General features: G+C 43.1%; 4 protein-coding genes across 13 annotated transcripts; all 4 read right to left on the bottom strand.

Moving 5' to 3' along the window:
• Positions 1-2,194: 2,194 nt before the first annotated feature.
• Positions 2,195-6,611, bottom strand: LOC115199923 (LIM domain transcription factor LMO4.1). Its single transcript, XM_029762471.1, has 5 exons — positions 6,263-6,611; positions 4,804-5,040; positions 3,982-4,078; positions 3,529-3,687; positions 2,195-3,400 (listed from the first exon to the last, which is right to left on the bottom strand). Exons 2-5 carry the CDS (start codon positions 5,019-5,021, stop codon positions 3,392-3,394), a joined length of 483 nt encoding a protein of 160 aa, XP_029618331.1. The 5' UTR covers positions 5,022-5,040; positions 6,263-6,611; the 3' UTR covers positions 2,195-3,391.
• Positions 6,612-15,896: 9,285 nt separating this feature from the next.
• LOC115199922 (CCN family member 1) lies at positions 15,897-19,148 on the bottom strand. Its single transcript, XM_029762470.1, has 5 exons — positions 18,839-19,148; positions 18,309-18,522; positions 17,740-18,093; positions 17,398-17,600; positions 15,897-17,222 (listed from the first exon to the last, which is right to left on the bottom strand). Exons 1-5 carry the CDS (start codon positions 18,908-18,910, stop codon positions 16,920-16,922), a joined length of 1,146 nt encoding a protein of 381 aa, XP_029618330.1. The 5' UTR covers positions 18,911-19,148; the 3' UTR covers positions 15,897-16,919.
• A 25,464-nt stretch (positions 19,149-44,612) lies between these two features.
• Positions 44,613-62,085, bottom strand: LOC115199921 (FK506-binding protein 15). Of its 9 annotated transcripts, XR_003879448.1 has the most exons (30): positions 61,898-62,084; positions 58,566-58,669; positions 58,387-58,465; positions 58,197-58,266; positions 57,994-58,068; positions 57,792-57,890; positions 57,540-57,689; positions 57,348-57,416; positions 57,060-57,203; positions 56,800-56,951; positions 56,661-56,709; positions 54,637-54,753; positions 54,474-54,549; positions 54,197-54,300; positions 53,840-54,040; positions 53,659-53,757; positions 53,483-53,577; positions 53,092-53,194; positions 52,108-52,279; positions 51,853-51,989; positions 51,435-51,590; positions 49,607-49,759; positions 49,284-49,376; positions 49,068-49,196; positions 48,473-48,580; positions 47,757-48,355; positions 47,472-47,571; positions 45,565-47,180; positions 45,247-45,291; positions 44,613-45,042 (listed from the first exon to the last, which is right to left on the bottom strand). XR_003879448.1 is itself a non-coding variant. In XM_029762467.1 (28 exons), exons 1-28 carry the CDS (start codon positions 61,923-61,925, stop codon positions 47,100-47,102), a joined length of 3,546 nt encoding a protein of 1,181 aa, XP_029618327.1. In that variant the 5' UTR covers positions 61,926-62,084; the 3' UTR covers positions 44,613-47,099. The 9 variants fall into 9 exon arrangements, 4 of the variants coding, with proteins under 4 accessions (XP_029618327.1, XP_029618325.1, XP_029618329.1 ...); XR_003879444.1 differs by having other exon boundaries at positions 45,247-47,180; XR_003879445.1 differs by having other exon boundaries at positions 44,613-45,380.
• A 1,573-nt stretch (positions 62,086-63,658) lies between these two features.
• On the bottom strand, positions 63,659-67,086 carry LOC115199920 (fibroblast growth factor 17). Of its 2 annotated transcripts, none has more exons than XM_029762463.1 (5): positions 66,499-67,086; positions 66,376-66,412; positions 65,845-66,022; positions 65,077-65,183; positions 63,659-64,114 (listed from the first exon to the last, which is right to left on the bottom strand). In XM_029762463.1, the coding sequence occupies exons 1-5, from the start codon at positions 66,528-66,530 to the stop codon at positions 63,824-63,826; spliced, it is 645 nt and encodes a 214-aa protein (XP_029618323.1). In that variant the 5' UTR covers positions 66,531-67,086; the 3' UTR covers positions 63,659-63,823. The 2 variants fall into 2 exon arrangements, with proteins under 2 accessions (XP_029618323.1, XP_029618324.1); XM_029762464.1 differs by having other exon boundaries at positions 65,845-65,989.
• Between the last annotated feature and the right edge of the window lie 4,567 nt (positions 67,087-71,653).

Here is a 71,653-nt window from a genome sequence, read left to right as displayed (position 1 = left end):
TAGTTACAATTCCTTAGGCGACAGTACCAAATAGATAGACCTAAATGTAAAAAAAAAAGTAAAAGATGTATTTTACTGGAAACCTGTTACCGTTAATATTATGTACAGGTAACTGCCAAAATAAAGGAAACACCAACATAGTGTGTCATAATAGGGCGTTCGGCCACCATGACCAAGAACAGCTTCAAAGCACCTTGCAATAGATTGTCTGGAACTCTATTGGAGGGATGTGACACCATTATTCCATGAGAATTTCTATAATTTAGAGTTTTGTTGATGGTGGTGAAAAACACCGTCTCAGGCACCGCTCCAAAATCTCCCATAAGTGTTCAATTGGGTTGAGATCTGGTGACTGAGACGGCCATGTCATATGGCCCTTAAACTCAACTCTGGATCTCGAAGCCAGTTCCAGTGCTTTTTTTCATTGTTCCCCTCTAATCAGGAACTGATTTAGACCTGGGACACCAGGTGGGTGCAATACACTATCAGGTAGAACAGAAAACCAGCAGGTTCCGGACCTTACAGGGTAAGAGTTGAATAACCCTGGAACATCGTTTACATCGTTTTCATGCTCATCAAACCATTCAGTAACCATTCGTGCCCTGTGGATGGGGGCATTGTCATCCTATGGGGGCATAGCCATGGTAACCAAAATAATGGCCTGCCCAGCAACTGATTGTGTGAAAGCACCTGCATTCAATATACTTTGGATCCCTCATTTACTCAAGTGTTTCCATTATTTTGGCAGTTACCTGTATGTTTGTGTCGGCGAACACATAGACATAACCTCAGCTTGCATGCCTGTCTATCAACACAGACCCCGTTTCAGCACAGTCTCTGGCTCTGTTCCTGACAGTGACCACATGCACATACCTCTCTAACATACTGTACACCCACTGGAACAGATCTAACATCACACTGCTTGAGCCCAGAGGATTTCAATGAAGGGCTGTCTGTCTCTCTTAATCCCAGTTTATTGTCAGATTGCTCCAAACCCTCTCGTTGGCTTCTCGAAAGATCACGAGACAGAGATGATCTTCCTGCAAGTCCTGCTGGCACAGAGACAGTGGATCATCATCATAACACAGAGACACAGAGACTCCATCTTGGATCTGTATCAGAGTGGCTGGGCAGAAGAACACCACTCAGACCCTCTCTTCCTCTAAAAAAAAATATACTGTCTCATTTCTGTCTATTCACACAACGCGAAGCGTAGAAGCTAAGGCAATTACACTCATTTGCATGTGTTAATATGATTAATTAGTGAGTATAAACACTTTCTTATGACAGAAACTACATAGTGAGCCATACACCTGCAAAGTCTCTACTAAAAGACAACGCCTCATGGCAGAGGCTTTTTATGAGACCTGCTAATTGGCATCTGAAAATGCTGGGCTAATTAGAGATATGCAGATGAGGCCTGATTGGTTTGAATGCGAAGTGTAACTTGTGGTGCGGTGGGATTCAGATTGTGCAGAGGTTTTATTTTCTCACTATATAGATATGAAGATAATTGTAATTGTGATAATTTGCATACGTTAATGAATTTGCGTGATGCTTTTCAATCAAACGTGGAATAAATAATTGATGCAGGATCAGCACCTACCATGACAAGTGGGACTTCTGAAATAGCTAAGCACATTAAGGTGTAATTTTTATGGCTGCCACGCTCCTAGCAAAGGTGTGAAAGTACAGAGCTCATTTAAAGCACAGCAGATGCTATCGACTGCTTCACTGTAGCTTGGGTTTTCTTAAAGCCTTAAATTAAAACTCCACCCAAAAACTCACTTTTGGTATTTGTTTCATTAGTCCATTGTTGACATAGTGCCAACATGTTATGCTTGTCAGCGCTAAAGTTTTCAAGATATGTAACTTTCAAAATACAGAAATCATCCCAAAACGCAGCATCACATGATGCTAAATGCATCATATTTGGATGATTTCTGTATTTTGAAAGTTACACATCTTGAAAACTTGACAAGCAAAACACTTTGGGACTATGTCAACAATGAACTAATGAAACAAATACCAAAATATCGTTTTGGGGTGGAACTTTCCTTTAATTCCTCAAGTCTACAAACCTGTCTGACTATATATGCAACATGTAAAACTGGACATGAATATGTACATTACAAGGAAGTTCAAGCAACTTAACCAATGCAGAGCCTAACATAGAACAAAGACCAGCAAAGGGTGATTGGAAAAGCTTTGGCTTGTGTCTTTTAATTGCAAAATGGTAAACAGTAAAAGTATCAGATTGTTGTCATGTTTTTTTTCTACATGCTGGCTGGATGCAAAGGAGCCCCTCCCTTTAATTAGGCTGGCTCCCAGATTAGTCTTTATTAAAGTCAGCCACGGGATATGGCCAAAGTTCAGCCTCCCAGGAGCTGCAGCAGGCAGCAAGCACAGCAGCACAGACACACCACTCATGTTTAATTGCTTCTGTAAACGGTCTAATTCCATTCCTCAGGGTAATCAGGCATGTTTTCACCATACAGGGCTGGAGGGAGCAATGCAGGAACAGTCAGGGAGGAAATGTAACACCAACCAGGTGGTAGCCTACCATATAATACCACGAGACTCATGTCATGTAACCAACCAACTGCACATAGACGTCAATTACTTCAGTTCACCTCGTTACAGTAAAATGTTTTAATAGCATTTTTTTTCTCCATTTGATCATTTCACATATTGAACAGGCATCCAAAATTAAATTGAATGCAACATTTATTAAGGAAATAGAACTCTACTGGGAAACACACAATAACATTATAAAAAAAAAGAATGGACATTTATCTTCTTCCTTCACTTCAGCCAGATTCATATGATGGTCTAAACATCACTGAGTAACAGATGACAGGCCATTGAGAGGGATTGTGAGTTCATCATCTAAGTGATGGGATATCCCTGACAATAATAACAAAAGCAATGCCACTGTTAGTGATAGCGTTTTAGTTGTGTCCATGAGAAAGCTTATTTTTGTCTACTTTAATCTTACTATAGATCCTAGACAGGGTCCAGACTATTACCTTACTCATTGCAAGACTTGTCCAAAAGCACCAAAGTTCTGGATATGCACACAGTTGGGTGTCCTTTACTTACAACACGTAGCCTCAGTCCTGAAATAGTTCATGTGGTCCATATTGTCTTTGAAGGACAGACCAGCACTGCACCGCACACGACTCACCATCACTGTGTATCTGTACACTCTCTCAAGCATGGATATACACAACAAATCTGAAATAGATACTGCAAGCAAAAAGAACCTCCTGGTCAAAGAGACAGGGTGGTAGTTGGTGATCGGGAGCAGGGTGAGCAGGGATGGACGGTCCTCTGGAGATGAGGGAAGCATGAAGGGAAGGATGAAGGCACACCGCAACGCTCTAAGCACTCAGCACACCTACAGACAAGAGCAGAACGTTAGTGACTAGACATACAGCATGTCTGTAGGTCTCCTATCATGATGGTAGTGTGTGTGAAATACGTATGAAAGTGTGAAAGGCCTCATGGTCCTGGTCCCTCTTTCACCTTCTGGTCAGGCAACACAGGGTTGCTCTGCAGTGGGGGCAGGTGGCTGCTGAGCAGTGCCCCCCCTGGCCGGTCGTGCTCACAGAAGATGGTGCCATTGACATAGTGGAAGCGGTCGCCTGGCACCAGTCGGTTTCTACAGGTGGCACATGTGAAACACTAGGGACAAAAGACAGACACAGGAGTTAGAATCCTCATCCCAAATGTGCCACTCAAGTCCAGGCCTAATCTCTTGTGAACAGACTACGCAAGATTTTAGTTCTGGGTTAACCAAGGTTAGTCCAGGCCTAACTAGCGTCATAAGCAAACGCTAAACTCTAACATCAGGTACAAGGTAACTTTAGGTCAGTGTATAGCACTTATTTCCATGGGTTTCACACAAACAACTGTTACACATTCACTGATGACGACATAACTAATAACAGTGAGACCTTAACTGCCAGGGGGTCTTACCTTGAGATGATACACATTTCCCTGTGCCCTCATCACCATCTCATTAGCTGGGATGGACTGGCCACAGGTGCTGCATGCCCCACTGTGCCCGAACAACCTACAGACCCAAAGCAGAGCCAGATCAGTCTCAGTACCCTAGCCTGGGAGATAAAGTCTACATCCTCCCCCTTCCTATTATATCCTCTCCCCAGAGCCAGATCAGTCTCAGTGCCCTAGCCTGGGAGATAAAGTCTACATCCTCCCTCTTCCTGTTATTTCCTCTCCCCAGAGCCAGATCAGTCTCAGTGCCCTAGCCTGGGAGATAAAGTCTACATCCTCCCCTTCCTGTTATGTCCTCTCCCCAGAGCCAGATCAGTCTCAGTGCCCTAGCCTGGGAGTTAAAGTCTACATCCTCCCCTTCCTGTTATGTCCTCCCCCCAGAGCCAGATCAGTCTCAGTGCCCTAGCCTGGGAGATAAAGTCTACATCCTCCCTCTTCCTGTTATTTCCTCTCCCCAGAGCCAGATCAGTCTCAGTGCCCTAGCCTGGGAGATAAAGTCTACATCCTCCCCCTTCCTGTTATGTCCTCTCCCCAGAGCCAGATCAGTCTCAGTGCCCTAGCCTGGGAGATAAAGTCTACATCCTCCCTCTTCCTGTTATTTCCTCTCCCCAGAGCCAGATCAGTCTCAGTGTCTTAGCCTGGGAGATAAAGTCTACATCCTCCCCTTCCTGTTATGTCCTCTCCCCAGAGCCAGATCAGTCTCAGTGCCCTAGCCTGGGAGTTAAAATCTACATCCTCCCCTTCCTGTTATGTCCTCTCCCCAGAGCCCAATTAGTATCTCACCTGATATAGTCGCTCCTACACAGGATCATGCCTCCTTTACTGTAGCAGGTGGTGCCAATGTCGCCCAGGTGTGCATGGCAGCAGGAGCAATTGAGGCAGCGTGTGTGCCAGTAGCGCTCCATGGAGAAGAGCAGGAAGCGGTCAGCGATCTTTCCTCCGCATCCAGCACAAGACCTGGGGGGTGATGCCACACCACCTCCCACCTGACTGTTCACCATGCTGGGCCCTCAGGAGCTCCTGTTAAATAAAAACTATGTTGACACTTCAGCTACATGGGAAAAGTACTGTAGCATGCTGTTACAATGACCTCATTGACAACGTCTCCCTCATCCACTATAGTTTTGATTTTGTCTATGGTTTTGTTAACAACTTCATTACACTGTTCATCAGCAGTTGTCTAAGACAGGGCTTGAAGTGTTCAAAAACAAACAGCCACACAACAACCAATATGATGCATGGCCTAATGCCTCACTCACTCTATCAAAAACTGACCTGACAGCAGTGAGCCCCAAAACAACTACTACTGGAAGGGGTCAGGTTATCCAGAAGTCCTAACAGGTGACCACTAAAGCAAGCATGCATGGGCAACATAAAGAATTTGAACTAAGTACAGTGTTTAGTCAACATGCTCATGTTTCACTACTGTACACCTTCATACAAAGGAATTCCCCACACCCTTACTTTCTGTATGTTCGATAGTTCAAGAACATGTAGGAATCTCTTACAGGACACGCCAGGTAAGCTGTACATGTAGGTTTTAATGATGATGCCCATATTAGTTGTTGGGGGCAGTTTTTTTATTCCAAATACCAAGCAATACCAAGGTATACCTAGAAAGTGTTAATTTGCCTCCATCACAACTCCCCAGAAACATTGGAGGTCCACAAATAATCTGTTCACTGATTGAACAAAATAGGCTAAATTATACTAAAAACAATAATAGAACATTTATAACACGTTTTATGACAATCCACGAAAATAACACCCATTTAACCTGTAATTTTAAAGGTATCACAATGAAAAAATACGTCAGTGTGATAATGTAGTCTAAGCATCCAGGTTTCTGCAAAGAAAATTCACGTTTAGTTTATTCAAGTTGGATGAAATATTTGGGGAAAACAATTGTGATTTATATTCCACAAGACAAGGGAGCTTTATATATTCATACAGAACATTTCCTATGTGTATAGTCCTGGTTCTGAATAGTATAATTTTTTATATAGGAAATCATACGGTGAAACACAGAAGAGTGCGAATGATGCCCTTGCATGAAAACAGAATAGCAGTCTTAAAACAGGAGGCTCTTGGTTGAACTTCGAACCAGCATGCAACAAAGAATCAAGATGCGGTAAAGATAGCCTGTATGTAATACAAATTCATATGAACATTACGGTTAGCTCTGTTTTGGTCATGAAAAATAGGCTAATTTGCACACCACAGCGAACAGAGAGATGCTCACCTTGATGTGCGTTCCAGATAATTCCGACGTGAAGAAGTTCAGTTGTAAAAAACAATAATAATACAAATAAATCCAATGGATGACAGCGGATAGTCTTTCAACAATAGCTAATCCAGACTGTGACAATCTAGCACTTCTCTGATATCCATATCAAACAAATAAAGCGAAACATTTGCGAAACTGGTTATTTAAAACGAATTGAAGCAATGTCAAAAAGGAAAAGCGCACGTTGTCAAAGATGCAATTTGATACAATGGAACTAAATTCGTTTTAAAGAGATGGCATAAACCATTTTTTTTTCATCAATTAGATGTATTATCCGACTCTCAACTATGACTAGCGTCTTTGACAGCTACACTATTTACTGAATTGCACAAGGGGGTAGTCTATTTAATTCGCTTTATGGTGACGTTTTGAACATGCAGTGTGCGCAGCCAGTCAACTGTCAGGGGTGGGGTTACTGTCAAAATGATGTATGTGTTGTAGCTGCCCAATGTACATTCATAGTCTCATTAGATTGAACTAAACTATAACTGTTTTCAAATATGACAATCCTTTCCACAATTCATATGTGCAATTAAAACGCACACGCTGTCATGAACCACTTCCACTTCCATGCATGATGTAGTCTATTCAGAATCCCACAAATTAGATATTTAATAGACATTTACATTTCTGTTAAGAAAAGTTAGGGGAGGATGTGGCAATACATGTATTTGAATATAGGCTAATATTGTTTAGGCTAAATTATGTATACCATATTTCTCTTAATAAATGAAGAATTGGGGGTAAACAATAATGCCTGGAAAATATAATTTTTTCCAAATAAGACTGAATCTTAGTATTATAAGAGTTATTAAATTGAGCTGGAGCCAGGCTCCTGCATATTGGGTCTAAGGGAGAGCCCTAGTCGTAACCCTAAACCTAGCTTCATGTCCACACCCCGGCTCAACCCTAACCCTAGCCATAATCCTAACCGTGACCATAAACATAACCCAGGGGCAGTGTTACAGCTGTTTCAGTTAACTTTTGCTGCGAGTTCTATTCAGAATCAAAATGTGCATTTATGAATTTAAGTATATTTCTGCACTGCATCCTAAGTGCCAGTAGAGGACAGTGTTCTCTTGTGCTGTAGGCCTACTGTCTCCTCATCACTGGACACTGAACAGCTAGAACTTCAGTGTACTGGAAAACAGTGGTCTGCAGAAAACGTCCACCCAGTGTAGGTTTTCCTTTAAATATATATATATATATATATATATATATATATATATATATATATATATATAGTACCAGTCAAAAGTTTGGACCCGCCTACTCATTCTAGGGGTTTTCTTTATTTTTACTATTTTCTACATTGTACAGTAATAGTGAAGACTTCAAAACTATGAAATAACACATATGGAATCATGTAGTAACCAAAAAAGTGTTAAACAAATCAAAATATATTTTAGATTTTAGATTCTTCAAAGTAGCCACCCCTTGACTTGATGACAGCTTTGCACACTCTTGGAATTCTCTCAAGGAGCTTCACCTGGAATGCTTTTACAACATTCTTGAAGGAGTTCCCACATATGCTGAGCACTTGTTGGCTGCTTTTCCTTCACTCTACAGTCCAACTCATCCCAAGCCATCTCAATTGGGTTGAGGTCGGGTGAATGTGGAGGCCAGGTCATCTGATGCAGCACTCCATCACCTTCTTGGTCAAATAGCCCATACACAGCTTGGAGGTGTGTTGGGCCATTGTCCTGTTGAAAACAAATTATAGTCCCACTAAGCGCAAATCAGATGGGATGGCGTATCGCTGCAGAATGCTGTGGTAGCAATGCTGGTTGTGTGCCTTGAATTCTAAATAAATCACTGACAGTGTCACCAGCAAAGCACCATTACACCTCCACCTCCATGCTTCACGGTGAGAACCATACATGCAGAGATCATCTGTTCACCTACTCTGCATCTCACAATGACTCTGCGGTTGAAACCAAAAATGTCAGACCAAAGGACAAATTTCCACTGGTCTAATGTCCTTTGCTCGTGTTTCTTAGCCCAAGCAAGTCTCTTCTTCTTCTTGGTGTCATTTAGACTTGGTTTCTTTGCAGCAATTCGACCGTGAAGGCCTGATTCACGCAGTCTCCTCTGAACAGTTGATCTTGAGATGTGTCTGTAAATGGTACTCTGTGAAGCATTTATTTGGGCCGCAATTTCTGAGGCTGGTAACTATTGGTCTTCCTTTCCTGTGGCGGTTCTCATAAGAACCAGTTTCATCATAGCGCTTGATGATTTTTGCGACTGCACTTGAAGAAACTTTCAAAGTTCTTGACATTTTCCAGATTGACTGACCTTCATGTCTTAAAGTAATGATGGACTGTCATTTCTTTTTGCTATTTGAGCTGTTCTTGCAATAATATAGACTTGGTCTTTTACCAAATAGGGCTATCTTCTGTATACCACCCTACCTTGTCACAACACAACTGATTGGCTCAAATGCATTAAGAAGGAAAGAAATTACACAAATTAACTTTTAACAAGGCACACCTGTCAATTGAAATGCATTCCAGGGGGTTACCTCGTGAAGCTGGTTGAGAGAATGCCAAGTGTGTGCAAAGCTGTCATCAAGGCAAAGGGAGGCTACTTTGAAGAATCTTAAATATAAAATATATTTTGATTTGTTTAACACTTTTTTGGTTTCTACATGATTCCAAATGTGCTATTTTATAGTTTTGATGTCTTCACTCTTATTCTACAATGTAGAAAATAGTAAAAATAAAGAAAAACCCTTGAATAAGTAGATGTGTCCAAACTTTTCACTGGTATGGTGTCTCAAATTATTAAATGTTTTTATTTTTTACAAAGGATGGCTCAAAGTAAGTTTATTTACATGTGTACATATACACCACACAAATTATATGTGTTTTAGAAGTTAACCTTTCACTAAAATTGTATCTAATGGTCGCATGCTAATTGCTAACCGCTAATGTTAGCTAGCTCAGCGCTAGGTGCTATCTAGCCCACCATTTCGGCCTACTAGCTAGCATATGTTGTTGTTAGCTAGCTGTTCATGGGTTTTTGTTACATGCAATACACAGGCATCTTCTATAATTTGGTTGTACAATTAGCACTGTATAAATAGTGTGAATGAAATGTACTGTTGTTGCCCATCCAATGCATGGGTGTCATAGCTACATACACATCTAGTGAGACAAGGCCGTGTTTATACCAGTGGAGGCTCCTCAGAGGAAGAAGGGGACAACCATCCTCCTCAGTGAATTTCATAAAAATAGTGAAACATTTAAAAAGTTATCCTTTTTAGATAAAACTATACAACATATATTCACGTCACCAAATAATTGATTAAAACACATTGTTTTGCAATGAAGGTCTACATTAGCCACAACAGCACTCTGTAGAGTAGCACCATGGTGTAGCCATAGAACCTCTAGCTTCCGTCCTCCTCTGTGTATATTTACTTTATTGCAAAACCTAGGAGGCTCATGGATCTCACCCCCTTCCGTAGACTTACACAGTAATTAGGAATTTTGACAACTTCTGGAGGAAATCCTCCAAACTATCAGAGCTCTTACACCATGAACTGACATGTTGTCCTCCCAATCAAATGATCAGAGAATGAGTCTAGTACAGAAATCATAAGCTACAGCTAGCTAGCACTGCAATGCATAACATTTGGTGAGTAGGTGACTCAAAGAGAAAAACAATAGTTGAACAGTTTTGAACAAATTAATTTCTTCAAAAATGGAAGAGGAGCAAGCGAGAGAGAGGTAGCTATATTTCATTCATTTTTTTGACATTCACTTACTTAGTTAGAAATTGCAGCTAGCTAGTTTAGCCTACTCAAACACGTGGCTCAAACAGAGGGATGCTATGTTAGCTAGCTGACTATGACTGTCCAACACCGGAACTCTTCCAAGTCAAGGTAAGCTTTTGGTTTTACAAATTTACTGCTAATATGGTGACAACAATGTAGTCTGTGTGTAGAGGTTATGAATTGAAGGTTTGGCTTGGAAAGTTTTTTTTTGCCTGATCACAGGCAGCTGATGTGTTGGGCATTGAAGTCCACAAGCAAAGGGAAAAGGTGAGAGGAGAAGAGCATGTAGATACGAGAAGGAATACAACAAGCTGTTTGCATGTAGTTATGAAAGTTAACTTTTTTCGTGTGATCAGGGGTGTATTCATTCCACCGATTCTGTTGAAAAACATTTCTTAAATGGAACGAAACGGGTATAAACATACCTGAATTTGTCCAATAGAAACTCTCATTTGCAACTGTGTGCAAGGTGGTATTGAATGTGTCACTGTCTGTCACAAATCTTTCTCTAGACCTGTGTGCACCTACATTGTAAACTTTAATTCATAGGCTAGGTTGTAGCAAAAAAAATTAAAAAATAACATTTGAGTATCATGTAGTAGCCTAAACCTATCGGTGTTACATTGAACTGGGTGAATGGAATATAAAAGACAGTATGCTGTAATAGCAATAAGGCCATGCTCATTAAAAAAAAGAATCGTCCTCCCTCATCTTAAACTGCACCGACCGCCACTGGTTTATACAGGAGACAAAGAGTGAAACTCTCAGATGCCCTTTTTACATACAATAGCAATGTCCTGCACCGGTGTCCCGGCCACCAAAACAACATACATTTAACTTTGTGCTTATATCCATTGCAGGTTCTTGTGCCAGATGAGTAGAATGAAAGCAGACGTTGAATTCCACCCACCTGGTCTAAAGTGGCTGCTATATCGCCCGTAGTTCCATTAATCACCAATTGCTGTACTTTATTGAAACACTAATTGCCTCTGTATCAGAACTGCCAAGACTGTTTTACTGAAAATAGCAGTAATTATGAGCTAGGTACACATTTTGGTTTCCTACTCTAGTCCATATGCCTGTAACTCTGTGCACTGCCAGTACCACATGCATAACTTGTGGCATATCTCGTTGATTATAATGACATTTGGGTAGATGTTTGTGATACATCCAGTGTACGGAGCCAAAGGCATGTGGAGCCAATTTCAACCAGGTGGATGGAATTCAACTAGTGTTTTCACAACAGTCCAATAATCTCAGTAATTTCACAAGATATCAAACATTGTTTGGGGGATCTACCATCAAGGTCAGAGTGATATATGTCAAAGGTTGGAATTCACCTTTTACATCTCTCAATCTGGGGTTGCTGGGGCTTTAAAGTAATGTTCAGACTTGAATTGTACTAATATGCATGACTTGATGCATTTGTTTACTGTGTTCTATTGTTTTACACAGTTGAGAGTGCTTACAGAGGATGAGAGAGACATTGGAGAGAAGTTGATGTGGACCTGATGAGCGGTGAGGAGGATAGCCTGCAAAACAGCAAATGAGTGTGGTTCGTCAAGCCACCTTATTTCTGGAGTGAGGTGTACTGCCCTTTGTCAAAAACTACAGTGGTTAGAGAGGGAACAAAGATACTTGGCGAGCCACACCACACGGATCATGTCTGGTGCCATCTGATGCTTACCTGTTTCCATCTGGTGCCATCTGATGCTTACCTGTTTCCATCTGGTGCCATCTGGTGCTTACCTGTTTCCATCTGGTGCCAACCTGTTTCCATCTGGTGCTTACCTGTTTCCATCTGGTGCCTACCTGTTTCCATCTGGTGCCTACCTGTTTCCATCTGGTGCCTACCTGTTTCCATCTGGTGCCTACCTGTTTCCATCTGGTGCCTATCTGTTTCCATCTGGTGCCTACCTGTTTCCATCTGGTGCCTACCTGTTTCCATCTGGTGCTTACGTGTCCTAGGTGGAGCTTATGGGGTGTACTTTAGTTTCAGGCCCTGCTTAGCCTAAATGCAGATACTATTACCCGCTTTCTCCTGCTCTACTGAAATGAATTATCATCCTTCAAGAAGTGATTAAGTGGATTTGTGCTTAAGTGGAACTACAACATGTTTAGTGATAGTATAGTGATGTCGTGAGGTGATGGTTAAACCTTGACAGTGGTGCTCAAATGTTATTTCTGAAAAGGTGTAGGAACCCTGATGTGTGATAACAATAAAATATTATTTAATAATGTATTCATTCATTCATAATTCACTGTGATTAATTCATTCAATAATGAATTGTGTTTTAATATACCAGTGACAACCACAAAGGCAAGCTATCAATGACTAACATTCAGTGGGGGCGAATAAGCATGCGCAGCCTTGAACAAGGGCACGGTCATTTACTGACATTTATGGCAGAGATGTTGTGGGACATGGACTGAGATGTAATGCAACTGATGTCAAACGGGCACTGGAATTTCAAAGATGTGTCCTGGTCCATGGGTGGACGTGTGTGGTCATTTCAGGGGATTTACTGAACCGTTTCCGGACATATACACGTCCGTGCACAAAAGCGGTCTGTTATTGGAGATATACGGGACGTGTGCAGGACCGTACAAGGCTGGACACTTGCCACAAATTTCCAGAAACGGTACGTTTTCAGACTTGTGCACCGGAATGTTCGAGATGTAAATGTGCCTTTGCATGCAGCGATGTATAGACATCCTTTACAGTTATACAGTATGGCTGGACAAGTTATACATTGTGTTTTAAACTCAAAACAATGGTCCCAGGCTGCAGTACTGAACTGCTGGAACAGTTCCATTTTGATTAAAACTGACTCATGTTAAGAGAGTGAAACTCCTCTCAGAGAAAATGCTTTGCTCAGAAAAAGGTGCTTATACGACAGTTGTCTTCTGCAGAGGATGCTATGGTTGTTTTGGGGAGTGTTTCTGCTCTAGTAATCCTTCCCCCCCAGGCCCCCACCGCCACTTCCCAGAGGCCCTGTTGATTTCCGACATATTTCCTTTTCCTATGTCACAGCCATGTTGAAACTCACATTTCACTGTGAGGCTGGACAACACCATCCAGTCTGGTGCCCAGGCCAATGTAAACTCCACCGCAGCAGGAGGCTACAGCCAAAATAATCACTTTCACAGGGGAGAGAACTGCATACACTCACCGCCTTCATGAGTAACGCTCCTTTCACCGGATGCTCTGCTTTCATATGTTTCAGTGTAAGTCAACTACAGTACATCACAAAGCTTTTGTTTAATGTGGACTGGACCCTAAGTTGTTCTTTCACACAACCTCCTATAACCTCCTCCCCAGTCCTCATATTGCCATGGCTTTCACTGAAATACAAGAGCACCTCTTTGACAGCCGTTTTGTCAAAGGAGGATGATAGTCTTTCCCTACATTTACAACACCAAATAGCCCTACTATACAAACACTACAGACCATAGTCTTTGGGGAAACGTGGTACAGTCAGATGGGATACAGCCAATAGGAGTTATGCCTTTAGTGACGACAATGGCAGATAGTACTGCCGTCTCTATGGTGATGATAGAATGCCATGTGTGCTCTGTCGATTTTAACAAAATGCAAGGAGGTTGCATAGGCCTATAAAAACAAATTGTAGCCCTATTCCCAGACGTATCTCTAACCTAAGGCCTGCCCTAGCCTTTTGGGGGCAAGATGACACCTTTTGCCACAGGGTGGAGAAATATTTGCAGTTTTGAAGCAAATTTCTTGCAATTCTACACATTTTGCCATGACTTATGCCATGTTAAAGGAAAATTCCACCCAAATCTATCTTTTGGTATTTTTTAGGATTATCATATAGTCCCAAAATGTTTTGCATGTCAGCAATCAAGCTTTCAAGATATATACATTTCAATATACAGAAATACAGTCAGTATGATGCATTTTGCATCATATGAAGCAAAAGCAGCATCATATGATGCAAAATTCATCATACCGGCTGTATTTCTGTATTTTGACTAAGATAACCAATGGGGGCCCCCTAGAGGTCAGGGAACCTGAGCACGTGCCCAGTCGGTAATTCGTTTAGATAGCTGGCTAGACTAATTTACCAATCTGAAAATGTTAGCTGACATGGGCTAATTGAGTGACTGTCAATGAATGACATAACAAACAAAAAAAATTGATGATGCGCAACCAAATTTTGAATGTGCATCTTGTGTATGATACTGTTTTTACTCTCAACAGTAAGTTGAGACCCCAACTGAATTCCTAAAAACTTGGTCGGGGACACTCTAGCAAACTGCGGGGCCCCAAGTGGTCACTTTAGTGGCTAGGGTCGGCCCTGCTCCAACTTTGTAGTGTATGCTTGATGTGTCCAAACCTACATTTCTAAGCTGATTACATTGAGGATGTGGATAGGTGACACATTGAGATGTACTAAATACATTAAACAGTAGGCCCATGCTGTGATAACCTCAGAGTCACCATTTAGGCAACTAGCACACTAAGCCAGACAGACAGGTCTGTAAAGAGTGGTGGGATAGACAGAGGAGGTGGTCAGGGTGGGATAGATAGACAGGGGGAGACATAGGAGATGGGGAGGACAGGGTGTGGAATTTGGGAGGCTGCTGTGATGTTTGTGATCCAGAGACAAGCCTGTACATTATGTTGAAGGATATGAGGGAACATAAACCTGGCTAGAGCACTGGCCGCGGCCTCACTGGAGACCCAACTTGCCTCTTCTCCCTGGCCCTAACGCCAGAACAACAGGCTGGCTTTCAGCACTGCACCCCTCTTTGGAGTTATGTACTCCTAGCCCTAAAGTACTTCATAAAGTAAGTGCCAGACTTACAGTGCATTCGGAAAGTATTCAGACCCCTTCCAACATGTTTATCAATCTACACACAATACCCCATAATGACAAAAAACTGTTTTTTAGAAATGTTTTCAAAAACATAAATACCTTATTAACATAACATAATTGCTATGAGACTCATAATTGAGCTCAGGTGGATCCTGTTTCCATTTATCATCCTTAACATGTTTCTACAACTTGATTGGAGTCCACCTGTGGTAAATTCAATTGATTGGACATGATTTGGAAAGGCACACCTGTCTATATAAAGGTCCCATAGTTGACAGTGCATATCAGAGCAAAAACCAAGCCCTGAGGTTGAAGGAATTGTCCAGAGACAGAATTGTGTCTAGGCACAGATCTAGGGAAGGGTACCAAAAATGGAGCAAAGTACAGAGAGATCTTTGATGAAAACCTGCTCCAGAGTGCTCAGGACCTCAGACTGGGGAGAAGGTTCACCTTCCAACAGGACAACGATCCTAAGCACAGTCAAGACAACGCAGGAGTGGCATTTGGACAAGTCTCAATGTCCTTGAGTGGCCAAGCCAGAGCCAGGACTTGAACATCTCTAAAGAGACCTGAAAATAGCTGTGAAGCGACACTCCCCATCCAACCTCACAGAGCTTGAGAGGATCTGCAGAGAGGAATGGGAGAAACTCCCTAAATAAAGGTGTACCAAGCTTGTAGTGTCATACCCAAGAAGACCCAAGGATGTAATCGCTGACAAAGGCACCTCAACAAAGTACTGAGTAAAGTTTTTTTAATTGTCATTATGGGGTATTATGGGGTGTAGATTGATGAGGAAAAAAAACAAATGTAATCAATTTTAGAATAAGGCTGTAGCATAAGAAAATTCTGGGTCTGAATACTTTCTGAATGCACTGTACCCCCTCCTTACAGCAGCATCCCAGACCAACCACCCTATGCTGTCATCTAAATCACCATCCACCTGACGCACCTCTCAGAGAAGCACAAGACAGAACACGTGTTGGTTTTATTTAATGTATCAGAGAATTATTGATAAGAATTCAAACAATATATAAATCTTAAATATATATAATAAAATCTTCCCTCCAGTATAAGAAAGTCTCCATACTATGAGGCAATAAAAACATACCCCGGAAAATGAGGTGATCTGTATAATTTGCCACTCAACAAAGAGTGAAGTCTGTACACTATACTCTGTAATATGACAAACACACACATGTAATCTCTCTCTCTCTCTCTCACACACACACACACACACACACACACACACACACACACAGGTACAATCATTGATGACGTCCTGTCCTCATTCGACCATCAACGTATCAGACAAAACACTTCATCGTACATGAATGTATGGGATTGCCCATGGTCATCGCTCATCACATCCTTACACATTCACTGGCCTCACTAATTTACACATTATGACAAAAAGTAATATGTCCCTCATATACATGCATACAAGTTCCTTTCTTTTTTCCCCCCACTGTGGTTATAGAGGGTCTTGACAATGTTAACAAATAAAAATAATTAATAATAAGAGGGTGATAAGCAGAGGATTCAATGACATATTTCACCCACAAGTCCAACATGACATTAAGAAAGTGACATCAGGCCATCTATGGTCTGTTGTGCTCAGTGCTGTCCCTTCCTCCACCGGAACAGTTCCGTGGCTGGGTCATCAGCAGGGAAGGGGAACTGGACCTAGCCGCAGAGAGTTGCACCAAATAGCTACCCATCTCTCATGTTGGATAACTGGGGGCAACGTGTCAGGAAGCTTAAAGTGCAAGCAATAGTTCTGCATGGTTGGGGGGAGCAGCCACCTAGCTCTCTCTCCCATAGTCTGGTGCTGGTGCAGACGAGGAGAGGCTGCCAGCCACACTGATGTCCAGGAAGGGGCTGAAAGGCAGGGCTATCCGTGGGCAGAGGGCGTATGGAAGATGGGGAGAGACTAGCATGCCCTAGCCCTATCCAGTGTGTCGAGGCTGGGGTTGGGCATCCTCCTAATCCTGACTCAGTGCCTGAAGGTGTGGATGTCATTGTGTAGGCTGACAGAGGGCCTTGAGGGGGAGCCGTGATTGTGACAGCTCTTCTTGCAGCTGCAGCGCTGGATCCACATGACGTTGCGTGTGAAGCCCTCTCCGCCGGGACAGTGGAAGCGCAGGCGGACGGTACGGGTCAGTGAAGGGGTGCAGCATCGTCTGTCCGTACAGGAGCCGCAGCTGCGAGGTCGATAGTGCCGTGCTGTGGAGCAGCCAGCAAAGTTGATGCTGATTGGCTCCCGAGGGCGCACTGAACGCTGGCACTTCTTTCCCCTCTGGACAGTCAACAAACACACAGTTAAACACACAGACAACTGAGCTACATAAACCATAAGTCATATTGCAATGGTTCTCATTAAAAATGAAATATTAATATGTTCTGTGTGCCATACTTGTTTGTGGAAAATGATGAAGCATACATGTCAGACATTGAGTGGAGCCTCATTGTACCTTGATTGCTGGGGTAAGTCGCAAGTCACATTGGCGGACTTGACACAGTCGTGTCTCTCTGACCAGCCGGCAGTCTGCGTTGTTATTAGTCACCCGACTGGAGATGCCCATCCCACAGGTAGTGGAACATTCCGTCCAATCAGTGGTCTGTGGGAAGCATCTGGCGCTTAGCGACACCTGGGACCTGGGGAGGGGCACTACCTCTGTGAAAGGAGAGGACAGGGAAACATACAGGGTTACAATTATGAGAAACATACAAGGTTAAGATCATGACCAAGATAGGATTATGCCTGGATAGAGACTGTGGAAGAATGAGACATTGGGATAGGTTGTTTACTGTACCTCTAAAGGTGACTCCAGTGCTGGCCTGATAGTGTGGCTGTTCCTGGAGCTGGTTGTTGATGTGGTTTGGGAGGGGTTGTGGGTTGGGCAGAGCTGCCTGTGGAGGTTCCTCTGGGTCCTCACTGATGTGGTTGTTGTCGTCACAGACCCACTCCGCACAGCAGCGGCCCAAGGGCCGTGCCAGCCTTGGCTGGGAGCAGCGCCAGTCGGGCAGGGACACCTGGTGGGGGCAGAGTGGCATGCAGCCCACCACCCCGTCCATGCAGCTGCACTGGTGCTGGCAGCTGGGCTGGAAGTCCTCTCCATGCTGGTAGACACGCCCGCTGAACTCGCAGGACCGGCCCTTGGCCTCCGCTAGGGAGAGACACAGACACATTATCAGCACAGTGGACTTTATACCACTATGGCAGTGTTACAATGATGCTGAGCATTTATCTACTTGAATTATCACATTTCTATTATAATTCTGAAATCCCCATACCCAGCTGATACACCCATACTTCTGCATACTCCCATACTGGCCCAACCACCTCTCTCCCGCTGATGTTAGGGGTGCTCCTGGTCCTTACCTCGGCACAGGCCTCTCTCTGGGTTTCCCCCAGCCCCCAGGTGGCAGTGCAGGCCCTTGATGTGGTCACAGGGCTGGCTGGGGCTGCAGTCCTGGTTGAACTGCCTGGCACACACCTTACAGCAGCCACAGGCGTCTGTCACCCAGCTAACGCCCACTGGGCACAATGGGGGTGATGGGTCACAAGAGCACTGGGCAGGACAGTCACTCTCCCCCTGAGAGAGACAGCAGTGTCAGTGTTATAGATGTGTTGGGGTCCGCAGAGCAGCAGTAGGGTAGAGGTGCAGCCTCGTCTTTACTATGACTAGTAGTACAGTAGTATACTCTCATACTGGAGTGTCTTTCTTCATTGTAACAAAATACCAAAAAAGTTATAATTTTTATTTTTTTACAAAAATAGTTTATCATTTTGGAAAAACAGAAACACATCGTCACTAAAATAATGCAAAATGTAGAGAGAACGAGAGAATGGGAAATATTTATTTTTTTAAAAAGAGGGCAGACAGGTAAGTATGCATCTATGAAACTCACCATGACAGCAGCACTGTAGAGGAGAACGAACAGGGTCGAAACAGTCCTTCTCAAACTAACCAGAGAAAACATCCTGAAAGCGTACTTTCCAAAATTACAATCAGAGGTCGTTAGATGGAGAACAGAAACCTGGTGGCTGTGACGATATACTGTCCAGAGAGGAGAGAAGTCTGTTGATCTGTCAGTTTACCTATTCATTCATCTGAACCGATCCATAGTTCTATGCGAGCGCACTAAAAGCTACACTAGTTTGGCGTTTCTTCGCTCTCCTACAGTGTCAGCACAGCTCAGCTAGGGTTAGCTTCCCTTCATATAGAGAGAGATTCCCTCTGTGGTGCCTGTACTTATAGACACAGGCAGACCGCCCACTCCCTGTGACATCAGCTCTCCTCTTAAGGAGTAAGGGAAAGTGTATGGAGGGGGATTCAGTGAGTGGAGTAGGAGAGAAAGAAATTGCACCGTTGCTACATTGCTATAATGAGAAAGCATGGTTATACTATGAACACAGTACTGTAGGCACTTCAGTGCACTGACATCTTACTATTTATATGTCCCTAATGCTATTGAGAAACTACAAGAAAAGCTTATTGCTGGTAAATTCACAATAAGCAAAGCTAAGTGTGGAGTAACTTCAAATAGTATTTAATTTCTTTCAAATAGGTTGAGCATTTGATTGAGCCTGCCTGAAGTGCCAGATGGGTGTGGTTTGCACTTTTGGGACTATTCTATCTGTCCCATTGTGCCAGGCAAGCTCAGTCAAGTGCAACTAAAGTATTTGAATGAACACAAACACTATTTGAATCCAGGTCTGCAGAGCTTTGGGATTCCCATACCGTGGAGTGACACTGTAGCTCCATTCCTGCATATGAGCAGTGTTTGACAATGGCGATCACCTAAGCTAAGACCGATACTGGAAACAGAAAAACAAGTGTAGGTGTCATGGGAAAAATGAGTGAGGAATCCCGCTCTGGCATAGAATCCACTTTAATAGGGGAAGTGGTGATGCAGATAGCTGAAAAATCTGTGCGTACAACTCTTCAAACAAACATTCTATTACCTGGCCGGGCTGGCCCCAGAAACCCCACTGAAACACACTGCCCAGGCCAGGACACGTATCCTGTGTTCCCTCCATCTCTTTCCTAATGGCCACATTCCGGGACCAAAAAAAGTACCTTCTACAGGTTCCCATGTTCGGTAGGAAAAACTAAACATTGCCATTGTCATCCCAGAGGAATATAAATTGTTTTGCTCGAGGGCAGGAAGTCCCTGCGTTAGCCCTTGGCTCTCTCTGTTATGAAACACAGGAAACATAATTTAGCACATTTGATGAGGCCACTGAAAACCTGCAAAGCGAGAGAAAGGAGTGAGTGGGAATATAGTCTCTCACACCACAGGAGAAGGCAAAGAACATACATAGGACCTGTTTCTGTGGATCCTTGCTCTATTTGTCAGACCTGTCCTCACTTAACCAAGTTCACCTTCACAAAACCACAACGACAACACAGCTTCATCTACAAAGGCAAATCCTAAAAAACATCAAATAGGATATAAATAATAACGGTTTAGAATTACACATGTATTTCTTTGAATACAAAAAACGCTTCAGAAATTCAACAATTGGGAGGAATGAACCAAAATGAAAAACCAAAGATAAAAACGGCCATGGATATGTTGAGAGTTGAGGCAGCAGGAATATGTGTGTGTTAAGATCAGTGGGAGCAGGTGAAACCACGGAGAGCAGGTGTTGCTACCTACCTGCCACTGACGTGGGGATGGAGGAGCACTGTGGAGAGAGGAGGAAGAGAGAGAGAGAGAGAGAGACACATGAGCCACACCCAGACACCCAGGCCACTAGGCTGAAACCACCAGGATTCTGGGAATGTTTGAGAGAGAGAGAGAACACACCTTGTAGGGGAAGGAGGGGTGGGAGGATTAGGGCAGAAGTCTGGATTCCTGGCATTCCTGACCCACAAAGACAGGATGTGTGTGCTGGACGTGGTGCATGGGACACTGACGAGAGGGGGAGGGGGGCCTGTTTGGCAGTGTCCCCCCCTGGCCCTCAGCCAGCGATTGTTTGTCAGCCAGACAAACATTTCCAAAAACAGGGGGGGGGGGGGGGGGGGGGGGGTCAGGAGCCGTGACGATTTATCACCGCAGTCCCTTTGCCATCTACTCAGCCTAGTCTCAACCTACACCTCAGTTATCATACAAATCACCCACGATCTGAAGATTCACTCATATGACTGCACCCTGATCTGCACCGTCCCTATTGTATGGCTGCAGTTAGCAGCTTCTCTCCTTTGGAGGCTTTTACAGCGGCTTTAGGTCTGGTCTACTCACAGTCTGAAAATAATGGTCTGTGGACATATTTATATTGTTGGCAACTCTAATGCCAGTAAGTACCCTGCATAGTGCCAAGAAAGGCCAATGTTGATGGAAAACTCTGTATCACTGGTGAAGAAGTAGGTAAACAGGAAGTCTATCTGCACAACTCTCAGGAAGAGTTGTTCTAATGTTCTAATCTAAACAGATCTGCCCTGAACACGCAAAGCAGTGTAACTGGATGTGTGTGTGTGTGTGTTCCATATCATATAATAGCAAACAGACCATTTTATTGAAGTCAACGCCATCAGACTGGTTTACTGTAGCTATTTACTTCACTAAAAGTCAATTTCAAAAATAAACATCTGACAAATATGTGATTTGCATTCTGAGTAACAGTATATAACAGTGGGAGCAGCCTCACATGTATTTGGGTAAACATAGACATGTGTGGAATCAGCTGTGTGTCAGTGGTTCACCCTAACCCATCCCATGATACAGCCTCTATAGGTCAGGCCACTGGATTCCTCATACTAGTGTCCTAAAAACCTTGGCTGGTACACTCAATCATAAGTAGCCCGTAAAAGCGTCCCTTCCAAAAGTGCCTGTTTGTTTGCCAAATGCCCATAAATGTACATCTATGAGAGAGAATACTAATTACACAACAAATAAATATGTTACACTTCGCACATTCCTTTAAGGCAGTTGAGCAAGACAGCTGTGAAAAGGATGATGTCATGGGCCCCGGCCTTGTGGCGTATGGGTCCTCATGACTGGCGGTAGACATCTGTGCATCTTCCCTCCAGTAGGGAGACAGGTAGCCTAGTGGTTAAGAGCATTGAGCCAGTAACCGAAAGGTCACTGTTTCAAATCCCCAAGCCTACTGGGTGAAAAATCTGTCAATGTGCCCTTGAGCAAGGCACTTAACCCTAATTGCTCCTGTAAGTCACTCTGGATAACAGCGTCTGCTAAATGACTAAAATGTAAATGCACGCTCCTCCATGAGGCCCCAGAGAAGAGCCTGATAAGTAGACCCGTGCTAGCCTAACGCAGGTGTGGCTGTCCTGCACCCATTAAGACACAAACAGGCCTCATTTAACCTGGCGGCTGCCCAAACAGGAGCGCAGAGGGAACCTGTAGTCTGTGCATTCCTTCACCCAGCCTAATAGGAGTGATGAAAGCAGCCAGAGACCCCATGGGCAGAGCTCTCCACAGCACTAACCTGTCCATTGTGTGGCTGACTGACATGAGCAGGTATGCTACAGTCAGATACACCCCTTCTCTGAGAGAAGAGAGGTATGCATGCCCAGTGTAATCAGTCGGCCTATGCTGTAAGCCGAAACTACTGCTGAATCACCTGATATTGTGAAGCACACCCACCTACAAGGTTATGAGTTGTGGAGTACTTGCATGACAGCCAGGGACCTTACAAATGCAATGCATAGAAAATGAAATAGAACCCCAGGACAAGACTACTAGACTGTGACAAGGGATTGATTATAATCCATTTACTGTAATAATGTCTGAATCCAGACCACCTATACAGTCCATTTCAAAATGAATCCTCTCTTTTACTGTAGCCTACCTAATCAACTGTGGCAACTAGATTACGAACATTCACAAAACACTTCTCAGAATTCAAAGCTCAAATTAAATCAGACAAACAGATGATGGGCCACAGCAACCATACCTACTGGGGTTTCTTAAGCTGCACACTGCCTATTAAGTCAAAAATAATAAAATGTTATTCATCACATGCTTAGTAAACAAGTGTAGACTAACAGTGAAATGCTGACTTATGAGCCCTTCCCAACAATGCAGATAGAGAAATAATAGAAAAGTAACAACACAGAATAGTAAAAGTAATAATAAATACAGAATGAGTAACGATAACTGGCTATATAAAGTGCCTTCGGAAAGTATTCAGACCCCTTGACCTTTCCACATTTTGTTACGTTACAGCCTTATTCTAAAATGGATTAAATAAAAACATTTCCTCAGCAATCTACACACAATATCCCATAATGACAAAGCAAAAACAGTTTAGACATTTCTGCAAATTTATAAAAATAAAAACAGAAATACCTTATCTACATAAGTAAAGTATGCACTACCCTCTGTAGCGCCTTGCGGTCGGATGCCAAGCAGTTGCCATATCAAGTGGTGATGCAGCCTGTCAAGATGCTCTCAATGGTGCAGCTGTATAACTTTTGAGGATCTGAGGGCCCATGCAACATATTCTGAGGGGGAAGACTGTGTTTGTGTGTGCGGACCATGATAGATCCTTAGTGATGTGGACAGCAAGGAACTGGAAGCTATCGACCTGCTCCGCTACAGCCCAGTCAATGTGAATGGGGGCATGCTCGGCCCTCCGTTTCCTGTAATCCACGATCAACTCCTTTGTCTTGCTAACATTGAGGAAGAGGTTGTTGTCCTGGCACCACAATGCCTGGTCTCTGACCTCCTCCTTATAGGCCGTCTCATCATTGTCGGTGATCAGACCAACCACCGTTGTGTCGTCAGCAAACTTAATGATGATGTCGGAGTCGTGCGCAGCCACGCAGTCATGGGTGAACAGGGAGTACAGGAGGGAACAAAGCACGCAGTGCTGAGGGTCAGCGTGGCGGATGTGTTGTTGCCTACCCTCAACACCTGGGGAGGCATGTCAGGATGTCCAGGATCCAGTTGCAGAGGGAGGTGTTCACTCTCAGGGTCCATAGCTTAGTGATGAGCTTGGAGGGCATTATGGTCTGGAACAGTGATGTGTAGTCAATTAACATTGTTCTCACATAGGTGTTGCTCTTGTTCAGGTGGGAGAGGGCAGTGTGGAGTGCAATATAAATTGCATCATCTGTGGATCTGTTGGGGCGGTATGCAAATTGGAGTGGGTCCAGGGTATCTGGGATGATGGTGTTGATGTGAGCCTTGACCAGCCTTTCAAAGCATTACATGGCTACAGATGTGAGTGCTAAGGGCCAATAGTCATTTAGGCAGGTTACCTTGGTGTTTTTGGGCACAGGGACTATGGTGGTTTGATTGAAACATGTAGGTATTAAAGAGTGGTCAGGGAGAGGTTGAAAATGTCAGCGCATGCTCTGAGTACGGGTCCTGGTAATCTGTCTGTCCCGGCGACCTTGTGAATGTTAACCTGTTTAAAGGTCATACATCAGCTACAGAGAGTGTGATCACACAGTCATCCGGAACAGCTGGTGCTCTCATGCATGGTTCAGTGTGGCTTGGTTCGAAATGAGCATGGAAGGTTTTTAGCTCGTCTGGTAGGTTCGGTTCACTGGACAGCTCGTGGCTGGGTTTCTCTTTGTAATCCACAATAGTTTGCCAGCCCTGCCACATCCGATGAGCATCAGAGCCGACGTAGTAGTATTTGATCTTAGTCCTGTATTGAAGCTTTGCCTGTTTGATGTAAGTGTCCGGATTAGTGTCCCGCTCCTTGAAAGCGGCAGCTCTAGCCTTTAGCTCAGTGTGGATGTTGCCTGTAATCTATGGCTTCTGGTTGGGATATGCCCGTACGGTCACTGTGGGGATGACGTTGTCAATGCACTTATTAATGAAGAAGGTGACTGATGTGGTAAACTCTTCAATGCCATTGGATAAATCCCGGAACATATTCCAGTCTGTGCTAGTGAAACAGTCCTGTAGCTTATCATCTGCTTCATCGGACCACTTCCGTATTGAGCGTGTCACTCCTGATTTCCGCTTGTAAGCAAAAATCAGGTGGATAAAGTTATGGTCAGATTGGCCAAATGGAGGGCGGAGTGGAGCTTTGTATGCGATTCTGTGTGTGGCGTAAAAGTGATTTAGAGTTGTCTCCTCTAGTTGCACAGGTTACATGCTGTTAGAAATGAGGAAAAACGGATTTCAGTTTCCCTGCATTAAAATCACCGGCCACTAGGAGCGCCACCTCTGGATGAGCATTTTCTTGTTTGCTTATGGCGCTATACAGCTCGTTGAGTGAGGCCTTACTGCCAACATCAGTTTGTGGTGTTAAATCGACAGCTACGGAAAATATAGATGAAAACCCTCTCGGTAAATAGTATGGTCTATAGCAGGAGTATTCAACTCTTACCCTACAAGGTCTTGAGCCGACTGGTTTTCTGTCCTACCTAATAATGAACTGCACACACCTGGTGTCCCAGGTCTAATTCAGTCCCTGATTAGAGGGTAACAATTAAAAAAATGAATTGGAACTGGCTTCGAGGTCCATAGTTGAATTTGAGGGGTCTACAGATTATCAGGAGGTATTCTATCTCAGGTGAGGAGAACCTCGAGACTTCCTTAATATTAGAGATTGCGTAGCAGTTGTTGTGAACAAAGACACATACACCTCCCCCTTGAGCTTACCCGAGGCTGCCATTCAACCCTGCCAATGCATAGAAAAACCAACTTGATGTATATTTTTCATATCTAAGCCACAACCCAGAGAAACATAGGATATTACAGTTCTTCAGGCCCTGTTGATAGGATAATCTCGAACAGAGCTCGTCCAATTTGTTCTCCAGTGATTGTACGTTTACCAATAGAACGAACGGAGGGTAGAGGCGGATTATTTATTCGCCAAAGTAGTTTCATCAGGATGCCCGCACATCAGCCTCTCTTACGTCGTCTCTTCCTTTCCCGAGTCTCAGGGATTAGGGCCTGGTCTGGGGTGAGCAGTTTGTCCTCCACCGCCGACTCGAAGTAGAAATCTTCCAAATCGAGGTTATTGATCGCTGATGTCCAGTTACAATCAGCGCAAAATTGGACAGAAGCCCGTAAAACTGCAGCTATCCACTGCAGCGCCATTCTACCACTAAAATGAATGGTGTATTAAACTAAGTACACAAAAAATATACAAAACGTGCATTGCAAAGTAGTGTACCTGTTAGTGGGGAGGTGTGAGGGGGGAGGGCTGTGTGGCACCATTATACAGTAGTGCCTGTGATTCAGAAGGGAAAATGTTATCGCAGAAAGCTGTAAGCAGAAAGTTTCAGGATTATCCAACAAGGATCGTGACACAAACACATAAAACCTAATGTGACTGACTGAGCCACTAGGCTGAATTCAAGCCAATAAAGTGTAGCCCACCATACACTTGATCTACAAGAAATCTAGAGCTTATGATGAAACAGCTAAGTATGTCCAGGTAAGGAAGGCAGACCTACTGGATATTCACACTCAACTACCACAGTTTAGAGCATTAAGCATTCATTTCCTTAGTAGCTAGATCATTTGTTTATTCAGAAGCTTGCAGCAGGCACTAATACATTATGCAGTGTTATGCCACGTAAAATGAGGCCAGTTTGTTTGCTCTGACATTCAACTTCATTCCTAATCTAAGGCTTCTTTATACCCTGGTGAGGTCTCATGAATAAAATCATACAGGAACTTTACGTTATGAAAAAATACCAGTTTCATTTAAAAAAAAAAATCTAAACAGTGTATAAGCAAGAGGCCTTTCCCTGATAGGGTGATAGGATGCTCAGGGGTAAGGCAGTAAGAGAAAAACCTGTTGAAGACATGCAACTTCATGTAGTAGTATTTGCTTTAAAAACCTTTACTTATACACAGTGAAGTAAGTAAAAGCTGGCATCAGACAGGTTCGGTTCAGTCAGTTCTTTCCTGAACTCAGCTTTGTTGTAGTAAGAGTCAGAACTTAATAAGTACTGTTAATGGGAGGGCTTCATAGGAGCACCGGGCAGAGCAGCAGGAAACCTCTCCTGGGCGTCTGCTCCACTAGCGGTAGGAGAGCTAGCCTAACCTCCTGCACCCAACACTGGCCTTAACATCCTCTCCTACATTACCAACCACTGACTGACTGCTGCAGCTGTCATAATTAAACCAAGGACAAGGAGCGGAAATGAGCACAGCTGGAGAGTTTGAGTCTAGGGGGCACCATCAACTATTCCATAAACAAACTGACTGAACAATAGCCCTAGCCTTGTGATGTGATTCAACCCCAGGCCAACTTCTTTCAGTTGTCATTGCCAATGTACAGCGCCTTTGGAAAGTATTCAGATCCCTTGACTGTTTCCACATTTTGTTACATTACAGCCTTAATCTAAAATGTATTAAGTAATAATCAATCTACACACAATACCCCCATTATGACAAAGCGAAACCAGGTTTTTAAAAAAACAGAAATACCTTATTTACCTAAGTATTCAGACCCTTTGCTATGAGACTACAAATTGAACTTAGGTACATCCTGTTTCCATTGATCATCCTTGAGATGTTTCTACAACTTGAAATGGAGTCCACCTGATTGGACATGATTTGAAAAAGGCACACACCTGTCTATATAAGGTCCCTCAATTGACAGTGCATGTCAGAGCAAAAACCAAGCCATGAGGTTGAAAGAACTGTCCGTAGAGCTCAGAGACAGGATTGTGTTGAGGCACAGATCTGGGGAAGGGTACCAAAATATGTCTGCAGCATTGAAGGTCCCCAAGAACACCTTCATTCTTAAATGGAAGAAGTTTGGAACCACCAAGACTTTTCCGAGAGCTGGCCGCCCGGCCAAACTGAGCAATCGGGGGAAAAGGGCCTTGGTCAGGGAGGTGACCAAGAATCCGATGGTCACTCTGACAGAGCTCCAGAGTTCCTCTGTGGTAGAGAGGAACTCCTTTATGGTAGAGTGGTCAGATGGAAGCCACTCTTCAGTAAAAGGCACATGACAGCCCACTTGGAGTTTGCCAAAAGACACCTAAAGGACTCTCAAGACCATGAGAAACAAGATTCTCTGGTCTGATGAAACCAAGATTTAACTATTTGGCCTGAATGCCAAGCATCACGTCTGGAAGAAACCTGGCACCATCCTTACAGTGAAGCATGGTGGTGGCAGCATCATGCTGTGGGGATGTTTTTCAGCAGCAGGGACTGGGAAACTAATCAGGATCGAGGGAAAGATGAACAGAGCAAAGTACAGAGTTCCTTGATGGAACATCTGCTCCAGAGCGCTCAGGACCTCAGACTGGGGCGAAGCTTCACCTTCCAACAGAACAACGACCCTAAGCACACTGCCAAGACAACGCAGGAGTGACTTTGGAACAAGTCTCTGAATGTCCTTGAGTGGCCCAGCCAGAGCCCAGACTTGAACCCGATCGAGCATCTCTGGAGAGACCTGGAAATAGCTGTGCAGCAATGCTCCCCATCTAACCTGACAGAGCTTGAGAGGATCTGCAGAGGAGAATGGGAGAAACTCCCCAAATACAGGTGTGCTAAGCTTGTAGCATCATACACAAGAAAATCCTACGCTGTAAATCGCTGCCAAACAAAGTACTGAGTAAAGGGTCTGAATACTTACATAAAATATATATATATATATATTGTTTTTTTATACATTTGTAAACATTTCTAAAAACCTATTTTTGCTTTGTTATTATGGGGTATTGTGTGTAGATTGATGAGGGAAAAAAAAAAAAATTTAGAATAAGGCTGTAAGGTCACAAAATGTGGAAAAAGTCAAGGGGCCTGAATACTTTCCAAATGCACTGTATGTGGGCTGCTGGACAGACTGTAGCCAAGGTTGTGACAGAGCTCACAAAATATGTGGAACCAAGTTTTTATTTTTTGTAGGTTATTTTATCATAATATATATATATTTTTTAAATATGTTCAAATTGAAATATTTCGAGGTTGGCAATGGCCCACTATTGATCAAAACGGAGCCAAATTGTGAATTTCCTGAATGACTACAGCTTCCTCAATGACCTGGTGCCCTCTCATAACCACGAAGGTGGACTCCAAATCAAATATTAGTCACATACACATTGTTTTTTTTTGTTTATTTTTAAGGGGTGGATCAGCTTAATATTGCGGAAAGATTGTTGCTTCCATCAATGTAATTGTCTGCATCATTTCCAATCCTCCATATATTTTTGGGGGTAAATAAAAAAAATAAAAAAAACACACACACACACACACACACACACACACACACACACACACACACACACACACACACATATATACCTACGTAGACATAAATACTTTTTTTAGAATATACCTTTATTATTCCCCGCAAACCCTACCACCCTTCCCCCAATTGGAGTAAACTAATAAACAATAGAACTTAGGCTTCTACCTTCAGTTTATACATCTTATACACATTTTACAGACAATCTATTTTACAATAGTTATATTTTGTTTGTTTTTAGTCCTTCCTCTATTTCTGATGTCCATCCAGTTTGATTTCTATTTGTAACTGTGCTATTTCACAAAAGTTCTGAACCTATATACATTTTACATCTTGTTATTAGTCCCATCCTTCAGCTCCATTCAACCCCTCCCATCTATCTCTCAACATCATCCATTTTGGATTTCTATTTGCCATATCTTTTTCAACTGTGCTGTGATGCTTGACAAAAGTACGGAACCTCTCTATTCTCATAGCTTCTACAGATTGTTTATTTTTTTATTTACATTTTTGCTAAAATAATTATTATATTATTGATTTATTTATAGCTTTTCAAATCACCCAGTATTGCTATCTGCAGCGTTAGTTCTAGGCAAATATTGCAATTCTTCAGCCATTCCTGGACCTGTGACCAAAAACGAGCTACATATGGACAATACCAAAATGAATGATCTAATGACTCTGCCTCCTCACAGCAAAATCTGCAGAGCTGGGAAGGTTGTATCCCCCATATATATATTAAAAATAAAAAAACATTCTATTGGTTGCAAGAATTTTGTATAGTAATTTAAAATTGAAAAATTCGAAGTTTTGAATCCGGCGTTGTTTTGCATATCAATTCATAAACCATGTGCCATGGAATGGGTACATCGAAAATCTATTCCCAACTATTTTGCAATTTATATGGCACAGCTGTCAGTTTTTTGGTCCTTAAATGAAATTGGTATATGTTTTTATTTATCACACTTTTCTTTAGCCATTTATGTTCTTTAATACAGGGCCGACATACAAGTTCCTTACTTTTTTCCCCTTCTACTTCCCTTTGTGGTAATGCTGCAATTAGTTGGTTGTAATTTTGGGTAGAGCAGACATTTTCATATGCATGTGTGACATAACTCCACCAGTCCTATTTATGATATCATTCACTAAAATTATACCTTTTTAAACATTTCTTCGAAAAATAAGTTTTATTTTTATCAATTAGTATATTTGAGTTTAACCATATTTGCTGTATTATTTGTTCCGTCTTTTCAGGTGGATTAAATTGAAATTGCAACCAACTTTCTAAGGCTTGTTTAAAACAATAACAATATTTTGAAGATTATTTCCTTTTCAAACAACCGAAAGTGAGCAGGTGTAATCTGAATAAGGGGAAAAAGGCCATTCTTGAACATAGGATGAGACATTCCTACCAATTTACTAGAGAACCAGTTTGGATTTAAGTATAACTTTTGTATGACTGATGCCTTTAGTGAGAGGTCAAATGTTTTAATAATTTCTGCCCTCCGAATTCATATTCGTTACATAGGCCCTTTTAATTTTGTCTGGCTTGCCATTCCAAATAAAATTGAATCTTTTTTGTTCATATAATTTAAAAAGCAGGTGACTAGGTGTAGGCAAAACCATAACCAAATAGGTAAACTGTGATATGACTAAAGAGTTAAATGAGGGTGATTTTTCCACAAATAGACAGGTATTTTCATTTCCATGGTAGCAAGATCTTATCTATTTTTGTTAACTTTCTATAAAAATGTATTGGAGTGAGATCATTTCTTTCTTTTGGGATTTGTATACCGAGTATGTCCACATCTCCGTCAGATCATTTAATTGGTAAACTACACAGTAATGTAAAATTAGCATTTCTATTTTTATCCAATAACACTTACCATAATTTGGTTTTAATCCAGAGAGGATAGCAAAAGTATCTAGATCCTCTATGAGGCCGTGGAGAGATTCGAATTGTGGTTTTAAAAGAAAACATGAATCATCAGAGTACAATGACACCTTAGTTTTTAAGCCACGGATTTCTAATCCCTTAATATTATTGTTTGATCTAATTTTAACAGCTAACATTTCGATGGCAATAATAAACAGATATGCCGATAGTGGACAACCTTGTTTTACTCCTCTAAACTTTCTGAGATGTAGCCATTATTTACTATTTTACACCTAGGATTACTATACATAACTTTAACCCATTTTATAAGAGATTCCCCAAAATTGAAATATTCTAGACATTTATATATAAACTCCAGTCGTACTTTATCAAAAGCCTTTTCAAAATCAGCTATGAAAACCAGGCCTGGTGTCCCCAATATTTCATAGTATTCTATTGTTTCCGGTACTTGTCTTATATTATCTCCAATGTATCATCCATGTACAAAATCTGTCTGATTAGGATGAATAATACCTGACAATACTTTTTTAATTCTATGCGCCAAGCATTTTGCTAGGATTTTTGCATCACAACACTGAAGTGTAAGAGGTCTCCAATTTTTTTAAATGGACTGGATCTTTATATATACACACACCACTTGGGTCCTGTTTCAATAATAATGATATCAGACCCTCTTGTTGCGTGTCTGATAATCTACCATTTATATAGGAGTGGTTAAAACATGCTAATAATGGTCCTCTGAGTATATCAAAAAAGGTTTTGTATACTTCCACTGGTATGCCATCCAGCCCTGGAGTTTTCCCATCCTTAAAGGCTTTAATTGCGTCAATAAGTTCCTCCTCTGTAATTTGGTCTTCACATGAGTCTTTCTGTACAGATGTTCATTTTACATTATTATTAGGAAAAAAAATTCATACAATTTGTTTCAGTTAGTGGAGATGGAGACTAAAACGAAAACATATTCTTAAAGTACATTTCTTCCTCTTTCAAAATATCATTTGGTGAATCATGCATGACTCCATCAAGTTTCAATAAAACATTTTTGGTAGCATTTCTATATTGAAGACTGAAAAAGAATTTGGTGCATTTTCCCCCATATTCCATCCAGTTCACTTTATTTTTATAATATATTACACTGGATCTTTCTTGAATAAGTTCCTCCATTTATTTTTGTTTTTCCTTTTCCTTATTCTGTGCCTCTATGGTACCGTTTTATTGCTATCTAACTGTACTGTTAGTCCTTCAATTTCCTTTGTTAATATGGACTCTTTTGATCTAAATTGCTTTTGTTTTATAGATGAATACTGAATTGCATGGCATCTAAAAAGGCACATTTAAAAGTGTCCCATACAATAAGGGGATCTACTGTACCTATGTTATGTTTGAAAAAGTCAGTTATAAATTCTTCTGTCCCAGTTCTATACAATTTATCATCTAGTAGGCTTTGATTACATTTCCAATATCCTCGCCCACGTGGAAATTCTGTAAGAGTAATATATATGCCAATTACGTGATGAGCCGACCGCATTCTGTTCCCTATCAACACTTTTTAAACTTTTGGTGCCAGAGAGAATGGCATAAGAAAGATGTCAAGATGACTAGCTTGATTAAGCCTACGCCATGTATATCTCACTAGGTCAGGGTATTTAAGTCTCCATATATCCACTAATTCCAATATATCCATGATTTCCTTAAGTGCCTGAGGGTGATAGTTTGTAGTGTGATTTCCTTTACGGTCCATAGAGGTATTTAAGACCGAATTAAAATCTCCCACCATAATAAGAGTCTAGTGTTGCTTGTAGAGTTCATTCATTCATTCATTCATTCATTCATTCATTCATTCATTCATTTATTTATATATATATATATATATATATATATATATACATACACACACATATACATACACACACACACACACACACATACATACATACATATATATTTATTTATTTATTTTATTTATTCAAATAAGCTTGGATCATCATCATTATTTGAACCGTATAGGTTAATAAGCCATATCTGTTTATTGTCCAATAACATATTTAAAATAATCCATCTACCTTGATGATCTGTTTGGACAATTTGCACATTTGGATTAAAATTACTGTTAAATATTTCGCACCCCCAGTCCTTTTTCCACAAAACTTCATCTAAAATTGTTGAATGAGTTTCCTATAAACAATAGATATTATATTCCTTCTTTTAGCCAGGTAAATACTGTTCATCTTTTCTTATTATCTGCTAAGCCATTACAGTTGTAACTGGCTATACTTATTTCACCACTTACCATAATGAGACAACTTTCAATTCTATTTATCAAAATATATGTTTGTAAACGTACCATTAAAAAGTAACATGATGATTGTCTATATAGCTGTACCATGATATTTGCATTGCTACTAAGTAAACCTCCAATTGGTCCCCACTATTCCACCCGCTAAAACCCCTCCTCATCCCGAGTTGGGTTGTCATCCCAATGCCCGGCAGACCACCCCCAACCCCCCGGATCCTATAGCCCTGAAAAGACTGGGACCCATCCTTCAAAAAGAGCACACAGTGCCATTTACAGAACAGAAGTAGATCAACCGCCAAATGCATTTCCATCGCCCTCACCTCGATTTGTATTATATATAGCAATAAAAAAAAAATATATATAGATAGGATAGATGTATTTGTATATATATAATTATTTTTTGGGATTGCTATATATATATATATATAATACAAATATATATATTTAAAATCCAGTTTCTTAATTTCCATAATTAGCTATTAATATTTGTAGTAATGTAGGCAATTTATGAAAAAAAGGATTTTACCTCAACAGTCTCGCCCTTACCAAAATTACATTATTGCAAGCAATTATTATATTAGCAAACAATTATTGTGAATCATCCTATATTGTCCCTAACATCTTTTACTCCTTTGCAACAGTTGTGGGATACGCGCATACACACTCAACCCTTTCCCCCCCACACAACCATAGGCTCACATTCTCAACAGTTGCACCAACTCAAGAAAGGTCTTGATTTACAAATGCATATACAGTTGCAGCTGTATGAGAAGGCCTGCAGGACTGTTCAAAAAAATGGGCAGAAATTGAGATTTTATTAACCATTGTCACTTCATAGATGATGGTCAAATGTACACCTTTTCTCTGAAACACCCACAACACTGTGCCCCGTATTAACCATATTCCCAAGCATCTCCATGCAGTCAGACTTTTGATTTTGTGCCACCAGGGCCACAATAATATACCCCCTCCTTGAATGTCTGAGTGTGACCCCCTCCCCATGGGTTACTGCAGCTAGTGTTGCCAGCACTCCCACTGCCTGGGTGGGGGCACCCCCACCGGAATCCCCACCGGCTAGGTACAAGGTATCATTAGCAGCTTTGAGAATTTCCTTGTACAGTATATGCTCTCCCTTTAGGGGGCTTTGGCTTGCAGGACCAACCCTGCCAAGCAGGCTCAGTATCTTGAGGGGGAGGTGCTGCTCTAGGTCTCAGACCGCATTTTGGCTGCATACAGAGCGCTTACAGCAAACCCATAAAACAGTTAGGGACTTCTCCTTAGTATCCGGATCATTCAGGTGGGTGTCTAAGGTATGTGGTTGTGGACATTCCATCAATATAGGATCATAAATAAATAAAATATATAATTTATTTAAAAAAATGTGTTCCCCATGATAGGACAATAAATAAATACGACGTATAATTCATTCTAAAAAGTATATCCATCATCTGAACAACATTGAAAACTCTCTCACACCCCCGCTCACAGCAATACATTGGTTCTGGGATATGCAACCATTTCCTTTCTCACTCAACGCCACACTTTCCCAAACATAAAAAAAAAACAGACAACACACCATCCACACATACTGTGCCTTCTGTTTACTGAGTTTTTATCTCTACCATGTTGAATTAGTGCTTTTATATAGAAAAGCTATACTCTTTATTGTATTATTACAATCCAGAACCAGGCTAGAATTGTGTTTCATTATTTTCCTCATCTATGAGCACTTTGTTAACTGGTTATTAATATATAGTTTAATCGACGACGAGAGCTACTAGTTTCCCTTTTAATCTATTTTCCTTGAAAATTGGATACAGAACTTTACGCCGTTTTGCAATTTCCTTCGGGAACTGGTCATTCATGCCAATTTTGGTCCCAGCAAGTCTTTTAACCATTAATTTATCTTGAAATGAAGCAAATATGGCAACGATTGGGCGTTCATACCTCTGCCATCTGTCCGAAGCGGTGTACACGTTCTAGATGGATTTTGTCGATAGTTTCGCATGGAATCTGAAGCGCTGTTAGAAGGAACTCTCCAACTACAGATTCAGGAACTTCTTCTTTCTCTTGGATACCTGTAAGTACCAGATTCTCTCTCATGGATCTAGTCTGTATGTCAAGTAAGGCTTCTCTCAGAACGGTGTTGTCCTTTTTAAGTTCATTCACTTCGGTTTCAATCTTATTGACTGTCCCTTTTAGCTTGTTTGTTTCCTTCTCCAATGTCGCAGCTTTTTCATCACTCATCTTGAGGCCTTCAACTCTTTTATATCCTTACTGACTAATTCAAGTATACCAAGTTCGTCATTTATTGATTTTAACAGATCGGTTTCGACCTTTACCATTCCCGGTGGTGAAAATATAAAATCGTCTGTGTCTGTAGAAGAGTCACATTTTCGTTTTGAAATCGGTTCCCCTGTCTTACTCTCCGTCATGTTTGTGTGTTGCTTGTTTTCGTAATATTTGTCGATACATTTCTCTAGTCTTAAAATGTGTTTTGTATTATTATCCAGATTGAAGGTTATCACCCACCAGATTCTGTAGTGCTAATAGTTAGTCTAACTTGCTGATATTGAATATTAAGTTTTTATCTTGAGGTGCTCTACATAACTATGTTCAGTTCGCCATTACCTGTCTCAGTCCCGCCCACTAATAGCACTATTAGTGGTGAGGTGCGGTAGTGCACACACCTAGTTAGCAGATGTTATTGCGGGTGTGGCAAAATGCTTGTGTTTCTAGCTCCAACAGTGCAGTAATATCTAACAATATACAGAGAGAATGGCACCGGAGGGGATGGCTGCTGTTTTATGGGCTCCTAACCAATTGTGCTATTTTGTGTTTTTTCGCATTGTTTGTAACTTATTATGTACATAATGTTGATGCTGCCGTCTCTTATGACCGAAAAGAGCTTCTGAATATCAGAACAGTGATTACACACCGCGAACAGGACAAAGATGTTTTATTTAATGTGTCTGACGCGAAGGATATAATGTTTCTCCCAGACAAGGCCCAAATCCCGTCATTCACATGAAGAAAATAAGGAAATATAGGGGGCGCAGACGAGAGAGCTGTGTGAAAATTCGTTGGCGAGTGGGTAACCTGCCTCTACCATCAGTTCTATTGGCCAACGTGCAATCACTGGAGAATAAACTGGATAAACTGGACACTTATAAGAAATCCCGCTATGCCCTCAGACAAACCATCAAATAGGCAAAGCGTCAATACAGGACTAAGATTGAATTCTACTACACCGGCTCTGACGCTCGAAGGATGTTGAAAAGCTTTCAAACTACTATGGACTATAAAAGGGAAGCTCAGCCGCGAGCTGCCCAGTGACGCGAGCCTACAAGATGGGTTAAATGTCTTATGCTCGCTTCGAGGCAAGCAACACTGAAGCATGCATGAGAGCACCAGCTGTTCTGGACGACTGTGTGATAACGCTCTCCCGAGGCCAATGTGAGAAAGACCTTTAAACAGGTCAATATTCACAAGACTGCAGGGCCAGACGGATTACCAGGATGTGTACTCCGAGCATGCGCGGACCAACTGGCAAGTGTCTTCACTGACATTTTCAACCTCTCCCTGACCATGTCTGTAATACCTACATGTTTCAAGCAGACCCCTATTGTCCCTATGCCCAAGAAAGCGAAGGTAACCTGCATAAATGACTACCCCCCCGTAGCACTCATGTCGGTAGCCATGAAGTGCTTTGAAAGGCTGGTGATGGCTCACATCAACACCATTATCCCAGAAACTCTAGACCCACTACAATTCGCATACCACTCCAACAGATCCACAGATGACGCAGTCTCAATCACACTCCACACTTCCCTTTCCCACCTAGAAAAAAGGAACACCTATGTGAGAATGCTGTTCATTAACTACAGCTCAGCTGTTCATTGACTACAGTAGCGGGGTGAACAGGCCGTGGCTCGGGTGGTTGAGGTCCTTGTTGGCCTTCCTGTGATTCATTGGGCAGACCGCACCACCCTCTTCACCACCACCCTGTGGTAAGGTGCACCTGCAATCCTGATCCCCAAGGCTGCCATGAAGCTGACTTGTTAAATAATCAAATACTGAATCATGAGATAGTTGATTGTTGAATAAGGATTAGGCCTGTAGGAATTGTGTAACATATATTGTTATGTTACCATGTTAGGCTACACTTTGACAAAAAAAGAAGAAAAGCAAGCAACCAGAAATATTATTATTTATCTAAAATATAAGGACCGCTCTGGATGAAAGATTTAATGTTCACAGGCCTAATGAGTGTTTTTACTTCTGGTCTTAGTCCTGGATCTTTCAGTGTCTTTCTTCCTTTTCAAGGTTTACCATCTCCATTTGTATCTGAGTTGACGCTAGAGGATGGAGGGGATGGCTGGGACCCTGAGGGCCTGTGGCCATTGTCCTCAGAGTTCCTCCTTGACCTCTCTCGGGCTCCTAGACCTCCTTCAGCATCTCTCCCTGAGCATAGGTCAAATGTATCATCCTCTCCTTGACAGTCTGTGGAATCACATAGAGATCAGGAAAATAATCAATGAGAATAAAATGCATATATTAACACTTCTGATGTACAAATACATTTCAAAAAGTAGCAGATGAATGATGATACAATAACAAAACAAACATAACAAAATATCCAATACTGAATTGATTGTGGTGTACAGCAGGTCAGCCACCAGGGGGAGACACGTCGAGGCCTGGTGACAGACGGAGTATACATCACGAGGCGACGGCTCCATCTACTGGACGTGCCAGGTCTCGACGGGCTCTCCGGCCAGGATTAATTGGGGCTGATTGGGAGTTTGTGAGTAATCAAGGGCTGATTGCTCACCAGCTGTACAAGTCCCATAAAGCTGCCAGAAGGGCAGCACACAGGAAAGAGACTGGGGGAAGAAAGGACTCCCGTATAGTTGGGGTCGGTTCCAGAGGTAACAGGAGTGAGTTCAGTTTTTGATCCCCACATGATACAGCAAGACCCGGAGCCCAGAAGACGGTATCCCAGAGAGGGTCTCATGGGGGAGACCTATTCTTTTCTTTGGAACTAATATTTTAATAAACACCTTTGAAACTGAGCTAATCCTACTCTGTCCGTGTCTGATCTGTGTAAACGTTTTGACCCAACCCCCTGGTCTGCCACAAGTGGTGGAGAATGCGGGCATTCTGATAACATGGTCAGATCAGGGTTGACGTTTACGCAGCATCAGCATGGACGAGTTGGTAGCGCAGTTCATCCGGGCCCAACAAGCCCAACAGGCAGTTCAGGAACAAATGCTGAAGGAACAGCGGCTACAAAACAGCTGCCTCATTGAGGAAATCAGGAAGCTACAAGGAGGAGCGTCTACTGAATCACATCCAAACCAGTTTTTAAATCAAGCTAACAGAAGATGACATCGAAACCTACCTCTGTACGTTTGCACGGACGGCACTAACAGGAAGAATGGCCAAGACAGAAGTGGGCCAGTCTGCTGGCCCCGTTACTCTCTGGGAATGCCCAAAAGGCATATTGGGACCTGAACGATGAACAGGCGGCTAACTACAACGGACTCAAACGTGAGATACTCAGCCGCTACGGGTACAGCCTGGCCCATCGGGCTCAAATCTTCCACAACTGGAGGTTTGTAGCCGACGCATCCCCCCAGCCCAGATGAGCGACCTACTGCATGTCACCAGGGGATGGCTCCTAACCGATGTATCCACTCTCTCCATCCTAGACAAAGTGGTCCTGGATCGCTTCCTACGAGCACTACCCCACAACATGAAGAGGGCAGCGAGTTTATGTGCACCCCAGACCTTGAAGGGCCTCCTGGAAGCAGTGGAGACGCATCAGAACACTCAGGCCCTGCTGAGTGGGAGCCGGGCCGAGTCGGCGACCCGTTTGAGGAGTCGGAAGGACAGCCCCACTGCTGTGTACCCCGAACCGACAGTCGGCAGGGCCAAAGGACAGCAAACCCCTGGAGAGACGGCTGGGGTAGGGCCGACCCGCCACCGACGACCCCAGATAGATGGGAGACCAAAGGAGGTGTTTTGAGTATGGCGCCCGGGGGCACATTGCCTGGAATTGCCCGGCTTGAGAGGAGTTGATGCCATCAGCAAGCCCCGGAGGCTAGGTGGGTCGCGCAGTGAACTACGTCACCTCCTGTTGGGCACACCACGAATGAACTGCACCCATGGTCCCGGTGAAGGTTGACGGACACAACACGGAATCTCTAATAGACTCTGGAAGTATGGTTACCCTCGTAACCATGAGCCTGCTGAACCAGGAGACTGAACGTGGTAGGGAGATGTCCATTTCCTGTGTTCACGGGGACACAAAGCGGTATCCAACCGTATGGGCCAACATCGTGACGCCACAAGGGAGCTGCCAGATGAGGGTGGGTGCAGTACCAGAGTTGCCGGTACCTCTCCTAGTGGAACGAGATTGTCTGCTGTTCGCGGCCCTGTGGGGGCATGAGCTGAGGAAGAAGGTACGAGCCGCCCGAAGACAACCCATCACCTGTGCGGCCCGGAAGCAAACGGTTGACCAACCTGTATCTACGGGTCCGGAGTTGGAGGGGGTGCCGAAACCCAACCCCCCTGGGGAACCACGGGAGGAAGAGCCCAGCCTCCCCCTCCTCGATTGAGGGGCCAGTCGAGACACCCGCTGAGGGCCAACTGAGGGGACAATTCGGGATGGCCCAGTGGGAGGATCCTAACTTGAAAGCCGCCGCAGCCCAAGTGATAGCGGTGGATGGACAGCTACTTCCGGGGGTGACTGACTGGCGATACCCCCATTTCCAAATCAAGAATAACCTTTTGTTTCAGGGGTCGCGCCAACAGGGGGAACTTAGAGGTATTGTTGCTGCCCCAACAGTACGTGGGAGCCGTTCTTCAGCTGGCCCACACCCACCTGTTGGGGGCGCACCTGGGAATGGAGAACAACTGGGAACGGATCGCCGCACGGCTCCACTGGACCGGGATGAGAAGGGCCGTGGAAGACTACTGTCGCAGCTGCCTGGAGTGTCAAATGATTACCCCAAAGGCCCACTTCCGAAACCCACTGGTCCCCCTACCGATCATTGGGGTGCCCAACGCGCCCAAGCCTACAATCAGGGAGCCCAGCCCCGAGAATTCCAGGTGGGAGACAGGGTGTTGGTCTTAATCCCCACGGCCGAAAGTAAGTTCCTGGCAACACGAGGTGATCGAGAAGCTGGGACCTGTCAATTACCGCGTACAGCAACCGGGGAGACGGAAACCAACAGATTTACCACGTGAACCTGTTGAAGTGGCACGACAGGACAGCCTTGGCCGTGTTATGGTCGGGACCCAGGACACCAATGGTGGTCCTGAGCAATGAGGACCTTGACTCGGCCCAGAAGCAAGAGTTCAGGGAGCTCGTCGATCGGAACACGGCAGTGTACTCCGAGAAGCCGGGCCGCACAACCCTCATTGAACACCACATCCGTACCCAGCCTGGGGAAACAGTACGAAAGAGGCCATATCGGATTCCGGAGGCCCGAAGGAAGGCCGTGAAACAGGAAGTGGAGGCTATGCTGAGGATGGGGTCATTGAAGAGTCCCACATTGCATGGTGCAGCCCCATCGTGTTGGTGCCCAAACCGGACGGTAGCCTCCACTTCTGTAATGATTTCCGGGGTGTGAACGACATAAGCTTGTCCAATGCCTACCCCATGCCGAGGGTGGACGAGCTCGTCGACCGATTGGGAATGGCCCGGTACATCAGCACCGTTGACCTGACCAAAGGATATTGGCAGCCTCATCCCGGGAGAAGAGAGCGTTTGACAACAGACGGATTGTATCAGTGCAGGGTGCCCCCGTTCGGTCTCCACGGAGCCCCACCCACATTCCAGCGACTGATGAACAAAGTACTTCAACCCCACCAGCAGTACGCAGCGGCCTATCTGGATGATATCATCATCCACAGCCAAGGTTGGGCAGAGGACCTGACGCGCTCAGACAAGCCGGGTTGACTGAACCCCAAGCAATGCAAACTAGTGTTCGAGGAGGTGGAGTACCTGGGGTATTTGATCTAACGGGGGAACTTCAAGCCCCAGGAGAGGAAGGGTCAGGCAGTATGTGACTGGCCAGTTCCACGCACAAAGGCACAGGTCAAGTCCTTCCTGGGACTGGCAGGATACTATAGCCGGTTTATCCTCAAGCTATAGCTGCAAAGTTCCCACCTCACCGATCTAACCAGGTCCCGCCTCCCGAAAACAGTGAAATGGACAGACGAGACAGAAGCGGCGTTCAGGCGCCTACAGGTCTACATCCGATTCTCGTAACACCCAATTTCCACGTGCCGATGTTGGTCCAGATGGATGCATGTGACACGGGACTAGGGGTCGTTCTGTCCCAGGTATACAATGGGGAGGAGCACCCCATCATGTACATCAGCCGAAAGCTGATACCCAGAGAGAAAAAAATACTCTATTGTTGAGAAAGAGTGTCTAGCGGTGAAGTGGGCGCTAGACACTCAAGTATTACCTGTTAGGTACCCACTTCACCCTGGTCACAGACCATGCTCCCCTGGGTCTGGATGGCCAGGGGAAGGGACACAAACGATCGGGTCACCAGGTGGTTCTTGTCCCTTCACCGCTTCTCTTTTTCTGTTGTGCACAGGTCAGGGGCGAAGCATGGAAATGTGGATGCCCTATCGAGAAGGGAGACATACGTCGCACTGATGACAGTCCCCTCTCCGACAGAGCTAAGGGGGGGGGGGGGGGGGGCGTACAGCAGGTCAGCCACCAGGGGAAGACTCGTGGAGGCCTGGTGACAGACGGAGTATACATCGAGGCAACAGCTCCATCTACTGGACGTGCCAGGTCTCGACGGGCTCTCCGGCCAGGATTAATTGGGGCTGATTGGGAGTTGGTGAGTAATCAAGGTCTGATTGATCACCAGCTGTACAAGTCCCATAAAGCTGCCAGAAGGGCAGCACACAGGAAAGAGACTGGGGGAAGCAAGGACTCCTGTGTAGTTGGGGACGTTTCCAGAGGTAACAGGAGTGAGTTCAGTTTTTGATCCCCACAGGATACAGCAAGACCCGGAGCCCAGAAGACGGTATCCCGGAGAGGGTCTCATGGGGGAGACCTATTCTTTTCTTTGGAACTATTATTTTAATTAACACCTTTGAAACTGAGCTAATCCTGCTCTGTCCGTGTCTGATCTGTGTAAACGTTTTGACCCAACCCCCTGGTCTGCCACATGATATACTGACCACATCTGTCAAAGCTGTGTCCTGAAGAAAAATCATGGAATTGTAAGGCGCGATGGTGCTTAGAGGACATGTGAAATGAGTTTCAAATGCAAGGATGAACTTTGATTGGTTCATGCTGAGTGTGTTGGCTAGATTTGAGAGGTGAAGAGTCAGACACTTACTTGGTTGCAAAGGGTTTTGACAGCTGAGGTTGGAGCTGCTACAGAACCTGAAGGAACTGTTTGACACCAATGAGAGATGGCACTTGGACTTGGAGGCCAGTGGACCACCACCATGGCCCCACCACATCCCATCCACAGAGCCAAACAGCAGTACCTACAATACACACATTTTCCTCAACAACGTTCTTTGAAATATTTATCTCTATTGGTATCACACCAACATGTATATATAAGTTTGTTACAAATGAGCTGTTCTTTGATCAACTTAATCCATTCATTGTCAGTTCTACAAATCTGTAAGCCTCCTGGCCTGCATGCATATGTAGCCTAGAGCTCCAGTGTTACCTATGGACAGAGGGTGGTGATTGAGCATGGCCTTAGGGATGGGGTAGAAGCCAAAGCCATCCCACGGCTGGGCTGGCTGGCAAACAGTTATGGCTTTTCTCTGTCACAGTTGGGCGGAAGGTTGTGCTTTCTCCACAGATCGTCTGAGAAGACCAACCTATCCCAGTCAATGCCATCCCCTCCAGTCTAGAGTAAGAGCTATGAAGAAAATGGAAATAATTTTTTGGGGAAACAAACTTATATTATTCTCAAACAAAACATGGGTTGCCAGAATTACCTTATTCAAGTGCGACACTACAAATGTTTATTTTCATTGACTAAACTAAATCCTATGAAATAGCAGTTCCTCTCCTCATTACACACACCAACAGGACATTACGATAGACAAGTGTTGTCTACAAGAAGCATACATCCCAGACAGTATATTTTGAAAACATTCAGTTAAGTTGACATTCTTTAATTCATTTGTTTATGAACAGCTGTTAAAAAAAAAAAATGTCTTACATTCTTCCTAAAGCACGGATAATCAAGGAAGTACATGACCACTGACCACTCTCTACATGAGATGTTGGAAAACAGAAAATAAACAGTTATAAAACTAGGCAGAAAAGCTCACTGTAATAAGAGCTATCAGGGCCCGCATCTTCAGAACCAATGCCCAGTCTCACTCTCCCGTGACTCTCCCTCATTGCTAGACATGTGGAGCCAAATCAGGGTTTTTCCCATCTCTCAACAAGCCTGATGAATAAGGACTGAGAGGCTGCAGCAAGTTTCACGCCTGTTAGTTACATGTACTCTACGCATTCCATTTCACTCAAAGAGCACTGGAGACACCCCTTTTAATGACCAGTCAGATCATAGGTCAGCCATACTTCGAGTTACAAAAGAATGCCATGGGGCAGTACTATGACAGTATGAGTGACCTTGTTGTCCAGTTTGTATGTTGAGCGATCCTGCTGGGTGTGTCGCCTCAGCACCCTCTCCCTAACACTGTGGAACACCAGAGGCTTGTTCCTGAGGAAAACACTGAGGACCCTGGGTGCTGAGGGGGGGGGGCGTGTTTGAGCCTGGGTCGAGGCTAGCCTCCAATGACAGGAGCTCCTGGGCCTGGGCCGCACCAGCATCCTCCTCCTCCCTCTGGGGGTCAGTGTCAGGCTTGGTCAGGACAAGGTCAATTGGGTGGACAGCTTGCTGTGCCACTAGGGAGCCCAACCCATGCTCACTTCTCAGCTGTGACGTCAACGGTGTCAGCTGGAACGGCACCCTCTTCCACACATTCTTGGACTTCTTTCTGTTCTATAAACACACAATATAGATGAGTAAATGTAACTGGTAAACGATATAGGCGTTTTCATTGACACTAATGTAATAAAGATAAATAACCTGCCACATACAATTTATGAAAGCAGTGAAAATATGGTACTCGCCACTTGAGGTTTGAGGATGGAAGGCAAATGAGCTCCTTGACAGCTACATGGGGAGACTTAGGCATGTGTTCAAAAAGGCAATTTGACAACAAAATCTGCATATCTGCCAAGTTTAATGCCTAAAAAGGTTGTGGTAAGCAAACAATACAATCTTCTAAAGTCTAGGGCTGTAATATAAAAAAGATACAACAAAGTGACTGATGTGGATTTTATCTTTAATTTTCATCATATCAAATACAATAAATCATGTGACCTATTTTAGGCGTGGCACTGAAGGATGTGTTGGGGATTGGGTATCCACATCAATAGGGAGCCAGAGCCCCATGATGCACTGGAGCAGCTGGCCAAATGTTTGATCTGGGCTGTGCTGAGCTGCAATAACATCCACAACAGACATTACACAGCATCAGCTCTACTACAATCAACATTACCCACCATGGAAAAGAATAGTCTACAAAAAAATAATACTTTGGTTTTCAACAAAGGGTGTAAGACAAAGTGAACAAGCCTTGCGTCTGACATTAGGCTTACCATCTGCTCGTGTAACTGTGACCAACCTTTACTCCCTTGTGTTGCTTGTCACTAGGACTATAGTCAAGAGTTGAACCCTGGAAAGTGGAGATCTGCACTGCAAAGAAGAATGAGAGTTCTAATTGCTGCAGTGTAGACCATTAATCGAATCTATTGTTCAAACTTTTAAACATATTCAACTAAAATGTATGACTCATCATTTTGGGGGGTGTTTTCTGTTGCAGTATACTGGATGGCCAATGGCAATATACTTACTATATTGAATTGTATTAGGCTATAAATCTGTTCTGTTCTCTCTCACCTCTCCAACCTTGTGTTGTGCTCCCTCTGGTGGGCTTGTGACTGGCTGGAGGGAAGAGTTAGAGAGGCATCTGTGGCAAAATTCTCGTCTTGTAGAGCAACCATCACTTTAGGGGTCTTTCGGCCTTCATTCCTCTATGATAAATGAACCACACTAAGGGTTGGAAACCTTTCCACTGATAACAGAAAGAACAGCACTCTCAATCAACTTTGACATAATGGCCCATATATGAACCTGCTCAATGCATTTTGTGGCACTGCTGTGTGTGTGGTCTTTGAGAGCGAGGGATAGGGAGAAATTGAATACATGACTGCCTACCCTCTACAGGGGAACTTCTGTATCTGATGTTCTGGACTTTATATGGTGTGGGATGCATTTGGCAATGTGCTGCTCCAACTCCCAGCAGCAAGGATGAGGACACATGGCCCAGAAACAGTGGGCCTCATCCAGACCCTCACTGGCAAGGCTGCCCATGGACTACACTTGAGAGAATGAGTGAGTGCAATCATTTAGTCCTGTACATGTGCTACACACTAGCTATTTCCAGTGTCCATGCTAGCATAACACATTAGCATTCCCAATACATTGGTTCAATCTAAGTAGTGTGCTATTATGTAAATCAGAAGAGAGCTGATTACTTTTTTGGCGAATCCCAATTCTTCTCATTCATTGGAAGGAAACAACTTCAAAACATGCAGAGAAGCTTACAGTAGCTATCTAGGCCAGCCACTTCTACAGTAACTCTGCTGATATATATATATATATTTTTTTTTAGCAAAAAACATCCCAGTGCAACGCATACGTACCTCATGGGAGGGCAAGCCAGACAAGTAAATGGAATAGGCTAAGAAAAATCAATGTAGCAGCTAGCTAAACAACTTTGTTAGCAAGAACGCTAGCTACCCAAGAGCTACCTTTCAGAACTTGCGTTACCAAGCAACGGCGAGAGATTAGTTCTTCTCCACCTGCTGGTCAAAGTTGTTTTTACACCAACCCCCATCCTGTCTCGGAGGATGCCCTGGACAGCTCTCCATACTCATGACATTACTCATTTTGGGCATATTTCTTGATTATATGGTGTTATGTAAATGTCTATCAACACCAAATTCTGATCCAGTTTTTTGTCTAAGTGTTTTTAAATGTTTTAATTGCAAGTATCAGTATTCAATTTAGAAAGTTGTTGGTTTGATTCTGGATGTCATCACCAAAATGATCCAGAAATCGCACTAGTGCAATATCTTAACGAAATACAAGAAAAGGTCAAGTTGGAAAGGAAACAACAGATGTCCACGTATTCTATGCATTTTATGAATGAATATCGGTTAGCAAAAATGTGTAAAAGTTAGAAGTTCTTGAAGAAGCAAGCTCTCTTATCATTAGCACATAATACATGACCGCCTTGAAACCCTTGAAAACATACAATCAAACATGACAGGGAAAAAAAATCTAAATAATCAGCTAGAGACCAAAATTATGTTAATTTAAGGCCTAATGAAGTCAACAAATTACAGGACTAACAGATAGAGATCATTGATTTTGACTGACTGGGGTGGTTCTGGTGGAAACCACCTTTAATCCATTCTTAATTGAGTAAAGGTGGTTTCCAGGCAGCAACAGTCAGGTCCAACCAAAAGATCTCAACACAGCACAGGTCTCTAACCACAGTGTTCAGAGCAGTCAGACAGGACGTCCTTCTCACTCACTTGAGTTGCCTTATCTGAGACAGAGACTGAGTTCACCACATGTCTCTTCCATGTAGCCCCTTTTAGGACAGTGGAAATGATATCTCTAGAGGGCCTGTCCCTCCATCTGGACTTTAGGACTCATAAGACTTTCATCACTTCAGCTGTTGCTCATCCCAGCCAGTCAAGATCATCATCTTCATCCTCTTCGTCGCCAAACAGAGGGGCTGGGGGAGGTTGCCCCTTCAAGCTCTGAGAAAACATGGGAAAAGTATATCAAATGTGAGTTGTGTTCAGTAATTCTCTGCTGACCACAAAACACTGTTCAGAAATGAAGTAATTCAGAACAAGTTCCTGTCATAGACTTTCAACAGTAAAGAATGGCACTGAATTCGATCCCGAAACCATCTTTGTGTTACCTGATGGACTATTCACAGAGTAAGCCACGAAACAGATAAACATAGGCTTCACTGACAAACAAGGGGAACAGAAGCAGTGTGTAGACATCTGAGAACTGGTGTGGCCCTACAGATCCTTTCTCACCAGCTCATCATCATCCTCCTCAGTGGGTGGGGGTTTGGTTGGGGCTGTGCTCAGGAAAAATGTCTCCTTCCCATTTTCCTCTCCTACTCCCTCAGTCAGACTGAGAGAATAGTAAAACACACGAGTGAGAATGGACAAGGGGGGGGGGGGGGGGGAGAGAAATAGATAGATGCAGGAATTCATGCATATTAGCAAGGGACAACAGGCTTATTATGAACATAGATAAGGCTCAGTTAAATTAAACTTGGTTGAGTGTTAGTTCACTGGTCTCTCTATAGAACTCACCTTGTTACTTTCCCAGGACTACCATACAGAGGGCTTGGTGGGGGTGGAAGCTGTGTTTGAGAACTTGCGGCTTTGGAGCTAGTTCTTTTCAGTTCACCCAGGGGACCCTCAATAGTCACACTCACTTTCTTCACCTCCGGGCTACTTACATCACCTTCGGACTGTGTTTTCTGTCCTATCTCAGAGGGCAGACTCTCCTCAGGGTTTATGCCAGTGGGTTCAGAAGGCTCGGTGGTGATCTCTCCCTGTAGTTGGGGAGATGGTGGTCGTGGCTGGGTTGAGAGTGGTTTGTGCTCTGGATCTGTGTCGATGTCTGCCTCTGGCTCCACCCGAGTTGGTTTCTTCGTCTCTGGTACTGCCTCAAGGCGAGCCCTCTCCTGCAGATCTCTGGGGTCTCCCTCCCTCTGCACAGAGGACTCACTAAGCTGCTCAGGATCTGTCCTCTGCTGCTCCTCCTCTTCTTCTTCTTCCTTCCCATTCACATGAGCATCCTGTGCTGGTCTCTCCTCTCTATGCCTCACGTCACTGTCCTCCACCTCTTCTTCTCTCAGATGTGATGAACTTCTCTCAGAGCCGTTGAGCAGTTGCAAGGTAACACTCTGTAAAGGGACAAAGACCAACATTAATTAACCCACATCCTTTTCAGTCCATCTTCATTGTGAATAACACGTTATTGAGATAACAGTTTTGGTCATTGTCCTGAAGAGATACTGTACCTTTATGGTGTTGACGATTACTCCGAGCACAGTGCTGCCTGTGTAAGTCTCATGTAGGTCAAACTCCCCCCTCAGAGAGTGAAACACTCCATTCATTACACGCTTCACCTGCCAGGAAAACATGGCCAGGGTCAAAACATGAAATAGTTTGATTGATTGATTTATTTTTGTGTCGTACACCAATTAGTGCGCAGTTATAAAACACTAATTATAAAACACTTTCTTTAAGTATGTGTGAACAAAACACACATATTTTTTAAATGCATAACACAGTACAGCTTTCATCTTGTCACATTATACAAACTATACACTTCTCCCCAAGGCTTTGAAAATAAATTGGGCCATGTCAAACTCCCTTTCTGAAAAAGAATACTAGCCTGTGTTCATCATGTAGCCAGAAAACTTCAAGGTGAGCATTTATAAAAATGTATTTTAGACCTTTAAGTTCAGACTGACATATGGTTCAGGACTGTAGTTCTATTTTATAAAAATGTATGTTCTAAGTTTTGGTTTAAACCAAATATCTACTGCCCATTTTGCCAGGTAAGAAAGACACAGCTGTCTGAAAGAAAACATGGCTCTGTGTCCCTCTCACCTCCCCTGCAGTGTCTTGTCCTGCACTGTCCGCTTGGCCCCCTTGCTCTGCCAGCCTCCTTTCCAGCTCAGCCACTCGCCCCTCCAGCTTCTGTCTCACAGCTGACCACTGCTCCTCCAGGCCTGAATACTGAGAGAGCGAGAGAAAGAGGGCTTCATAACATTATGGCGAGAGTTAGCTGCTAACGCTATCACTAACACGTAACCAGATCAATACCTTTTCTTGTAGGACCTGCTGCTCCTCGTCCTGTCCCTGCTGCTGTAACAAGCACTGCTCCTCTGAGTTCCTGGACTGCTTCAGAGCTGAGAACTGTTAGAATGGAAGAGCCGGTTAGGGTTCCGCACCACTACTCCCACAGATTAAGCTGCAGAATAAGTCATTTCACAGCCTTGTACTTATGTCGTTCCATTGTTGTAGAACAACAGTAACAAATCCCCCTTAGCCACACATTATAAATCGATGGAGGAACTCAGGCGTCCAAAGTGGCGTCGTGAGAGAGAAAGTTTTGTGTACGGTATAATATGGGTTAGGCTGTTGACCTTTTCCTGTAGCTGGGTCAGTCTCTGCTCCAGTGTGTCTCTTTGCTCTGCCAGTTCGGCCATCTCACGCCCCTGCTGCTCCTTGGCCGAGGCCAACGCCTGCTCACACTTCCCCTTCCACTCCTCCTCCAGCTCTGCTTGCAGTTGGGCTAGCTGGAACACACACAACAACAAAATACAGGACACGCAGTCAGGCACACACAAAATTACTCTTCAGACAAAAAAACATATCCAAAAGGAGATTTAGCTGTGTAAATATTTGTGTTATTATGTATCACTCCCTCCCTATAGACGATACATATACACCAGTGTTTACCCTAGGATTTTTTTCAGCAGCGGTGGTCAAGTTAGTTTAGGGGGGGGGGGGGGGGGGGTGTTGTGATGGGGCTGACATGGAGCTGAAAATAAAATACCAGTTATAAAGCTAATTTCCTGCAATGCTACACATTTTGCCATGGGGCTGAGAGAAAATGTGCCGTTTTAAAATAATTGACCAGTGCAAATCTCTTTTAAAAAGTTAATATTCTGTTCGCTCATACCCCAAAACAATGTGGGTAGGAAAACTATTTCGCTCCTATTGAAAGTAATTACAGGTCATATTTCATAGGAATCTGGAAACACTGAACAATTACTTTAAAGCTAATTTCCTGCAATTCTACAGTTTGCCATGGTTTGTGCCGTGTTCTTATACTATCTAAGTGACTCAAACATTATAATGAACTCAATAAGGGCCCCATGCCATGACATTTTTGAAATTGTAGATTCTCCCTGTGTAAGAACATTTCCATACCACCATTTCCTGTAGATGAATTACCTGAGGCATGAAAAAAAGTCATGACCGGGCTGATTGTAACATGAAACACCGGTACAATTTTAGAAATGCTGACAATTTGTTCGTTCTACATGGCTGTAAAATGTATTATGCTAGAAATGGCGGTGGAAACGCCTTTATGCGCAAATATTGATATAATAACCATCAAAATCGAAGTAAACTTGGGAGTCACATGATATGTTTTACGGTCCTCTCACTACGACCCAGAAAAGCCTGCAGTTTATTAGGCTACAGATGAAATAAGTTCTGATGAACTTCACAGGGTGGTGAACTTGATGCTCCTTTCCAATAAACATTGAGGGTCTTATTCTGGTGACATGATGATCGATGCTTAGCTTCCGTTTGACAAATACAATTAATATTGCTCATATCCATAATAATGTCATAATGTAGTTAGCCTACGGTGAGCTGTTGGTTAGGCTAGAGCTCACGTGCCAAGACCAGAGTGGACCAGTTATATAACTGTGACAAAACCATCAGTAGAGTTGAAAATGTGATGGAAACCCATTTAACTTGTATTTTTAATTCGGTGCATGGGAATTTAACGGCAAAAAAAAAGTTATTTTTACGTGCACTACGTCATCACACACAGCCTTTTATCCGCAAAAAAGTCATTTTGATGGAAACATCTCTAGTGGGAAAATGCAGATTTTAGAACATTCGCATGAAAATCTGTCGCAAATTGGATAGAAACCTAGTTAAGGTCTAGTTTTTACTCTGGTGGCTATTAGTTCTCAAAGATGATCTTATTAAAAAATATATAGGTCCATTATCTTTTCTACATACTTTATATCTGGTTTTAGTTGTTTAACTTTAAACTGAAAATGTTTTACCATCACACAAAAAGAATAATATATATATATAAATAAATAAATAAATAAATAAATAAATAAATATACACATAAAAATGTACATCATATTTTTGGGAGTGGCGGCCATGATTTAATAGTGGAGCCCGCCGCTGCTGATTAATTTAGGGGAAACACTGTACAGTACCTGTTCTGAGGCTGCCTGGCCAGTGCTGGTCCTGGCCTTGCGGAGCTGTGTCCTCAGACTTTCCATGTCCTGCTGGCTACTTCTCCTCAGCTCCTCCATCTCCTCATCACACCGCTGCCTCTCTGCCTGCCACTTCCTCTTCCTGTCCGACACCATCTAAGAAGGATGATGATGATGATGATGATACCCTTAGACACCGATCTAACGTCAGTTTTAGGTCCTTCTCCAATTCTAATGGTTAAGGTTATGGTTTAGGAGTGAAGAGAGCTGAACTGAGATCTGTACGCTGATCCTAGAGCTCTGCCTCTGGGCAATTTCTACCATGGACGTCTGAGAGGAGGCCCAAGCACACTGACATAAGCATTGGTGCCCAAATCTAAAAGATAAACCAGCAACATTTACTGTGTGCCATACTCACTCGTTCCATACTTTCTTTGTCAGCCTTCAGGTCCTGCAGCTCCTCCTCCATGTTGTTCACCCGGAGATCCATCCCTTTGCGTTTCTGCTTCTCTGTGCGGTACTGAGCCTGGCCCCTCTCTGCCGTCTCCTTCAGCTCTACACACACACACCCCTTTAGTGACACTTCCTCCGTCCTACACCAAGATGAACACACCCTCATAAAACCCTCTCAGTGACACCTCTCTAAATAAAACACATTGTGTAACAGTAGTACCTTCCAGTTGGGTCTCTAAGGAGGAGATGCGCGTGCAGTGTGTGTCGCCGTCCTGCAGGGCAGAGGTCAGTTTGTTCTGCAGCTCTGCAGCCCTCTGCTGGTGAGACGTGGCCTCCTGCTGCAGCTGGGACACCCGCGCTGTGCACGTGGCCAGCTCCTCTGTCAGACGTACCTGAGGGACAGAGACAAGCACTGTTAGTCACCAGTGTTGTCTGTCTACACAATACACAGCCCAGAGACAGGCTGGCGTCCCAATAACCTCAGATTTGCTTATTTTCCTCATCTTCTTTCCTTTATGATCACTAATCTGACTAGAAGCAAAGCAACATGGTGGGACCTGTCCGTGTCTAGCCCTTTTTTCCAGTGGTCATGAACGAAAGGCGACGAGGAAAGGAGGCCATCTCACATTTTTGGGACACGGCCATAGACAGGGAGTTGACAGTGGTGGTGATTGGCTGGACATGATGAGTGAGAGACAGAATTAACATGGACTCGAACAGCATGACCCTGTGGGAAGAAGATGACTGATAATGAGGAAAGGGTTGAAGAAAAATGAAATGAAAGAAAAGTCAGCGAAAAGAGGGATGGGGAAGATGACAAGTGGAGGGAGGTAGAGAGTGAGCAAACAGGCTCACCTGGCCCAAGCCCAGGTCCTGAGGCAGAGCATGCTGGAAAGAGAGAACGGTCACTACTAAAGGTCCTGAGACTAACACCGCAGGACAAAGAGCCAGGAGCAGTGGCTGGAGGTGAGATTCTGTTAGTCCCCAGACACACCAAAGTTCACGTAAACGCCACTGAAATCCCCACAGCCATGTTAGATCCTGTAATAAACCTTTTAGTCATGAAAAGAATTCCTAGAGCCATCGCTATGGGACTAAATAATTACACCTCATACTGCCACTGGCTGGGGGAGTATAAGGGAACATTTGTTGATCCTTGCAGGGTGATAACAGTATATATACAGACGTAGGGTGGGTGATCTACCTTATCCTGCTCGGCCTGCAGTGCCCGGGCCTGGTTGTGTTCACTTGAGGACTTTAGGGAATCATTCCTCTGCTCCATCAGCAGGTTACTCTGCTCCATGTACCTGGACGACAACAACAGGGAAATTCAGCTTGAATGGAAACGTGGCTGTGCCTGAAATGGCTCCAACTGCTGATTCTGCTCTGGCCAAATGTAGTGCAGTATAGGAATAGGATGCCACTTCAGATATGCCCAATGTCCGTCTCCTACAGCCGGTCAATGTCCGTCTCCTACAGCAGGTCAATGTCCGTCTCCTACAGCCGGTCAATGTCCGTCTCCTACAGCCGGTCAATGTCCGTCTCCTACAGCCGGTCAATGTCCGTCTCCTACAGCAGGTCAATGTCTGTCTTACCTCTGGTTCTGGTTGATGAGCTCCCCGATCTTGCGGTTCTGCTCCTCTATACGTGAGCTCTTCTCGTACACGTCCTTCTTTAAAGATTCATTTTCCTATAAAGACAGTTACACATTTAATGATCAATAAATATATATTTAAAGAAATTGAAAGCTTAAAATCCCCCCACCCCATACCTGAATGATTCTTTGGATGTTGTGCATAATCATGGCAGTTTCCATAGTGACACTGGGCACAGCCAATGAGTGACCTCCTTGCCTCTGAAGGTCGTCAACCTGTCAAAACATGAGGATCGATGAGAAGTGAAAAAGTGATGTCTGATAAAACCATAGAAATACCCTTCATATTACTGCTGACCTTTGAAGCCAACTGGTCCACTTTATCTGCCACTTTGCCAACAGCAAATCGGATCTCAGTGTTATGCTGCCGAGCTTCAGCCAAAAGGAAGGAAGTGACCTCGCCAGTGCCTCCCATGTATGGTACTGCCTGGGTGGGGTACATCTGGCCCATTGGTTGAAGTTGAGAGGGAGACATAGAGGACTGTGGGTAGGCGTAAGGCTGTGAAAGAACATAACGGACTGATTTAAATGACAACAGAGAATGAGGAGAACTTCATTAGAAAGGGAGGTTAGCCTTAGAGTCAATACAAAATAGCATGGAAATTAGTTACATTTTTGACAGTTGAACGATGAAGACGACATGGGTCATTCTCACCTGAAAGGCATGGGCGGAGCCTGACATCACAGGCTGCGGAGCAACAGTTGTCATAGCAACAGGCATCAAGGCAGAGGGCGATGCCCCGTGAGGGTGAGAAAGCACTTGAGGAAAAAAAAAATATGTACAAACAGAAATGTCATCCAAAGGCAACCTCCAAGGCATTAACAAACAGACACCCTGAAAAGGAAGTTTTACAGCAATACAAGACAGTGGTCTTAAAAATAAAAAAAAACATGGGAGTGATGACTCCAGCAGAGGTTGTGGGAGAGCTCACCTTGCACTGGAGCTTGGGGGGCAGTGGAGCTGTGTACAGGAGAGGGAGCAGGAGGACGCTCCTTCACTCTGGGGTCCTGGAGGAAGACAGATTCTCTCTTGAATACTTATCTCAGCTAATATACTGTAGGTACAGCTATATGAAAATAAACCCTTCATCTCACCTCCATTTCTGAGTCGCTGGAGTCTGGCTGGGAGGAGGGCCCTGCCATGAAGGGCAACATGGGCTGGCCCATCTTGGCCATGCGAGAGATCAGCTTGGCTTTGGTGGCGTCTGGATTCTGGAGCAATGGGAAGATGAAGGAATAGGTTATACTTCATCAGGTCAGCTGTGCCTAAGGCTGTTGCTGTGAACAGTATTACCGCCACACCAGCAGTCATGAGTCAAGACCGCAGTAAAATTCCACGTGACCGTTGAGTCACAGTCAGGGCTCTATTGTCCCACCATCAGGTCCTAATGGTCAGGTACTCAGGGCTCTATTGTTCCTCTAACCACTCTGACGTCAATGCAAATACAACCGAAAATCACATCAAACACTTATCAAAACAGTATTGTGATTTTAAAACTCAACTCACTGTGACTGATCAATTTGAAGAAAAAAGTTCAACAGCAGGTTGAAAGTGTAAAACATGTTTGTTGTGGATATTGTTTCAAAGTCTAACAAAGAAATGGACAGCGCTTTCTAAGGTGATGATTAATTCAAAACACCCACATGCATATTAAGAGTTTATGCATAGGCTTACGAGTCCAAGCCCCCCCAAAAAACAGAATTAAAATAATGATTTTTGCTGTAATATAATACATAGACTACCACATATTACATATTATGCATGGCAGAAAACATCAAACAAAACTAATTTAATGTCTTTGGTACATACTGTAATTGGTAGCCACTACTCCAAAATTAAACAAATTAAAGTAATCGTCTTTGGAGTGTGAACTGTATCATTATGCATACTGGATGGACTGCTTACCTTATGCTACTCTCCAAAATGTCTGTGATTCTGGGAGAGAATGTATGGCCCTAGGCGATGCTGTTGGTTCACTGATTGTGCAGGGTGGCTTACAGTTCAAATACAAATGCACTCATTGTAGGTTATTTGAATAGCTTAGTAATAGGATAATTAATTGAGGGAACCCTTTAGGTATAACTAAACCTAGAAGATATAAATAAAATACTAATCTCTATATACATACACAAACACAGTACCAGTCAAAAGTATTTTTACTATTTTCTACATTGTAGAATAATAGTGAAGACATCAAAACTATGAAATAACACATGGAATCATGAAGTAACCAAAAAATAAAGTGTTAAATAATTAAATATATTTGAGATTCTTCAAAGTAGCCACCCTTTGCCTTGATGACTGCTTTGCACATTCTTAGCATTCCCTCAACCAGCTTCATGAGGTAGTCACCTGGAATGCATTTCAATTAACAGGTGTGCCTTGTCAGAAGTTCATTTGTGGAATTTCTTTCCTTCTTAATGCGTTTGATCCAATCAGTTGTGTTGTGACAAGGTAGGGGTGGTATACAGAAGATAGCCCTATTTGGTAAAAGACCAAGTCCATATTATGGCAAGAACAGCTCTAATAAGTAAAGAGAAACGACAGTCCATCATTACTTTAAGACATGAAGGTCAGTCAATCCGGAAAATGCAGTCGCAAAAACCATCAAGCGCTATAATGAAACTGGCTCTCATGAGGACCACCACAGGAAAGGAAGACCCAGAGTTACTTCTGCTGCAGAGGATAAGTTCATTAGAGTTACCAGCCTCAGAAATTGCAGCCAAAATAAATGCTTCACAGAGTTCAAGTAACAGACACATCTCAACATCAGCTGTTCAGAGGAGACTGCGTGAATCAGACCTTCATGGTAAAATTGCTACAAAGAAACCATTAATAAAGGACACCAATAAGAAGAGACTTGCTTGGGCCAAGAAACACAAGCAATGGCCATTAGACCGGTGGAAATCTGTCCTTTGGTCTGATGAGTCCAAATTTGAGATTCAACTGGAGATGCTAAACGTGTTTATGTTCATTAACAGTCAATAACCGTGAGACCGGCAGTCTTTTGCATGACAATAACCATCTGACAAAATATTATGATCGCCACAGCCCTAGCTGTGCCTGTTTTATATAAAAGTCTAATGTGACTCAGATGAGAAAGAGAGAAAGCACTCACTGGCAACTGTTCACTGATGGAATTCGACTTTGCCCAAAGTGGTGGTTCCCTGAAAAAGAGATGGTGAAAACAATGGAAAGAGGAACAAAGACAGAAAAGAGCTGGTTGTGAGTGTGTTCAGATAAACCCATGCTTTTACCCTGGTCTCCCGGGGCTTGTAGCACGGGGCAGAGTTGGCACTGCCGGGAGGTCCAGACCCGGGTTCTCCACACTGGGGGCAGGTGAAGAGGCAGCAGAGCCCCGAGACTCAGCACTGGCACGGTCAGACCCACCGTCTTTCGCCAACTTCACCTGGGGACACAACAGGAGGGCATGATGAGACAAAAACACTAATTACATATTACATTTAGGCTTAAGAGTTACAGGAGAGTCCCATTTGCGAGATGCTGGAGGTCCTACCCGTCGTAGCTCTGCCTCAAAGATGAGTGTGCTGTCTGCTGGGATGCGGTTGGCCACTCCCTGGGACCCATAGCCCAGACTGGGGGGGATCACCATGAGACGCCGGCCTGACTTCCTCATACCCACCATGCCCTCCTCCCAGCCCTAGCAATCAGAGAGGACAGAGGAAGCTGTGCATTCCCCATGCAAGTCTGGTATGGAATGCCCCTACTATTCTTCTTTAGAACAGAGGTGGTAGCGGTGCCTATACGACCCACATTATTCACCCATTGTACATCAATGAATCACCTTAATCACTTTTCCAGCGCCAAGTTTCAGTCGTAGCAGCTTGTCTTTGTTCAGGTTGGAGTCAAACACCTGAAACAAAAGTTGAACATTACAAGAACACTGCTGTACCACTAGCTCCTAGGGCAAAGAGGACACACAGCAATGAGCGAAGCACTAATCTCAAATGGCACAACACACACAGCCGTATCTTACCTGACCGACGGCATGGTTCTGCAGGAGCCAGCCTGTGTATGTCACCTCCAGGGAGTCTCCATTCTCAACTCCCTGCCCCTCCCCTAGTGTCAGGTCCTGCACCACCACCATATCTAAGGAGGGGGCGCTGTTCACTTTTGCCAAACACACCTAAATGAAAGAAACAGCCAATTTAAAATCACTTTTATACCACTGTTAAAAGAAATTCTGCACAACGCAATTAAACATGACCTAAGCTTAGCTGTCCATCACCTCTTTACAAAAGTCTACAGCAGCTTTCTCTGTGTCAAACATCAGGGACCAGTTCTGGCGCTGGTCATCATAAAAAGTGCAGTAGTTGTTGGGCTGAACCTGCAGGAGACAACGGGAGAGAGTGAGATTCTTTTGGAGAAGCTTACTGGCTCTCTTTTCACTTGCTCAGCTTCCTCTGACAACAACAAAACAAAAAACTCACCGTAAAGATGAAGCCAACATGAATCTTGGCCGCAGTCACTTGTTTCTGCTGACTGATGTAAAGCAAGAGTTTGTACTGCGAGAAAACAGACAGGGAACTTTTAGATCAATGGTAGCAAACTCGCATGACGACAAGCATTTTCAAAGCGATAGAATTCTCATGAAAATGGACAGTTTCCAATAAAAGCACAACTCTGGTCTCACCTCTTTTGTTGTTTGGTTACCCAGGACTGCAGCTCCCAGCTTTCCTTGCATCTGATACTGTCCGTTAAGACTAAACAGAAAGATGCACCGTCAGTTATGGATTAAGTCAAAACCAATGAATGGGTCTAATGACGTCACAGGATCCACGGGGTGGTATCTCTAGTCATTTGTACAGTTTAAAGATACTCACTATTTGAAAGCATGGATAGCTGTAGCCAATAGTACTGCAGGAGCACCGGGAGGGACAGCAGGTTTCTGGGCAGGAGGACCTGGAAATGAAAACATGCGGTAAACACTTCTCAGGTTCACCTGAGCATATTAACCAAACTTTGGTCACATTTCCTTGCATCGGTTAAGCTATGTTTTTACCTGGATTTGAGGTCTTCCTGGGCTGTTTAGGGGCTGTATATTGAAAAGATTCATTCCCCTGACTTGCTGCTTGGTCCAGTCCAAAAAGTGATGCCAGCTTTGCGCTGAAATAACACAGAGGAAGTGATATTTAGGTTATTGCTGTAAGCCTATTATCATTACACCTATTGGTGTGATGAGATAGGAGGGGGGCCTAGTAGGCCTAAGTTCACAAATATTTTATCAAAGATATCAATACACCATGGTATGTTCCATAAAGACAAAAACATCTCATTGAAGGAAAAGCTAAAAGTCTTGTGTTATTTTCAGCAGCTGTCCTGTTTCATGGTTAATCATTTCCTGGCTCACTGTTCCTGATTTCACCGAACACAAAAAAAAAATGTTAGTGAAAAAAAGTTAATGTATATTGAGCAGAGAGAACAAAAGACCCATGCCCAGTTGACACAGCTACCACACATACTGTATATCAAGACCCATGCCCAGTTGGCACAGCTACCACACCCTGTATATCAAGACCCATGCCCAGTTGACACAGCTACCACACCCTGTATATCAAGACCCATGCCCAGTTGACACAGCTACCACACATACTGTATATCAAGACCCATGCCCAGTTGACACAGCTACCACACATACTGTATATCAAGTCCCATGCCCAGTTGACACAGCTACCACACCCTGTATATCAAGACCCATGCCCAGTTGACACAGCTACCACACACTGTATATCAAGACCCATGCCCAGTTGACACAGCTACCACACACTGTATATCAAGACCCATGCCCAGTTGACACAGCTACCACACACTGTATATCAAGTCCCATGCCCAGTTGACACAGCTACCACACACTGTATATCAAGTCCCATGCCCAGTTGACACAGCTACCACACATACTGTATATCAAGTCCCATGCCCAGTTGACACAGCTACCACACATACTGTATATCAAGTCCCATGCCCAGTTGACACAGCTACCACACACTGTATATCAAGTCCCATGCCCAGTTGACACAGCTACCACACACTGTATATCAAGTCCCATGCCCAGTTGACACAGCTACCACACACTGTATATCAAGACCCATGCCCAGTTGACACAGCTACCACACACTGTATATCAAGTCCCATGCCCAGTTGACACAGCTACCACACACTGTATATCAAGTCCCATGCCCAGTTGACACAGCTACCACACACTGTATATCAAGTCCCATGCCCAAACAATAGAGAAAAGCTGCTCTTATGAACCCTTTCGTCTGACAGACTGAGGATATCTGAATCCCAATACAACCACCTCCAACAAGTCAGCATTCTGTAGTTAACATGAACAAGTCAAGTAGCCAATTTCCACATTTAACAGGTCGTTGAATGCAAGATGACAAAAACACAATACCATTAGTGTAGGTCATTTTATCACAGCAGCTCTTACTACAATAGCCTATATCATCATGTATTGCAAAATCTCTAACAATATCACGTTGCCATAAATGAAGGGTAAATAGAATGATCACAAGAACATTTTCCCAGTCGCTACTAGAACCAGGCAATAACAAATTAAAATAATAAAAACGCCCCATAAACTTCCTCAACTGCTACAGACAGTCCACCAGCGGCAAATTAGTCTTATGCTGTCATCAAGATAAAACATCAGGTTTTCCTTTAACTCTTCCCTCCAGAGCAGGACAATACTGACCCTTGGATCTCCCTCCACAGGTAGTCATTATTACTAAGAGCAGAAGACATGGTGGACACCTTGAAGCCTGTCTGTTGCTTACGACTGGTGGTGAAGAGTGGCCCCTTTAGCCTACATGTGTAAGGCAGGCACGGGCCACCCAACACACTGCGTTTCAGTGTTCCCACCCTCAGTGATGGCCTCCACTCCTTTCCTCAATGTCTTGCTCCCCAATGCAGTCACACATCCATGGCAGATTTGACACCATATCACTGGAAGAGCTGTGGAGCTCCGGCTCAGTCTGCAGTCCAGAGTGTGCTGAGCTGAAGGAGCAGGCAGCCCTCGCCCTACTGGCCCTAACTAGCAGCATGTGAGAGGAATTAGGAGCCACAATGCTCGCCTCCCCCCTCCTCCGCTGCTTCTGGCCCAGACAAGCTTCATTCCACCAAATCATATTAGCTGAGGGAACTATTGCCCTACTAGCCAGGAAATGTTAGAGAGCAAAACACATAGGCCGTAGTTGGCAGTTAGTCTGCATTGTACAAGTGATTTATAGTCATCTATTTCAGAGCAGACATTACATTTACATTTTAGTCATTTAGCAGACGCTCTTATCCAGAGCGACTTATAGTAGTGAATGCATACATTTCATACAGGCCGATTAATCCAGCAACTAAAAACTGGACTCGCAGCCAAAGGGGGGGGGGGGGGGGGGGGGGGGAGAAATCACAAACGACCCAAAGCATAGGATCTCATGTTGCATGAGTTGCATGAGGCACCTCTTACTGTACCTGCAAATCTCGTGCAGTACTGTCTCTGGGTAAGAGGTGGAGGACAAAGACTGTCTCACAAGGCTCTGACTGAGGATGCGCGAGGAGTCAGACGAGGTCAGGTCACCCTTCCCATCGATTATTATTTTGCAAGGCATAGATGCGGTAAAGACGGTCAATCAAACTCGACCAAAACAATGGAATTGACATGAAAACACATGGGGGGGGGGAAAGATCCTGACACTCCTCATTGCCCCCCCATTAAAATGAACCTACATCAAGGCCATTGTTTGTGTATTTCACACTAATTTGAGGTGAAAATCTGAGCATAACGCTTGCATGGATGTCAATCCAAACATGTTCATGTCATGGTTACCAATCAACTGCATTAAAAGTTAAAAACGAATTTGACTACCACCACCGATTTATGTAGGCTTATATGAACCAGAGGTAGCATTTAGCAGTCACTGAAAAGAGACAACTTCTACATGTTATGCAGCGAAAACAGCCAAATATATCCAAATCGGACTTAAATAACAACATTATGGGCCTCTTACAATACTTCAATCATGACGAAAACCACGGGGAAAACAGGTTGACTTAGATTGTTGACAACATGTAATCTGTATTTCGTCTCCAATGTTTATTGAAAACATAAATATATTTGCGCAATGACCACTTGTTGTCTCTCAAATACATCATTATAGTTGTTGGTTCGTTAGCTAGAGAATATTTGGCCATATTAACATTGACAGGAAATCAGTCAAAACAAGACATGGTATCAATAACAATGAAACAAAGCTGAAACGAGAAACGATTCACCCACATGGCAATTTCTTGTCATTCTTGGTAGAAATCTGTCCAGAAAAAGAAAGGAAACTTACTCACCCTCCAGTAGGTGACAGAAAATCTCCATCCTCGTCGTCAGGGGCAAACATTATGAATGTAGCGGTTCTGTTTTTCTCAGATAGTATGATGTGTCTTGGGGTGAGAACTATAATACTTATTGAGAAATAACGCTATGACTGCCACCGCTCACTGAACTTGGATCTCTTCCTGTTCAGATCAGCTGACATACCACCTGATCCATGGGGTTGTAAATCTTTCTGCTCCGGGGTAAATTGAGGCACTCTTTAAATTCCATTTCCGGTTGACACACAGCGGTAGCTTTTCGTTTAGGTCTGACTGCAGGTCCAGGGTCAGTTTATCCAACATGGCTTTATTTGGGCTTGTGCAGAGAGGAAGCGGCGAGGCGGTAATTGACTCCATTAAAGCGGTAATTGAAAACGGTAATTGCCCCATTGGGCTGATCTAGAGTTATTATATACCGGAAGCTCTGTCTTATCCTACCAAAAGCACCTGAATCAATCAAAAATGACTTTAGATAAGCCCAATGGGACAATTACCGTTGCAGTATACAATGATAACCACTAGAGTGAACTGTTACTCCAATTTAAACATCCCAGTATTTGCAGGTTACCCCCAAAAAGAACAAAACTGACATTATAGACCACTTATTACGGGGGACACTGTAATTAGGATACTTATTCCATTGAGCTACATTTGCATGTGTCAACAGGCTATTTTATTTGAGAACTATTACAAAAGGATGGGGATCAAATGTATTCTGTCCCTATAATAGCATTAGCAGGGTATGTCAATATGGTCCGAGTTTAATCAGATGCTCTTATCTGACTTTTGGCGATGATTGAAATAAAAGACAGGTGTGGGGGTGGATGGATCAGCACCTCTCCAGTGGGGCCGTTCAGATAGTGGCTTTCATTAGGTCTACATTGACAAATGGTTTTCATAAAACATAATCTGTCATCAGGTTGAAAATAGATCTCATTTATATTACATAAACATGACCACATGTCTTGCTATTAAGGATAATTAATTTTAATACCCATGTACTACTTCCTTCCCAACTTTATTACAAGCGATAATCTCACAATATTACTGGCCTATTCCTTGATAAAGGGGTTATATAATTTTTTATCTGCCAAACCAGTACCGTAAATCCATGTGATTGATCATTTGGAATAATTTGATGTTCATCCTACACAGAACATGAATGGTGTTATGAGTTCGATTGGTGTTGTTGCTCTTTGGAAATATTTTCAAAGAAGCATTTACGTAATTGTACAAAATGGTAGGGTTAGGCAACATCATTAATATCATGGAATTGAGTAAGTATAAGTACATGTCTCACTTTGATAGTAAGCGATTAATTCATATCCATGACCAAAAGTAAAGTAGCTAGGCTACATATCAGTAAATAAATTGAAGATTTCAGCCTGAGAAATGAATATTGTCTTTGCATAGCCGTTTGTTAGAATGATATGCCACTTGGCAATTGATTTTTATACTGGATAAAAATGGATGCACCTGTTGTGCACACTGATCAGCGAAACAATTACATTACTAGTTCCTGTACATTTCTGGAGAGGTTTTGTTAACTCAGAAATCTATTTCAGCACACGTACCAAGAAAGTAGTCATTTGAGAGACATGATCTAAAGGTAAGATGTTGCATTTGTCACGCTTAAGTTTTGTGCAAACCAAGTTGAACATGTTTATTAATGTACCTATTTCCTCTCTGTCGCGTCACCACTCCAAAAGGTAAATAAAACACATACACACAGTCATATTAAATATATACATCAATCTCATTTACTCTCTTACATTATTTACATGGGATCATTTTACAACAACAATAATCCTTTAGACTTTTGAGCATTTTAAGTATCCTCACGTATTAAAAATATAAAGTTCCATATTTTTACTCAATAATATGAGTCCAATTTGTGCTGTACTAGGCAGCAGCCTGTGATTTCCTGTTCCGTTTCGCGCGACGGGTGGGGGGAAAACTGATGAACTCAAAGTGTTTGATTCTGTCCATGTTGGGGAAAGGTAGTGGGCCCTTGTGTAGCCTCTTGATGAAATGGACCTCTCTCTGGTTCTCCCTCGTCTTTGAGGCTTTGATGGGTCTCCCTTTCCTGGTGAAAGCCACATACCAGCCCTCATACTTGGCATTCTGGAAGGCAGTGTAATTGTTCTCCAGAACAATCTCTGTGAAGATACAATCCCTGCTTCTTCCATTAAGCTGTTGAGAGGATGAGAGAGAGGAAAGACATCAGGTCAGAGTGCCACTACTAGAAGGCATATAGATCAAAACAACAACATCTGGATAGGTTAATTAAAGTATGTCCCTCTGAACTACATTGATATCTATTGATTTTCAAGCTCCAAACAAAATGGAATACTTCAATGTTCTCCTGAAACACCGGAACAGACTAGTTTACAGTTATGATGTTTACTTGAGTTGTATCACCATCAAACAAATGCAAACAATGTGTACAAGACAAGCTCACATCCATTGTATCTACATTTTCAGATGGTTTCATAACAACTACAATGAAGATACCGTATCAGTAGAGCCTCCTCCATTTCAAAACAATAAACTATGAACAGTGAATGCTAAATATATATCTAAACCACAATAACTATATTGTTGGATTTGTCCAGAAAACTACAGCCTTCATCTGTACTTATTTATTCACTAGATGAAACCAGAACCTAGTCTTTCAACACCCCAAAAAGATGGAGCGATGAAACCCTTTACTTCTCATGGCAAGCAGACAACACTGAATACATATTTTCCATTTCCATGCAGGAAGTGGAGGGTTGACCTCCGACCAACCACCAAAGGGAATGAGGAGAGTTTATCCCATGCCTTGCAACTGTAGATCTGCTACAGTTGGAAATACACGTGGGTTGTCTCCCCATCACTGACCCTATCCAGGCTAATGAATAACATTACAAACAAGTGTCATTATAACACACTGTGAGCCAAATATGTCTGCCATATGACAGGGAGAAACACTGGTTAGTAAATACATCCCTTTTATTGCAGTTTCACTATTTCAAACTATTTTTCTATTTGTTGAAAGAAAACTTCACTTAAAGAATGTACAATCACAGTTACATAACAATGACCATATAACTATGAAACAAGCAAGCTAGAATTTGTTCAACTTTGAAAGTGATGTGGATTTGACATGATACCTTTCCAACTAGTTTCCCCTTCCCGTTCATACAGAGGTAACGTCCACTCTCTGCACCTTTGATCCGAACCCGACTGCCAAAGGTGTCAGTTTCTACAAAGAGACGTGCTACCACACACATATCCATATGAAAATACAACAATGGGGTGATAAATCCAGTATGTCAATTAACGATATTTTGTACACTCCTTATATCATATTACAATTCTTATATAGAAGTGGAATGAAAATACAAAACCTTACGAAGCTAGCAATAAGCTGACCTAATTGGCCTATAAACAACTGGCATATATTGAAGAGAGATGATCTTAACAGCCTATGATGTGAGATATTATGGGTTTTGGGTTGAGACATTAACAAGCCATTGCTATGCTTAATTAAGTGTTGTTATGCATGTTTGAAGACAAAAGTAATCAGGGTGGAATACACAAATACCAATTGCATTTGTTCTATTGGTCCATTGATTTACTCCCTCTGGTTAATTAGGGCTAACAACAGGAATGTGTATTGGACCTGGACAAAAGACTTGGCCTGATTCGCCAGACGAGATTTAGATATACCGTAGGTAGGCTAAATTACCATACAGCCCCATACAGAGGGTGGAGGCAGAATAGGGTGGGCAAGTAGGCCTAGCCTAGGCTACAGACCTCTTAGACAGACAGCACATTGCAAATGCAGTCCTCGTCAAAAACTATTAATAAGCCTTGCATGCATGCGTCCGACTGGTTGAAAACAGTGTCATGGCCCTCATGAGAAGTGAACAATTTACCGTAATTGTTGCCGTCCTCAGCAGTAGCAGTGACCCTCTTGCCCTGTATCTGGACGTGCTTCCCGCTGGTCCGGCTGTATAGTTGGTAAACCCTGACCTGTCGCCGGCTAAACTGGTCCGTCACTCCCCCCTGCTCCCTCACATACTGGTTAAAATTAGGAGACGGGTGATTCTCCCCCTTTTTATGTAAAGGGAAAAAATAATCACTTATAGGATTTTCTTCTAACCTCTAATTGAAATGTTTTCTAAAACAAGAGACCACTGCTTGACTCCAGAGCTTCACTGAATAACATAATCCCAAAAATACAAAATCTGGGTTTGTAAATTATTTGTTAAAAAAAAAACGTTATCAACTCTGGTAGGACAACATATTGTGTTGCATTAGGCCTATAATAAATGTATTCATTGGCAAGAGGCCCACTTAAAAATAACAAGCAAATCAAGACATTTCAAATTTTACATTTATCATCAAATGCTTATTAATAATAATTTGTCTAAACTATCTGCACGGGACTTTGAAAGAGGGTTTACCTGAGCATGGCACCACAGCACGAAGAAATGAAAAGATCTGCGAAATGAAATCACAATAAATAAAACATCACCAACAATAACATGTTTTTCGATAAGGATGTTTCAAAAGGTAAATATTCTTACATGTAAATACAGCGCTGATTTATTCCATACATTCTCTTGTTATGTAATCCAATTGCAAATGTATTTCTTCACGGAGAGCAAGAGACCAACCAAAGTAATCCAACAGAGTCCCCTGGTTTCGGATATCCGCTTGACCTGTCCACTCTGTGTCCCTTGTTTGTTTAGGAGTTTTATTCCATTCACACACCAACTTTCAGATGTGAAACACCTTCTTCAACGTGTTTAGGAGAAACACATCATGGTACGCATATGAGGAAAATGGTAGGCCTATCTATACTCCAATTACAGCAGGTGTGTTGAAGTGTGAAGGTCTTCCTGAGAGTATCCAAAAAGTAAGCAACCAAAAGAGTCACCGAGATCCATCATACAAGTCCAGTGGAAAAACTATTAGGCCCTAACTATTGCCATTTGGATGTTTTTTCAAGAGAAAATATTGTTCCCCATACGTAGCGCAATGTAGCCTCAAGTAATTCCAGGTTTAAAAAGCCCTCTTACTCATAGCGCGTCTTGGCCTCTTGCTGCGCAGTGGTTAAATGTTGAAAGGCTGGTCCCTCCCATAAACTGGTTGTCGGAGGTTTTGGATTGTGGGTGGGCAGGGCACTGTGGCCTGTAAAGAAATAATAAAAAGGGGGCAAAAAGTTTTAATAGCACCCGGGTAGTCCTACAGATGATAATGTAATTCACTTTGGGTATTAAGCACAATATTACGCAATCACGGCAAATTAACCAACATACCTTATGCATATCAGCATGTACTTTATCTGTTTTTATTTTTTTATTTTATGGAAATACACAACATAAAAAAAAGACATCCTGTTTTTCATCTCTTGCGCTCGATCGCTCTCTCTCTCTCGCTCTCGCTCTCTTTCTCTCTCACCTCTCTTTCACGACGGATGTAAATGCGAGTTATCTACTACGTTATAATGCATTTAGATCCTAATTAATCGCTCTATTTAAAAGTGAGTAGCTTAATCTCACTAGAAGGGGTGGGGCAATGAGGTGTAAAATCCATTGCTTTCTCCATTCTCTCTCGTTGAGAGGTTTACGGCTAAAACAAATCATGTTAGCAATAGTCTAGTAGCCTAATCAACATCACTAACCGATGACTGGCTGATGTGACCAGGATGCTTATTTCCCGCTTGTTAAACTGGCATTAATTGAATGATGGTCTATTTTTTGTCCAAGTTTACACCAGTGTCAAAGTCGTTTTGAGATTATAGACATGTCTCTGAGAGATTATGATAGTTGCATAATTTATTGTTTCACTGTTTTTCACACTGTGCATTCATATCCTGTATTCTTCACATAGCTCATTATAATACTGTACATTGCATTTTTGTTACAGTGTTTATACACGCCATAACTCTCTATAATATACAGTGCATTCGGAAACTATTCAGACCCCTTGACTTTTCCCAATTTTTTTTACATTACAGCCTTATTCTAAAATGGATTACATAGTTTTTCCTAATCAATCTACACACAATACCCCATAATTACAAAGCAAGAACAGATTTTTAGACATTTTTGAAAATTGATTAAAAATAACAAACTGAAATATCACATTTACATAAATATTCAGACCCTTTACTCAATACTTTGTTGAAGCACCTTTGGCAGCGATTACAGCCTCGAGTCTTCTTGGGTATGACGCTACAAGCTTTGCACACCTGAATTTGGGGAGTTTCTCTCATTCTTCTCTGCAGATCTTTTCAAGCTCTGTCAGGTTGGATGGGGAGTGTCGCTGCGCAGCTAATAACAGGTCTCTCCAGAGATGTTCCATCAGGTTCAAGTCCGGGCTCTGGCTGGGCCACTCAAGGACATTCAGAGACTCCTGTATTGTCTTGGCTATGTGCTTAGGGTTGTTGTCCTGTTGGAAGTTGAACCTTCGCCCCAGTCTGAAGTCCTGAGCGCTCTGGAACAGGTGTTAATCAAGGATCTCTCTGTACTTTGCTCCGTTCATCTTTCTCTCTATCCTGACTTGTCTCCCAGTCCCTGCCACTGAAAAACATCCCCACAGCATGATGCTGCCACCACCATGCTTCACCGTAGGGATGGTGACAGGTTTCCTCCAGACGTGACGCTTGGCATTCAGGCCAAAGAGTTCAATCTTGGTTTCATCAGACCAGAGAATCTTGTTTCTCATGGTCTGAAAATCTTTAGGTGGCTTTTAGCAAAAGGGCTGTCATGTGCCTTTTACTGAGGAGTGACATCCGTCTGGCCACTCTAACATAAAGCCCTGATTGGTGGAGTGCTGCAAAGATGGTTGTCCTTCTGGAAGGTTCTCCCATCTCCACAGAGGAAGTCTGGAGCTCTGTCAGAGTGACCATCGGGTTCTTAGTCACCTCCCTGACCAAGGCCCTTCTCCCCTGTTTGGCCGAGCGGCCAGCTCTAGGGAGAGTCTTGGTGATTTCAAACTTCTTCTATTTAAGAATGATGGAGGCCACTGTGTTCTATGGGGACCTTCAATGCTGCAGACATTTTTTGGTACCTTTCCCAAGATCCCCAGACCTTATATAGACAGGTGTGTGCCTTTTGAAATCATGTCCAATCAATTGAATTTACCACAGGTGGACTCCAATCAAGTTGTAGAAACATCTCAAGGGTGATCAATGGAAACAGGATGCACCTGAGCTCAATTTCGAGTCACATAGCAATGGGTCTGAATACTTATGTAAATAAGGTATTTCTGTTTCTTATTTATAACACACTTATTAAAAAATGCATCTCTGACAATTTATTCTGCCCAATGGGTGGCAGACTTTGTAGCAATGTTAATGTCACTTCTTAAAATCTGTCAGTCAGTCCATCCATCAAGTTGTGTTGCAAAGCTGTAGTCTCTGGCATAATTTGACAACAACCAATGTTTATTTTTTAGGCAGGCAGGCAAGCAAGGTAACATTCATAATTTGAGATGAAGGAAACATGCTTAAAACACATTTGTATGTATACATATAGATGCACATACAGCAATACAGAAATAAACCACAATTTCTTACGCAGCAGTAATAGACACCACATCACCTGGAAAACCTATTTGCTTCTTCAAAGAATGTTTGCCAGGCATCTGTTGATATTTGATCCTGTCTTCAGCGTAGTCTGCTTGGACAATTAAAATATACTATTTTTAAAGCATATCAAACCAGTAAACACCACTTCAAGCTTACCCACTTAGCCAGATCACTCCATCCCACCAATTGACCTTTCACACATAAAATGCTCATTTATGGTTGCTTCCCTAATGTATTATTCATACCTAATTACCTATAGTCTTCCCTATTTTTATACTCTAGTACAGTGTGTGGAGTGATGTACTCTATAGTTGTTCCAACGGGGCAATAATTTGATGAATATGACCGTAGTTCAAAAGGGGTGTTACATACTGCTATACGTAGAAACATGGCAACGTGGGATGTTTAGCTCTGTGACTAGACTCCAATTATAGGAGCTAACTAGAAGAAATGTTTGGGGGGGGGGGGCTGAGGGGAGAGAGAGCTTTTGCAGTAGCTAGCCTCATCACTGTGGAATTCATCTCCAGCAGGCTGCCTTGCTTGGGTGTCAGATTTTTTTGAGGGGGAGTGGGATGTACATAGAAAAAAATGATGTGGCCTCATGAAATACAAAGTGATGGTGAGATCTGAGGCCTTGCAACCTGATCTAATTTATTAGTGTCTCCGGCTCTGGCTTTACTGGCGCTAAGGCTGAGATGGAAATAACCAGACATTCAATGAAAAGCAGGCACCTAAGAGCCACCCACAGAAAAGGTATAGCATTTTTCCTGGTACAAAAAAAACACTAACACTCCTTTGAACCTCATGAGAGAGAGAGAGAGAGAGAGAGAGAGAGAGAGAGAGAGAGTGACACTGCAGAAAACCATGACAGGTGGACAGAGAGATCTGACATGCTTCAATGTGAACTGATCATATATGTGATTGTAAATGTATACTACAACCTGAAAAAGTTATTCCTCATGTTATGCAATGGCTATGTTTTTTTTATACCTACCTCAAATTTTACCTGCCATCACTTGACCGAAGGCTTCTTGCATAAAGTAATGGACAGCTTTAAAACATCACTATACAGTATCACTATATGTAATTATTATATTGAGTAACTTTGTCAACACATGATTATCTTTATCCAGTATACTTCAGAGTTTCTGTACCTCCAGTAACAAGTGAAAGGACGATTGGTGGTCTCCCAACAGCTCCAACCACATCGTAAAGATCTCCGCCATAAAGAACAACTGGTCACTTTTTTCGGACCCTGCAAAAATCGAGGAGCCGAAGGTTTAGAAAGTGGGTGGTCCTCTTTATGAATAATAAAAACTCAGATTGTTTCAGAGGATGAGCTTGGAGAATAGCCCTGTTGCTTCCCTCTGTGGATTTCTGCACAGCAGTTGGGCACCTTCACTCATGCCACCCAAACCCCTGCTATTAGGTCACTCAACAGTGCTCTGGTGAGAGGGCTCCATAGACTCATAGGAGGGCTCTCACCATTGCTCTGTATAATGACAGAACGTACATACTTGCCTCTTATGGAATGTATTGTCAGAGTGGACTTTTTCTAGAAATGTCATACTCAGACATGATGGGGTAAATGCTGAAAAATTAGTACAAATGTATCAACATGTAACATACGTTCCTGAAATCTAGTTACATTAATCACACTTTTTCATTTATACATTTAGAGTGCTAAAAATGTACAGATTTGCAGTTATTAGAAAGGCCTCTGACCCCTAAGTACACCCCAACCATTTGCAAGCTGACCATTTGAGTTTGCCAAATTTGACACAGCTGAGACAGGCAATAAATTTGAACTAGTTTCCACACCCCCTTTATCTGTAATGAGCCTTGGCCTACAACTCACAAACACACAATTTGAATGGGACCACACTTACTGCCAGCACAACAAAAATAGATGATATGCTGCTTTATCAGAGTAAGTGCATTTCATAGTATGGGAAGATACAGTTTTGTAAAAACACCATATCGTTTAAAAAGTGTATCTATATAATACATTTTCCATATGATGTAACTAAAGTCTATCTTTGTGTAATAATGAGAACACTAGCAAGGGGACTATAGACTGGGAAGTCCCAGACCGCTGGGATGCTCAACAGGTGAAACCCGAGTTGTTGATCCACGATTAACAC

The sequence above is a fragment of the Salmo trutta genome, chromosome 9 (genome assembly GCF_901001165.1).
Source record: "Salmo trutta chromosome 9, fSalTru1.1, whole genome shotgun sequence".
NCBI classification, from domain to species: Eukaryota; Metazoa; Chordata; class Actinopteri; order Salmoniformes; family Salmonidae; genus Salmo; species Salmo trutta.
The sequence above is the reverse complement of the archived record's forward strand: the minus strand, read 5'-3'. Positions and strand labels throughout refer to the sequence as shown.

Bases quoted from the DNA above. Each gene is read 5' to 3' on its own strand.
- LOC115199923 (XM_029762471.1), bottom strand. From the start codon at position 5,021: ATGGTGAACAGTCAGGTGGGAGGTGGTGTGGCATCACCCCCCAGGTCT. The intron at 4,079-4,803 runs GTGAGATACTAA...TTGGGTCTGTAG, and splicing joins TGTAGGAGCGACTATATCAG to GTTGTTCGGGCACAGTGGGG. The intron at 3,688-3,981 runs GTAAGACCCCCT...TTTTGTCCCTAG, and splicing joins GAAATGTGTATCATCTCAAG to TGTTTCACATGTGCCACCTG.
- LOC115199922 (XM_029762470.1), bottom strand. From the start codon at position 18,910: ATGTTTTCTCTGGTTAGTTTGAGAAGGACTGTTTCGACCCTGTTCGTT. The intron at 18,094-18,308 runs GTAAGGACCAGG...GTCTCTCCCTAG, and splicing joins AGAGAGAGGCCTGTGCCGAG to CGGAGGCCAAGGGCCGGTCC. The intron at 17,223-17,397 runs GTACAATGAGGC...TTGACTGTCCAG, and splicing joins GACTTACCCCAGCAATCAAG to AGGGGAAAGAAGTGCCAGCG.
- LOC115199921 (XM_029762465.1), bottom strand. From the start codon at position 61,947: ATGTTTGCCCCTGACGACGAGGATGGAGATTTTCTGTCACCTACTGGA. The intron at 58,466-58,565 runs GTAAAAACATAG...TTTCATTTCCAG, and splicing joins CAGGAAGACCTCAAATCCAG to GTCCTCCTGCCCAGAAACCT. The intron at 57,204-57,347 runs GTGATTCATTGA...TCTGATTGCTAG, and splicing joins GCGCTGGAAAAGTGATTAAG to GGCTGGGAGGAGGGCATGGT.
- LOC115199920 (XM_029762463.1), bottom strand. From the start codon at position 66,530: ATGTATGGAATAAATCAGCGCTGTATTTACAT. The intron at 66,413-66,498 runs GTAAGAATATTT...TTCATTTCGCAG, and splicing joins AATCAGCGCTGTATTTACAT to ATCTTTTCATTTCTTCGTGC. The intron at 64,115-65,076 runs GTATCATGTCAA...TCCTCTCAACAG, and splicing joins AGGGGAAACTAGTTGGAAAG to CTTAATGGAAGAAGCAGGGA.